The 72,089-nt window shown below is 35.8% G+C and overlaps 1 protein-coding gene and 1 non-coding gene across 2 annotated transcripts; both read left to right on the forward strand.

Moving 5' to 3' along the window:
* The first annotated feature begins 37,692 nt into the window (after positions 1 to 37,692).
* Positions 37,693 to 37,796, forward strand: LOC128040810 (small nucleolar RNA R71). The gene has a single exon (XR_008195616.1). It is a non-coding gene; the product is annotated as a small nucleolar RNA R71 (small nucleolar RNA).
* Positions 37,797 to 42,707: 4,911 nt separating this feature from the next.
* Positions 42,708 to 58,617, forward strand: LOC105797579 (uncharacterized). Its single transcript, XM_052629217.1, is given in 13 exon segments — positions 42,708 to 44,165; positions 44,550 to 44,796; positions 45,243 to 45,876; positions 46,009 to 46,776; positions 46,930 to 47,060; positions 47,118 to 47,257; positions 49,442 to 49,520; positions 49,647 to 49,764; positions 56,020 to 56,259; positions 56,316 to 56,455; positions 56,623 to 56,850; positions 56,892 to 57,220; positions 57,457 to 58,617. Coding segments are annotated over 13 exon segments (5,673 nt in total).
* The last annotated feature ends 13,472 nt before the right edge of the window (positions 58,618 to 72,089 follow it).

A 72,089-nucleotide genomic window follows, 5' to 3' on the forward strand; every position in this document is an offset into this window, starting at 1 on the left:
AATTCCTTGGACACATTGTCTCAGGTGATGGTATTAAAGTTGATCCAAGTAAAATTTCAGCAAATGTTGAGTGGAAACCGCCCAAAAATGTGTCAGAGGTTAGAAGTTTTCTTGGATTAGCTGGTTATTATAGACGATTTGTAAAGGGATTTTCTATGATAGCTACCCCCTTGACAAGGTTGTTGTAGAAAGATGTCAAGTTTGAATGGACTGAGAAGTGACAGCAGAGTTTTGACAAGTTAAAGGCATTGTTGATCAAGCTCTGCTTTAGTACGACGAACTGTGTAAAAAATTGTGATTTACAATGATGCATCCTTGAATGGATTGAGTTTTGTACTTATGTAGGAAGGTAAAGTAATAGCATATGCTTCCAGATAGTTAAAGCCACATGAGAAAAACTACCCGATGCACGATTTAGAGCTAGTTGCCATTGTATTTGCGTTGAAGATCTGGAGACATCACTTGTACAGTGAGAAGTGTCGAATATTCACTGACCATAAAAGTTTGAAATACTTGATGACTCAGAAAGATTTGAACTTGAGGCAAAGAAGATGGTTAGATTTGATTAAAGATTATGAGCTAGTGATCGACTATCACCCGGGTAAGGCAAACGTTGTTGCTGATGCCTTTAGTAGAAAGTTTTTATTTACATTGAGAGCTTTGAATACAAGTTTGTCTTTATCAGATAACGGTTCTATTTTAGCTAAGTTGAGAGCTAAACCGATGTTTCTTGAAGAAATCAGTAAAGCTCAGAAAGATGATAGTGAGTTGCAAGCTTAAAGAGCTCAGTGCGAGTCAGATGTTGAGTCAAATTTTTAGATCAGTTCTGATGGTTGTTTACTGTTCAAAAATTGGATATGTGTACCGAAGAATGATGAGCTTATTCAAAAGATCTTATAAGAAGCACATAACAGTTATTTGTCTATTCACCCAGGTAGTACAAAGATGTATAATGATTTGAAGAAAACGTACTAGTGGGCAAGAATGAAAAGAGATATTTCAGAATTTGTTTCTAGATGCTTGATCTGATCGCAGGTAAAGGCCGAACATCAGGTACCTTCAGGTTTATTGCAGCCTGTGTTAGCTCTTAAGTGGAAATGGGACCGAGTTACCATGGATTTTATGATAGGGTTGTCGTTGACATCGAGAAAGAAAGATGCAGTATGGGTTGTGATTGATAAGCTAACGAAGTCGGCTCATTTTATCCCAGTTCGTATGTATTATTCACTTGACAAGTTGGTCGAGTTGTATATTTCAGAGATAGTCAGACTACATGGAGTACCATTATCGATTATCTCAGATAGAGATCTGAGATTTACTTCGTAGTTTTGGAAGAAACTACAGGAAGCTTTGGGCACAAAGTTGAGTTTTAGTACAGTTTTTCATCCTCAGACCGATGGTCAATCAGAGAAAGTTATTCAGATACTTGACGATATGCTCAGATGTTGTGTTTTAGAATTTCAAGGTAGTTGGGAGAAATATTTGTCGTTGGTAGAGTTTGCCTATAATAATAGTTATCAGTCGAGTTTGAAGATGGCACTCATGAAGCTTTGTATGGACGTAAGTGTCGTACAAGTTTGTATTGGACAGAGCTTAAGGAAAATTAAATTTATGGGGTTGATCTAGTCAAAGAAACAGAAGAGAAAGTAAAAGTCATTAGAGATTGCTTAAAAGCTTAAAAATGGGGCTTGGATGCACTTACTATGAGCTTGAGAAAGTGAAGAAACCCTAGCTATGTAGACCTTGAAATTTTCGGCCCTTATGGAGAAGATGAGCACATTTTGCCATACTTTTCCCTTTTAATTCTTTTTATTACCAAAGGACTAAAATGCCCTTTATTAAAACCTTAGTTATTTTTATCTATGCATGCCCATTTTTGTCCATGAAAATGTAATGGTCTAATTACCATTTAAGGACCTCTACTTCAATTATGCACTTCAATTAAATCCTTTTTCATCTAAAACTCATATTTACCCACTTTTGTAATTAAACCCTATTATGCAATTCAGACATGCAATCGCTGAAATTTCTTATCTGCATTCTAACACATGCATCCAATCAATCGGTAAATCATAAAAATTAATCACAATAAAATTTTCTATCTCGGATTCGTTGTTTCACAATCACTATTCCATTCAGACCATATTTTGGGATGTTACATTTCTCACCCCTTTAGGGATTTTCATCCCCGAAAATCTTACATGTGAAGAGATTTGGGTACTATTTTCGCATAGCCTCTTTGGGCTCCCATGTAGCCTCGTCTACCCTATGCCTATTCCATAACACTTTCACAAGTGTAATACTTTTGTTCCTTGATTGCTTGACCTCTTGAGCTAGAATCTTTACCGGTTCTTCACCGTAAGTCATATATGGCTAAATCTCAACCTCTGCCTGAGAAATCACATGTGATGGATCTAAACGATAACGGCGTAACATAGACACATGGAATACATCAGGAATCTTCTCTCACTCAGTTAGCAAAGCTAACCGATATGTTAAGGGCCCAACTCTTTCAGTCACCTCAAACGGTCCAATAAAACGTGGACTTAGTTTGCCTTTCTTGCCAAATCTGAGAACTTTCTTCCACGGGGATACTTTCAAAAATACCCTGTCACCAACCAAAAACTCAATGTCTTTTCTTTTCAAATCAACATAGGATTTCTATCTATCTGAAGCTACTTTCAAGCAATCTCTAATGACTTTTACTTTCTCTTCTGTTTCTTTAACTAGATCAACCCTATAAATTTGATTCTACTTAAGCTTTATCTAATACAAAGGCATACGACACTTACGTCCATGCAAAGCTTCAAAAGGTGCCATCTTCAAACTCGACTAATAACTATTATTATAGGAAAACTCTTGTGAAAGTATTATGGAATAGGCATGGGGTAGACGAGGCTACATGGGATCCTGAAAAGGCTATGCAAAAATAGTACCCAAATCTCTTCACAGGTAAGATTTTCATGGATGAAAATCCCTAAAGGGGGAGAAATGTAACATCCCAAAATAGGGCCTAAACAAAACAGTGGTTGTGAAACCACGAATTTGAGATAGAAAAGTTTATTGTGATTAATTTTTATGATTTACTGATTGATTGTATGCATGTGTTCGAATACCGATAAGAAATTTCAGCAATTGCATGTCTGAATTGCATAATAGGGTTTAATTGCAAAAGTGGGTAAATATGAGTTTTAGATGATAAAGGATTTAATTGAAGTGCATAAGTGAAGTAGAGGTCCTTAAATGGTAATTAGACCATTAGATTTTCATTGACAAAAATGGGCATGCATAAATAAAAAATAACTAAAATTTTAATGGAGGGCATTTTAGTCATTTGGTAATAAAAAGAATTAAAAGGGAAAAAGATGGCAAAATGTGCTCATCTTCTCCATAAGGGCTGAAAGTTACAAGATCTCCATAGCTAGGGTTTCTTCACTTTCTCAAGCTCATAGTACGTGCATCCAAGCCCCGTTTTTAATTTTTTTTACATTTTTGGAGTCACTATAGCTCGATTTAGCTTATTCTACCATTAATTCATGTTAGGGTTCATATTTGGAAAAATACCCATAGGTGAAATGTGTTTATTTTGATGTTTTATGGTAGAATATGAAGCTTTAAATAATGTTAAACAACTTTTTCTAGGCGATTTTAAGTGAAAACGAGTAAAACGACATAATGAGTAAAAATTCCTAATGTTCATAAGTAAATGTTAGAGTGGGAATTTGATATTGCCATAGAAGGGAAAGATGTTCAGCATGTCATAAAACATAAGAATAAGGGATTAAGTTTAATTTTTGAGCTTTGGGTCAAAAGTTTAAATATGCAAAAGTTTAGGGGCAAAATTGTAATTTTTCCAAAGTTTGAGTCAAGGACTATTTTGATGAATGTGAGTATTAAATAAGCTAAATTTGCTATTATAGATCAAGGGGAATGAAATCTGGATGTAGACCGGGGAAAGAAAAAGGTTGATGACTAAGTTACTAGATTTGATCGTATTTTGTACCGAGGTAAGTTTACAGTAAATAAATGCAATATTTCAATAATTATTATTAATTTTGTTATTTTCCAGAAATTATGTACTTATTTTATGAAATTATTTAATGTTGACTCAAGTATGAGATGAGAGAGAATCAGTGATAAAAAGTCCCGTTGAAACATTAGGAATGTATCGGATACAAATGTCATGACATTAAGGGGATGAGATCCCATGTAAGACTATGTCTGAGATATGGCATTGGCATTATTGACGTTTTGAGAGGTCCCACGTAAGATCATGTCTGGGACATGGCATTGGCACCGAGATGAGAGGTCCCCCATAAGATTATGTATGAGACATGGCATGGGCACCGATATGAGAACTCCCATGTAAGACCATATCTGGGATATGGCATTGGTAGTACAAGAAACATCCCATGGAAGACCATGTCTGGGACATGGCTTTGGCATGTAAATGGACTATGTTACATGAAAGTTGAGGTAAAAGCATAATAAATATATTCAGGTGAGTTATAAGGGTTAAAAATATCTCAGTTATCAGTTGAGAAAGAAATTTCAGCAAGGGAGGCGTAAGATATAATCATGAGTTATTTTAGTAAGCAAGTAAATAAACAAATAAGGGAGTAAGTAAAGAAGAAAGTAAAGATCATGATACTTGATGATAATTTATGAGTATAATTATTTATGTTAAATATTGTTATTTATTTGCTTGTAAACTTACTAAGCTTTACGCTTACTCCCTTTTTTTCTTTCTTTTTTTATAGTATCGCCAAGAAAATTTTAGGGATCGTAAGGACGTCGGAGATCGTTTCACACTATCAACAGATCAACTCGGTATTTTGTGGTTTGAAACATTTTAAGTTATGGCATGTATAGGGACTTAGTCATTTTCTGTGTGTATCCTTATGATATGGCTAATGAATAGCATGTAAATATTCGATAATGATTAGATATTGAAATGGCTATTTAAGAACATGTTTTGATGTTATATATGCCTAAATGATAGTTAATACAAAGAAATTATAAAAGAGTAAAAATTTGTAATGGAACAATTTTTGGACAGCAGCATTGACGTGATTTTGAAAAATCACCAACGATAGTAGAAATGGAATTAGAGAGTGAATGAGATATATAATTAAAGCTTATTGAGTCCATTTTCACATGAAAGAAACGATGTGGACAAAGGAATTATATATTATGAGATATTTGAATTTTAGTGAGACAAGGTTAGAATGGTTTTTTGAAGTCCCCTATTTTGAATTTAGAAAATCATTAAAAATTGTACATAAAGAATTATGAGCCATAATTTATACGTTTAGAGTCCTCAGTGAGTCTATTTTCAATAAAAATAAACAAGAACATTATCCAAATTCTGTACAATAAGATAATTTATTTTTAATGAAGAGGGGTCAGAACTATCGAGCAATGAAATAGGGGAGACTTTAACGAATAAACTGTACTATTTGGCTGAACCAAAAATTCATGAAATTTTATGGTAAGAAGATATTTGAGTCTAGTTTCAGGGAAAACTTACAGATCTAAATTTTGAGTTTTGTAACTCAAGTTATAATTAAATTAGTGACTATTATGCAGGTGGACAGTTTTATTGTGAATAGTGAAATAAATTATTTTGATTTGTTTAAATATTCGAAAAAATTTTAATGTTTCTGGTTTGGACCCAAACCATTTCTGTTGCATGTTTTAGGGTCTCGAGGGTTCTTTTGAGGAACATGTTGATTGAACGTGAGCGAATTAATTTTAAAACAAATTTTTTATGCTCTGATCTAGTAAGTTAAGTCAGATAACGCCTCGTGCTCGACTCCGGCAACAGTCTCGGGTAAGGGGTGTTACATATATTGCGCTCATTCATTGGTAGATTTTGCATTGTCTATCTTGATGATATTCTTGATTATAGTAAAACCTTAGATGAGCATGTGAAGCATTTAAAGGCTATTTTGGAATTTTTAAGAAAAGAAACCTTATATGGTAATCTTAAGAAGTGTGCGTTAGTACTTTTGTACTAACAAAATGGTTTTCTTAGGTTTCGTGATCCAATAATGGCCCCGATTGACGAACATCTCCCAAGTCTGGAGTTTCCATGGATTAGCTAGCTTTTATAAATGACTCATGCCAAACTTTAGCATATTGGCTGCACCTTTAACCGGGGTAATCCATAAAAACTCTAGTTTTATTTGGGGAGAAGAACAAGAACAAGCATTTCTGCAAATTAAAGATTGTTTAACTCATGCACCTCTATTGTCTTTGCCAAATTTTGATAAAACCTTCGAGTTAGAATGTGATGCTTCAGGTCTAGGGATTGGAGCTATACTAATGCAAGATGGATGCCCCGTCGCATACTTTAGTGAAAAGCTCAACGATGCTATTTTTAAACCGCTGCTTAAACATTTATCTTGTTTTAATTTAGCCAATTTGTTAAATGAAGCCAACTACTTAATTTAACGATCGAGCAAATTTACGACTCATTTTCAATATCAATACGAGTTCGTATCAGAATTTTAATGAATTTTTCAACTAAGGTTTAAATTGAAAAATAGAAAAAATATTCATGGTGAATTTGTGAAAAAATTTTAATGTAGGGATTGCTAAGGACCTAAGTAAATTTCGACTATAGTGGGTTGGCACCAAATTACATGAAATTTCATTTTATAAGCTTAGGGATTAATTTGTAATGAACTCAAAATTATAAGAGCAAAAGCGTAAGTTCTCCAAAATATAATTTTTGGGTTGAATTGAATAGAATGAAGTTTGAATGAGTTAAATTTGTTTATTTAGATAAAGAAAAGCAACGTACGTATTTAGATCGGGGAAAGGAAAAATTTTTAGATTAGTTGATTGTATTTCTTCGTTTGTAATCAAGGTAAGTTCGTATATTTATTTAGCATTTTAATATGCTCAATTTAAGTATTATTATGTTTTATTACGATATTATGACTCTATGGACATATCCAACGAAGTTTCGACGACTTTCGGATCCCATTTGAACCTTAGGAATATATAGGATAGAAAGGACATGTCATTAGGGGTTACCGTGTTTTGGGTGCTGGTCCTAAATGTCCTACAAGTGGCTGAGTTTTCGACATGTGTTGCGGTTACTTGATAACTTGTGTGAGCAGCACCATGTAGCTACGTTTCGACTGACAGCCTGTGTGAACAGACCCACTTATTGCTAGAGAAATGCATTCATTGAGAAAAGAGAAAGAAATGGTTTTGACCATATGTTAGCACACAGTGTGTAAGATTCCTGCGTATCTGATATTATTCTAGTGGTTTAACAAAGGGAAGGAATGACATATTTCGACAAGTAATGCTATGAAAGCATGAGAAAGGTATGAGTTGCTGATGATTAAAATATGCCTAGCCATGTTCATGAAAACATGAATTCCTATATATTATGTTCAAAAAAGCTATGTTATGCAATGAATTTGCTAAGTTATGTGGTTATCACTAACATGAATGGTTGTTGTTGCTTACACTTGTGCCAAGCTATGTTGGATTAACTCAAACTTACTTTTAAGCGTATATATTGAAATGGTAAGCATTGTTTATGATTTACGAACTTACTAAGCATTGAATGCTTACTTTGTGTTGTTTCCTTCATGTCTTTAGATAATCAGAAACTCATTCGGGTTGGAAACTTGTCAGAGATCCATTACACTAACCCTCAGCTATTTCGGTAGATTTTGGTGTTTCTAAGTTTTGGTTATAATGGCATGTATAGGTGTTTTGTTTGATATTTTAGCCATTTGTTTTTGGCTTGTGTTTAGGGCATTTTGGATGGTGAAATGATGCTAATTTTGGTATGTATATATTTGGCCTTAAAATGGTTCATATCATGGTGTATGATGCTTGAATGATTGAAGATGTTATGGTAGTTATATATGTATGTGATAAATGGTCTTTTGATATGTTTGAATATGGTGAATTGGCATAATTGCTATAGATGACATGTATGGCTATTGGTGCTAGATGTTAAATGGCATTATTGGCACCTTTTGGTGTGAATTTGATAGGTAAAAAAAAATTATATGATTTGGAATAAGCTTAGTTATAAACTAGTTCAACCTTTGGCCAAATTGTGCATATGATTTTACATGTTTAATGGTTGTGATTGAGGTGCCTTTTGGGCATATTTGTTGTATGTATTTGTACCTTATTTGAATAGCTTATTATGGCATGATTTGGTGCACTTTGGAATGTTTGATCGTATGTGGAAAATTTGTTATAAGTGAATACATGTTTGGGTGAGAAAAATGGCTTGGAAATGACCTTTTTTTTTCCACAAGGCCAGAGACATGGGCGTGTGTCTCAATCATGTGTGACACACGGCCAGGCAACATGGTCATGTGTCCCCTATAGCTTTCTAAGGGTTCCAAGTCAAGCTATTACATGGCCTAGCACATGGCTTAGCACACGGGCATGTGAGGTCATTTCGAAGGGTACACGGTCTGGTACACGGGTGTGTGGTTTGGCCGTGTGACCCAAGTCAGTAAGTTACACGAGCATTGACACGGGCTAGGATATAGTCATGTGTCCCTACTGCGATTGTCCACATGGCATGGGACACGGGCGTGTCTCTCGGCCGTGTGACCCCTGTAGTTTGAAATTTTGCATCTTTTTTTTTAAAAACCCTATATGTTTCTGATTTAGTCTCACCTCATTTCTATTGTGTTTTTAGGGCCTCGAGGGCTCATATAAGGAACAATGTTCTTAAGTCTGAATACTTTTGTGATGTTTTACGTTATGTTTCGTATATGTTGAATAAATGTTCATTGAATGATGTTAACTTTCAATAATACTCCGTAGCCCAAATCCGGCGACAGATATGGGCTAGGGGTGTTACAAAGTGTCCCACCATAAGTACGCTTCATCTTTTAACAACGATACAACACATTTCAAACAATCTTCAGGAGTGCACATCAATTCTGTGAAGACTCCCTTCATATTTATTAACAAGTACTCGACTTTTGTAGGATCATCATCAACCTTGCCTCTAAATTCTTCCGCTCCACATTTTTGGATTTTACCTATGGATACTGGAGTAACCATCACACGTACAAGATTTTGAGAAATAGTTGGGGGTAAAGGTGGCGGGGTTGCAAGATTTGCTTGCTTGAATTCATTTAACCACTAGTTCATCATTCTGAGAAACACATTTTCATTTCATCCCCAGAAGACTGTGGAATCGACGCACTATTACTTCAGGATTCGAAGCATGAACATTACTTTTAGATTCGTTAACTACAGCTCGGTTCAACTCAGCTAACATCTTGAATCAATAAGAATTTACAATATTAGAGTGGATTGAAAGTATCACACCATCGCAGGGTATATGTGGCATGTATATACTAAACTCTACTCCGCTACGCTAGTCCTAGAATGGACTTAACTGTGGCTTTGATACCATTAAATGTAACACTCCTAACTCGTATCTGTAGCTGAATTATGGTTACGGAGCATTACCGTACAATCATAAACATTTAACACCATAATATTTAAATAACTTAATTATATCATAATCAATTCAATCACATGCATTATGCCCCTAAATCGAGCCCTCGAGACCCTAAAATAGCTTAAAACAATATGGAACTAGTTTGAAACAAAACAGTAAGTTTAGGAAAAAGATACACAAATTGGAAATAAGGGTCACACGACCGTGTGGCCAGGCCATGTGAAATCACCCCAAGCCGTGTAACATTCGAACAAGGGACACATGGCTGTGTCCCAGCCCGTGTAACTCATTAAGATGCCCACATGCTTGTGTGAAAGGCTGTGTAACTCTCTGAGTTGCCACACACACCTGTGTGCTGGGCCGTGTGCTTGGCCATGTATCTCACTGACTTAAACACTAAGAAATTCAAAAATGCCACACGGCCGTGTGACAACCTATGTCTCAGGCCCTGTGAACCCAATATTTACCTAAAATTAAGCCATTTCACAACCAATTCACACCCAACCACATAAGCATGCCATTTTAGACACCCTAATTCAACTAACCAATATGACATTCAATGGCACCACAATTATAGCAAAACATGCCAATGTTGCCTCATTTCATACATGATAATCTAGTTCAAATGTGTACCAAAACACACCACAAATAACCATTTTCAAGCCATTCTAATCATACTGAGAAGAACCTTATTTACAAGCATGTTAAAATAAGTAAAATGACATAACTTGGTAAGGTATCCAAGTGTACCAAACCAACATATGTATCTATATATACATGTCACTACCCTAGAAGATAGAAAAACTACGAACTTAGATGGGTAGTATGAGTCGGTTGAATGATCCTTCCAAAATATCAATGACGATTATCTATAAAACAATCCACCAGAACCGATAAGCTTACATAACTTAGTAAGGACATAGTATAACATTTAATCTAAATACAATTAGACAGATTTCACATACTATTTGGTTCAAGATTACCAAAGTCCAAATAGGGTCACATATGTGCATTCAGGGGTACTAAAGTACAAATAGGGGCACTTATGTGGATTTAGGGGTACGAAAGTACAAACAGGAGCACAAATGTGCATTCAGCAATAATTATCTATAAACATATTAACTAAAGAACAGTAATATAAGATTACAAGTAAAACTTTATTTACATTCTTATTTGAGAACAACCCTCAAGTTACGGAACAAATTAAGGAAGTTAAAGCCATTCAACTTCCCCTTTTTAAGGGACAATCACAATGATAAAGAACTTGTCTTGTTCGCCATAATTAATCTACAATAATAAAATATGCTCATGAGTACATTTACCAATTTTATTATAATCATTAAAAAGACTTTATTAAATGATGCTCTCACTCTGTTATTCAAAACTAATAACCCTCATATTTTAAATTTGAAAAGACTTTCTCTAAAAGGGTCTAGTGGATAAGGATCCATATTTCACCTCTTCTTAATTTACCTTTGGCTTTATTCTCAAGATTATGGTTACTTAGTTAAGCAACACTTGCTAATTACATCACATGTAACTCGTCTATTTTGTTCCAATCATCTCATGATTTATCCAAATCTCTTGCCTCTAGGTATCTAATCTTAATAGATTAACCTAGTTAAGTTATTAACCAATATCATAACCGACGAATATCACTTGCTAATCCTTCACGTTTGACCAAGATAGATACATGTACTTCGCTTTAGCAGAACCCACATTGTATCAACCGAGGCTTTAACAAGGGTAAATATTGAAAGGCAATCTTAACTTAATATTTTATTGATGGGTTTTTAAATTGAATTAATCTTACCATTAATGGTCAACATTTGCCCATTTAATCCTTTAATTGATCTTATCAATAGCCTATATCATCTATGCTAACATATAATCAATTATATCATATACAAGAAAAATATAAAGCAGTAAATAAATGCAATCGTTATAGCCTATAAAACTAAGGTGGTTCCTCCCAAGCCAATGGGAAAATCGTAGGGAATCCTAAGGGTTTATGCTGCTTCTCAAGCTTCTTTTCCACTTTAGGTAGCCAGCCTTCTTTTCCTCTAGTTCGTATCTGTGACACTCTTAACTCTTCTTTGTCATCATATTAGAGTTACAGAACACTATCGTATAATTGTAAACATTTAACATCATAATTTTTAAATAACTTAATAATATCATAATCCATTCAATCACATGCATTTTGTCCCTAAATCAAGCCCTCGAGACCCTAGCTAAAACTTAGGCACAATTCAAAACTAATTTGAAACAAAATAGTAAGTTTAATAAAAAGATACAAAAATTGAAAACAATGGTCTCATGGCCGTGTGAAATCAACCCAGGCCGTGTCGCATCTCATGTCCTCACCCATGTAACTTATTCAAATGCCCCACACGCATGTGTGCCAGGTCATGTCCTAGGTCGTGTAACTCACTGAGTTGCCACACACACACGTGAGCCAGGCCATGTGCTTGGTTGTGTATCTCACTGACTTGAGCAGTAAAAAATTCACAAATGACACATGGTCATGTCGCCAAGCCGTTTGTGTCAAACGGCCATTTGACAGCCTATGTCTCAGGCCATGTGAACCCAATATTGACCTAAAATTAAGCCATTTCACAACCAATTCACACCTAACCAATCTAACCATTTGAGCAACATCCAAGGGACATAAACATCATTCCCAACCACATAAACATGCCATTTTAGACACCTTAATTCAACTAACCAATATGACATTCAATGGCACAACAATTACATCAAAACATTCCAATGTTGCCTCATTTCATACATGATAATCTAGTTCAATTGTGTACCAAAACATCCCACAAATAACCATTTTCAAGCCATTCTAATCATACCAAGAAGAACCTTATTTACAAGCATGTTAAAATAACCAAAATGACATAACTTGGTAAGGTATCCAAGTGTACCAAACCAACATATGTATCCATATATACATGCCACTACCCTAGGAGATAGAAAAACTACGAACTTAGATGGATAGTGTGAACCGGTTGAATGATCCTTCCAAAATATCAATGACGATTATCTATAAAACAATCCACCAAAACCGATACATTTACATAACTCAGTAAGGACATAGTATAACATTTAATCTAAATACAATTAGACACAGTTCACATTATATTTGATTCAAGATTACCAAAGTACAAATAGGGGCATGTATGTGCATTCAGGGGTACCGAAGTGCAAATAGTGGCACGCATGTGCATTCAAGGGTACTGAAGTACAAATCGGGGTACGTATGTGCATTTAGGGGTACTGAAGTACAAACAGGGGCACGTATGTGCAATCAGGGGCATCGAAGAACAAACAAGGGTGTAACACCCCAAACTCGACCTAGACGTTATGGTCGAATCTGGTGTGTCACATTGAAGTGCCTTTCAAAAATTTAACTTGTTGGAAGAACATTCATTTTTAAGTTTTAAAAACCTCTTAGTTATTATTTAACAATCATCTAGCTAAAACGTTTGCCTTGTTGTCTTCTTTTGTTATAATAAGATGATCTAAAATCGTGGAAGCTTTTAAAATCCTTTTTGTTAAAAACTCGTGTCTTTGAAAACAATAATTATTTTAAAAGTTTCGTTTTCTCCTAAACTAGCAGTTTAAAGAGGGTAAGCAAAAGCCTAATTAAAAATTTAAACAACTTAAAGGCCTTATTACATAAACAAAACCCAACATATAAAATAAATTTAAATGAAAGCAAGTGTAGTACAGCCGCAGTCGTGTGGCCACCTCTGAGTCCCTCGCAGCACGAAACCGCCTAAGGCTGAGTATTACCTATACAGTTAAAAGGAAAATGTGATTTTACAAAAACTCAGGGTGTAATCCCCTATCAATCAAACAGTAGAGAACATGCAGTAACAGTGTGGGCCTGAGCCCTATTCAATATCAGTACAGTGTGGGCCTTAGCCCAATACAATAACATTGTAATAATGCATACCATCCCAATCCAGCCAACAGACCACTCCGTACCACCAACACACCATATGGGGATAAAATTGACCCACCTAGCCAACACACCAATATAGCAGCAAAGCTGCCAGTACTAGCATCGCAGCAGAGCTGCCAGTAGTAGAATAGCAGCAAAGCTGCCAGAAACAATATACTTCCTCCATAGTAATACCTCAACTCCATGCAATATGTCTTGTCATAAATCATACGTGTATGCAAAATGTCATATTTGATCATAGTCATACATATCATAGAGCAAATTGGTCATACATACATAAGGTCGTAACAGTCATTTCAGATTCTAGGGGTATATCAGTCATTTTACCCTACGAGGGTATTTCAATCATTTTACCCTACAGGGGTATTTCGGTCATTTTACCCTTCGGGGGTATTTCGGTCATTTTACCTTTTAGGGGTATTTCGGTCATTTTACCCTTCGGGGGTATTTCGGTTATTTTACCCTTTTGGGGGTATTTTGATCATTTTCCATTTGGGGGTATTTCAGTCATTTTACCCTTTTAGGGGTATTTCGATCATTTTACCCTTAGGGGGTATTTTGGTCATTTTACCCTTTTGGGGGTATTTTGGTCATTTTACCCTTCAGGGGTATTTCAGTCATTTTAACCTTCAAGGGTATTTCGATCATTTTACCCTACGAGGGTATTTCAGTTATTTTACCCTTCGGGGGTATTTCAGTCATTTTACCCTTCGGGGGTATTTCGGTCATTTTACCCTTCGAGGGTATTTCAATCAGTTTACCCTTTTGGGGGTATTTTGATCATTTTACCATTCAGGGGTATTTCGATCATTTTACCCTTCCGAGGTATTTCGGTCATTTTACCCTTTTGAGGGTATTTCATTTATTTTACCCTTCAGGGGTATTTCGGTCATTTTTCCCTTTTAGGGGTATTTCGGTCATTTTACCCTTCGAGGGTATTTCGATCATTTTACCCTTCGGGGGTATTTCGGTCATCTGCCCAAGCTCCTCAAACACTCCCACACACACCCAAATCACTTAGCCAATAAAACAAACAAGCAATTTGTGTCACATCCTTGCACAACTAAATATTTGTGTGCAGTATCCTAACTGTTCCCTTGTTCAAAACCAATTTCTTCTAGCCCCAAAATTCGAGGTATTACAAGGGGCATGTGTGTGCATTTAGGGGTATCGAATGACAAATAGGGGCACGTATCTGTATTCAAAAATAATTATCTATAAACATATTAACTATAGAACAATAATATAAGGTTACAAGTAAAACTTTATTTACATATTAAAATACTATAGACTTACCTACAATTTAATTTCGGCCAATACACAGGGACTATTCTACTATTTTCCCTTTTCCTCAATTATTGTCTCTCTAATTAAAATCTTGATCTAAATAATAATTAAACACAATATATTAATCTCATACACATTTCACATTCCATTCAATGCATATGACCCTTAACTTTTCATTAAATACACATTTTCCTTAAACTTTTATAGTTGTTGCAATCTAGTCCATTAACCCAAAAATCATCAAATTGACCATTTTCTAAGAATCAAATTACAACTGTAACGCTTCTAACCCGTATCCGTCACTAAAATAGGGTTTCAGAGCATTACCACATAAACATTACCTCAATCCTTTGTTTCAAAACATTTCAATAATCACAACATAATCCATCATTAAGCATGCATATCGTCCCTTATTCCAGCCCTCGAGGCCTTAGTGTCACTTTAAAAACGATTTGGGACTAAATTGGGAACATTTGAAAATTTGAGGAAAAGGTTAGAAAAATTCAATTTCAGGGGTCACACGACACTGTGGCTAGGCCGTGTGACTCACATGACTGAGACACACGCCCGTGTCTTAGGTTGTGTAACTCTCGAAATAGGGACACATGGTCGTGCCCCAGCCCGTATCCGTGCCCGTGTAACATTTCTGACTTGGGTCACACAGCCTGTGTGTCAGGCTGTGTGCTAGCTAACCTGTTCCCTAAGCACTCAACAGACAGCAAACGAAGGTGTCGCCCAGCAATGTGTCTCACACGACCAAGTCATACACCCATGTGTTTGGCCATGTGGACCTAAAATGTACCTTAAACAACAAATTTACCATTTCCTACTTGCTTAGGCATTAAGCAACTCAAAAACCATTCGTTTAACCTATTTAAAACACGATCAAACATAATCAAAACATGCTAAAACAATCATCCTAGGTGTCTAACTAGTGTACCTTCATTGGTACCACAAGTTATATCATCAAAACTGATATGATCTCGGTTTAGTAGATGAATCCGAGTCTTTTAGTTACCCGATCAATAAAAGAAGAAGTATGCTTTGTTTTAAAATTTAAATAAAGATAGGCTAAGTTCGAGTTTATGGAAAGAAGGTTGATTCGTAAAAGAGAAAAGATAATATGTGTGGTTAGGTTAGATGGGATGTGGTTTAGATTTGATCGAATATGGTTTAGGTTTTAGAAAGAAATGATTTTTTGGTGTTTGTACGAAATGGTATGTTTGAATACGAAATAGACCAAATTTGGCTCAAAAGGTCAAGGATGAACCAACACTAAAGAGGAGTGTTGACCTGAAACTTATAAGACCTAAAAAAGTCAGAAATGGCAATTTAGAAACCTTGACCCGATACTTAGGAAAGTATGAACCAAAGGTATTAAGGGTGAACGCCACACTCGGGTTTAGGGAGTGATAAGTTTAGAAAAGACTCGGGAAGACGCCACTAGGAGCTAGATAAGTCTCACGGGTCTCGAACAAAATTTGAGAGAAAAATGCCTCACAAATTCGGCAGGAATTCATTAACAATATTCCAAAAGTTCCTTACAAAAATGAAGAAAACAACTATTTATAGACAGCACCTAAGCTAGCCGAATAGTCACGTACAATCCTTAAAAATTAAGCAAATGAATTCAATTAATTTAGCTAGCAAGATTTGGTTGAATGGGAGCTCCAATGGTCAGCTTCTAAAATGAGCAATGGACTTGGAAGCTTGGAAAGATGCATGGCAGCAGCTAGGTTCAGTTAATAGGCTTAAATAAGCTCAATTAATTGGCACCTTTTGCTAAAAAGTGACCAGCAATTAAAGGAGGTAATGAGCAACCATTCAAGGTGTGAAATCTCAGCTTTGAATAGTCATTAAGTGTGAACACTATGAACCGAACAGCCAAGATGAATCCAGCAATGTGAAAGAAATAAATAGCAGCTTTGGAGTAGGAAACATTAGCTCCCTTAGTCGAATTGTCACATAGGAATGTTAAAAATCCAGCTCACCAATTTGATGACATTCCATGCATGTATCGCCAGGTACATTGAACCCAACATGCATGCACCTGAAAACAACAATTTAGTTCCGATCTTTCCCCACAACGGCCTCCAGAAATGACTCAAAAACTTCGCGTCCCGACCAGAAATGATCGTTCTTGGGATGCCATGCAAACGAACAATTTCCCTAAAGAAAAGGTTAGCAATATGAACGGCATCATTAGTTTTTGCACAAGAAATAAAATGTGACATTTTTGAAAAATGATCGACTACAATGAAAATTGAGTCCTTCCCCGTTTTAGTTCTAGGCAATCCAAGCACAAAATCCATGGAAATGTCTTCCCAAGGTGCGTCGGGTATAGGAAGGGGCGTATATAGCCCATGCGGCTTAACCTTGGATTTGGCCTTCTTGCACGTCACATAACGCGCACAAATCCGTTCAACGTCTCGTTTCATTTTTGGCCAATAGAAATGCTCTTGGAGAGTTGCTAAAACTAAACACACTTAATTGAAATAAGATAAGACGAATTAAAAGCATGCAATAACACAAACTTATTTATGAGCTGTAGTAATTAAGACGACTTAATAATATTCAATAAACACAAATTTAATAAGGTTTGTCCAGATTTGAACCAATTAAATACCAAATATAAATTGAGCTAAATAAATTAACATATTAATTTATTTCAGCATTTATGTAATCGCATAAATGAAATTGAGCTGGTTCGACCTCATTGAGCTGAAATGGAGCTTAATTCAGCTCGCAACAAATTGCATGGAGAGCTCATAGAATTTTCCCAAGCTTCTTCGATGTGTCCAACTAAAGTCTCACCCCAAACTTTATTCACTAGGGTCGAAACAGCCTCCTTAAAATGCTTGGCTCGCGATCGGGTGATAGGGCCTTGGGGCAACTCCAAAGGTTCCTTGCTCGAGCTAGTTATGACTTGGGGCGTGGCTGTATCATCCTCCCCCTCTTCAAAGCGATTTTCCCTCAAATCAGAATCTACATCAAAAAGGGATAAGTCAAACAAGTTAAAACTCGCGCTTATGTTATACTCACCTGGCATGTCAAGTCTATAGGATTGTTGTTGATTCGTTCTAGAACTTGAAAGAGTCTATCACCACGCGTTAATAGCTTTGATTTACGTTGGGCTGGGAATCGTTCCTAGGAGCGTTGGTTAAGCCGAATGGCATGACCAACCATTCATACAAACCATGTTTTGTTTTAAAAGCGGTCTTCCATTCATCACCTTCTCGCATTCGAATCTGATGGTATTCGCTTTTGAGATCAATTTTCGAGAGCAACTTTGCACCAGTTAACTCGTTGAGCATGTCATCTAGGCGCGGTATGGGATGTCTATACTTAATGGTTATTTACAGCACGACAATCAACACGCATGCGCCAAGTTCCGTCCTTCTTTGGTACCAACAAAACTGGAACAGTACAAGGGCTAAGGCTCTCTCAGATATAGCCCTTTTCCATGAGTTCATTGACTTGTCTTTGAAGCTCTTTGGTTTCTTCGGGATTGGTTCGGTATGCTGGTCAGTTAGGAATAACGGCTCCAGGCACAAAATTGATTTGGTGCTCAATCCCATGAAGGGGTGGCAAACCACTAGGCACATCATCCGGAAAGACGTCTTGGAAATCCTGCAAAAGAGAAACAACAGAAGAAGGGGGATTTTCGGTTAAGTCATTAGCATTAAACAAATTTTCCTTATACATGAGTACAAGGATTGGTTGTTTCACCAGAAACGCCTTTCGAACATCGCTTTCTTTTGCAAATACATTCAGTTTTTCACTTACTTTTTCTTTTCATCTCTCTCTTTTATCGCTTCCTTTTCACTCTTTTTTTTCACATTTTCTTTCTTTTTCTCATTTTTCTTTTCTTTTTTGTTTTCACTCTTTTGCTTTTCTTTCATTTGTTCTACAGAATTTTTCAGCTTGATTTGGTCCTCGTAAACTTGCTTTGGTGTCAACGGAGCTAATGTCACATTCCTTCCCATATACTTGAAGGAATAACGGTTTGAGTATCCGTCATGCATAACTCGACGATCAAATTACCACGGGCGGCCAAGTAGCAAATGACCCGCATGCATAGGGACGACATCACATAGCACTAAAATGAAACACGTACTTGCTTCGTCACTTTTAGCTCTCCTCCATCATTGAGCCATTGGAGTTTGTACAGATTTGGATGCTTGGTGGTCGGTAGATTTAGTTTTTCCACCATGAGAGTGCTCGCCACGTTCGTACAACTTCCTCCATCGATAATGACGCTACAAATTTTTCCTTGAACCTGACAACGAGTATGGAAGATGTTCTCTCGTTGTTGTTCATCTTCGACACTTTCAATACTTAGGCTCCTTTTAACTACAAGGAGTTCTCCATCAAGAGCATGTTCAACTTCTTCATCATTGTTAGAAACAGTTTCGGGCTAATCTTCAAGTTCTTCCTCCTCCGATTATATTTCTCCATTCGCACGAACCACCATATTACTACGGTTGGACATTGGCTGGTGATATGCCCTTTTCCGAGGCACTTAAAGCACTTGATATCCCTTGTTCGATTGGCAAATGAATCAGTCGCCTTACCTTTGCTCGTGTCGCCCATAGGTTTACTTGTCTTAGCAGGCAACATTGGCTCTTTGGAATGACTTGGTGGATTGTTTTTACTCGTGCTTTGGCCCTATTTCGTTGTGCTCGTGGTGGAATAACTTCGAACGGTGCCCTTTCGCTTGAGTTGCTTCTCCACCTTAATGGCCATATGCACCATGTCCACGATTTCAATGTAATGTTGTAGATCCACAACATTGGCGATGTCTCAGTTAAAACCAGTAATGAAACGCACCATCGTTGCTTCATGATCTTCTTGGACATCGGCACGAATCATTGCAATCTCCATCTCTTTATAGTAATATTCAACACTTCTTGAACCTTGAGTGAGATTTTGAAGTTTTTGATAGAGTTCTCGGTGATAGTAGGATGGAATGAAATGTCGTCGCATCAAAGCCTTCATTTCGGCCCAAGTGGATATTGGCCGTTCCCCATTCCTTCTCTGGCTCGTGGTGAGTTGATCCCACCAAATCATGGCGTAATCGGAGAACTCTATGGCTGCCAACTTCACCTTCCTGAACTAGGAATAATTGTGACAATCAAAAGCCAATTCAATCTTTTTTTGCCACTCCAAGTAGGCTTCCGGATAAGATTTTCCTTGGAAAGATAGGATAGAAAGTTTAATGTTCTTTAAGTCGTCATCCACTCGTCCTTGATCCCGATTGCCTCGGTTCCTTGGACCTCTTTGCCTTTCGCTTTGGTTTGACCCTTGATCACTTTCGACTCCACTCGGATCATAGAGGTCTTCTTAATTGATTTCCGGTTGGCCTCGTTCTCTTTGTGGCCCTTGGGGGTACGTTCTCATTGAGTCCTCTCTTCGACTCGTTCCAAACGCTCGTTGAATGATTCCATCTCATTCCGGAGCATGCGTTGGAATTCTTGCAGCATGGCTTGTTGAGCCAAATCCTGCACTCCACCTCCTCCAGGCACAACGTTTCAGATTGGTTGCCTTCCACCTCCTTCTGCCATGTTTTGTTCAGGATTTTGAGACATTAAAATAAAGACCTCACAACAAAAACCTCACAAATCTCTCGAAAAGAAAAGTTGGTGTCACTCACACTCGTGTTTTCGCTCCTTTTCGGCTTTTACCTCCACTCTAATGCACTCACACACTCGTGCCTTTTTCCACTCAATTTTCTCTCGTGATTTCGTAAGCGACTCGTTGTGACGTATCTTAGTCCAGAGGGTCAGTTTCAAAGTGGTTTACAAGGGATTGATGTTAGGTTTATAGGTAGGCTAAAGAAATAAGAAAGGCTTTAAACTAAGTGTGGCGTGAATAGGAAAGAGGATGAGTAACGAAATGACCAGGCTTACAAAATCGAAACACTTTCTCAATTCACAGCACTTGAATCACAATTTTTTTTTAAATTCACGATTTTTTAATTCACTTTTTTTTTATTTTGTATGTATATTTTTTTAATTTCGAATTTTTTTCGAACTTTTTTTTATGTACCTATTTCAAAATGTTTTCGAGTGCTCGTACTTCTCGTTTTAACCAGCTCTGATACCAAATGATACGATCTCAGTTTAGTAGATGAATCCGAGTCGTTTAGTTACCCGATCGATAAATGAAGAAGTATGCTTTGTTTTAGAATTTAAATAAAGATAGGCTAAGTTCGAGTTTATGGAAAGAAGGTTGATTCGTAAAAGAGAAAAGATAATTTGTGTGGTTAGGTTAGATGGGATGTGGTTTAGATTTGGTTGAATATGGTTTAGGTTTTAGAAAGAAATGATTTTTTGGTGTTTGTACGAAATGGCATGTTTGAATACGAAATAGGCCAAATTTGGCTCAAAAGGTCAAGGATGAACCAACACAAAAGAGGAGTGTTGACCCGAAACTTATAAGACCTAAAAGAGTCAGAAATGGCAATTTAGAAACCTTGACCCGATACTTAGGAAAGTATGAACCAAAGGTATTAAGGGTCAACGCCACACTCGGGTTTAGGGAGTGATAAGTTCAGAAAAGACTCAGGAAGATGCCACTAGGAGCTAGATAAGTCTCACGGGTCTCGAACAAAATTTGAGAGAAAAATGCCTCACAAATTCGGCAACAATTCATTAACAATAAGCCAAAAGTTCCTTACAAAAATGATGAAAACAACTATTTATATACAGCACCTAAGCTAGTCGAATAGTCACGTACAATCCTTAAAAATTAAGCAAATGGATTCAATTAATTTAGCTAGCAAGATTTGGCTGAATGGGAGCTCCAATGGTCAGCTTCTAGAATGAGCAATGGATTTGGAAGCTTGGAAATATGCATGGCAGCAGCTAGGTTCGGTTAATAGGCTTAAATAAGCTCAATTAATTGGCAACTTTTACTGAAAAGTGACCAGCAATTAAAGGAGGTAATGAGCAGCCATTCAAGGTGTGAAAACTCAGCTTTGAATAGTCATTGAGTGTGAACACTATGAACCGAATAGCCAAGATGAATCCAACAATGTGAAAGAAATAAATGGCAGCGTTGGAGTAGGAAACATTAGCTCCCTTAGTTGAATAGTCACATAGGAATGTTCAAAATTCAGCTCACCAATTTGATGACATTCCATGCATGTATCACCAGGTACATTGAACCCAACATGCATGCACCTTGCTTAATGTATTCCCAGATTCGGCCAACCTACACAAAGATGAATGAACTTAAATTAATGCAAAATTTAGCTGAACATAATTAAGAATTTAACCTGAACAAATTAAAGACACATGATAAAAACTAAAACACATTTAATTGAAATAAGATAAGACGAATTAAAAGCATGCAATAACATAAACTTATTTATGAGCTGTAGTAATTAAGACGACTTAATAATATGCAATAAACACAAATTTAATAAGGTTTGTCCAGATTTGAACCAATTAAATACCGAATATAAATTGAGCTAAATAAATTAACATATTAATTCATTTCAGCATTTATGTAATCGCATAAATGAAATTGAGCTGAAACAAAAGTTATTGAGCTGAAATTGAGCTGGTTCGAGCTCATTGAGCTTAAATGAAGCTTAATTCAGCTCGCAACAAATTGCACGGAGAGCTCATAGAATTGGCCCAAGCTTCTTCGATATGTCCAACCAAATTCTCGCCCCAAACTTTATTCACTAGGGCCAAAACAGCCTCCTTAAAATGCTTGGCTCGCGATCGGGTGATAGGGCCTTAGGGCAACGCCAAAGGTTCCTTGCTCGAGCTAGTTGTGACTTGGGGCGTGGCCGTATCAAAAACCTATCATCCATGCATCATTCAAATAAAAGTTTTAAACATGCCAAAATCAATCAATTTGGCCTTGCTTATATCTGCCTAATATCAAGCTTAAATTCGCATATACCTAACAAGCCTTGGTTCAAAACAACATGCTTAATTATGGCTTCAAGCACAAACATATGCTTATATATACCAAACTAACATTATACTTAACTCAATTACATCACATATACCAAATTCATTAAAACCAAACACATACTAGGTACATGCCATTACAAAAGGTAAACATCACCACATTTGAGGTCAGGATCGTTGTTGGATGTTGAGTCAGGATCATTTTGGCACGAGAGGTTAAAGAGTTAAGAAACAAAATCATAGCTTTTGTAAAGGTTCTTTGCCAATATCAAGAGATAAAAGAGGCCACCTGGGAACCTGAGGAAGTTATGATAAAATAATATTTGAATCTATTTTCTAGTAAGATTTTTGAGGACACAAATTTCTTAGGGTGGAAGTTGTAACAAATTATTTTCAGTAAAATTGGAACAGTGGTTTTGGGACCACAAATCCGACATTGAAAATTTTATATTATCATTTTAATGCCTATAGCATGATAGTAGCATCGTATAAAAATTTCATTACAAAATTTTACCATTTGCATGTTTAATTTGGTAAAAAGGATTAAAATGCGTAGAGTGCAAAAGTTGAGTTCTAATAGCTAAAGGTATTTAATAGTTATATAACATTAAAGTATGAGTCCTTATGTTGAATATAGATAATTAAAATTATTAGTGGACAAGTTTGGACATCATTAATGGGATTAAGTAAGGTGATATAAGTAATTTAATAATTAAATAAACAAAATAAGTAAAATAAAACCAAATTACCTTGTCCGTCTTCCCTTAGCCGAATTTCTAAGGAATAAAATCACCATTCTTGCACATCCAAGCATTCGACCAGCACTTCCTAGTGCATGTAAGTGATTTTTGGTCCCATTTTTAATGATTTCTAAGTTTTTGGAGTCGTAGCTTAATCTAGCTAGCTCGGGGACTAATTTGCAAAACTATTAAAAATCTAGGGTTTTACCATGAAAGTATGTTAGTTTTTTTTTGTTCTTTGATGGATGAAAAAGAATGTTTGATGATAGTTGAACAACTTTTATAAAGGAAATTTTGATGAATTTGTCAATTAGGGATTAAATTGAAAAATAGAAAAATGTCCATGGTGAAAATGTGAAATAATTGAAATGTAGGGCTTGTTAAGAGCTTAGGTGATATTTGGCTATAGTGGGCTAGTACTAAATTGCATGAATTTCTATTTTTATGAGCTAGTGACTAAATTGAAATGAATTCAAAATTATAGTGGTAATGTGTAATTTTGCCAAAACATGATTTTTGGATTAAATTGAATATAATGAAGTCTGAATTCGTTAAATTTGATAATATAGATCAAGAAAAATAACGCATGGATTTAGATCGGGGAAAAGAAAAAGTATTAGATTAATCGATCGTATTTTTTCGTTCGTGTTTGAGGTAAGTTTGTATATTTAATTAGCATTGAATTATGTTCGATTTAAATGATTTTATGTTATATTTTTTGGTATTACGACTCTGCGGAAATGTCTAACGAAGTTTCGGTGACTTTCGAATCCCATTTAAACCTTAGGAATATATAGGATACAAATGACATGTCATTAGGGGTTACCGTGTTTCGGGTGTTGGTCTTGTACGTCCTACCGGTGGCTGAGTTTTTGGCATGTGTTGTGGTTACTTGACAGCTTGTGTGAGCAAGCCCACTTATGGCTCGAGAGAGAGCAATTATTTGAGATATGAGATAGTAGTGGTTTTAACTATGTGTTAGCACATAGTGTGCGAGATTCCCGAGTATCCAATATTATTCTAGTGGTTCAACGGGTATATAAAGAGGGAAGAATTGGTATATGCTTTGATTTATAATGTCATGAAAGCATGAGAAAGGTATGAGATGATAGTGATTAAATATTTCTAGTATGTTTATAATAGTATGAATGTTTATATGGAAAGTATAAGGAAGATCTTTGTTGTGTAATGAATTTGACTAAGTTATGTGCTAATCACTAATGTGAATTGTTGTTGGTGCTTAGGCTTGTGCCAAGCAATGTTGGATATGTTCATCAATTGCCTTTAAGTTCTTATAATGAAATGGTAAGTATTGTTTATGGTTTACAAACTTACTAAGAATTATATGCTTACTTGTGTGATTTCTCCTATGTTTCTAGATAATCGAAGGCTCGTTCGGGTTGGAAGCTTGTCAGAGATCCATCATACTATCCCTCAGCTAAATTGGTAGATTTTGATAATTTAGAGTCATGGTTATTATGGCGTGTATAGGTATCTTGTTTGATGAATTTAGTCGTTATGCGTGGCTTGTGTATATGTCATTTTGGGTGATGAACTAGTTGGTATGATATTATGAATATATATATGGTTTTATGTGTGGTTGTTATTTTGATGTAGTGGTGGTTAAAATGATGGAAAAGAAATGATGTTTATAATGGTCTATTATGATATGTTGTTTGGCATGGATTGAGGTAGTACATTATGTGGTTAATGGTTAGATTTGGTAGCTTGAATGTAGTTGGTTTTAGGCCAATATGGTAAGGTGCATGATAGATGTGAAAATGGCCCAAAATGGAGTTTGTTGTGCTTATCTTTGGGATATGAATATCATGGAAAATGTGATATTGAAATTGTTCAATTGGTAGTTTAAATGATGAATGAATTCAATAGGTGTTTAGGCAAGACCAATTGTTGAAATTGAGGTGCCATTTTGGCATATTGGTTGAATAGTTATTCCTATAATATTTAAGCTTGAATTTGCTTATGTTAGATGTGTTTTGAATGTTTGATTATAGATGCATATGGCTTATGCAAGTTGTAAGAATTTGGGTGAGAAAAATGGCTTGAAAATTACCCATTTTTCATCCACACAGACAGAGACACGGGCGTGTGTCTCAGTCGTGTGTGACACACAGCATGGTGACACAGCCATGTCGTGTGTTCCCTGTATCTTCCATAAGGTTGCAAGTCAGGCTATTACACGACCTAGCACACGACCTCACACACGAGCGTGTGAGGTTATTTTGAAGGTACATGGCTTATCACACGGGCGTGTGACTTGGCCATGTGACCCAAGTCAGTGAGTTACACGGGCACAGACACGGGCTGGGACACAACTGTGTGTCCCTATTTTGAATGCCCACATGGCCTAAGACATGCCCATGTCTCTTGGCCATGTGAGTCACACGGCCGTGTGACCCTTGTAGTTTGAAAAATTTTAACTTTTTCTGAAAAATTTCATATGTTTCCAATTTAGTCCCGATTCATTTCTAATGACTTTTTAGGGCCTCGAGGGCTCGTGAAAGGGACTGTATGTATCATTTTTGTTGGTATTACTATGATTTATATTGTGGTTTGTTTGTAATAATAAAATGTTCGTTATATGATGTTAAACTTCGGTAATACTCTATAGCCCTAATCCAACGACGGATACGGGATAGGGGTGTTATAGTTTTGGTATGTTTTGGTGCCTTGATCATATGTGTAAGTTGCTTATAGGTACATGTTTGAAATGGGTGATGGAAATGGCTTGGTTTTAGCCAATTTCATGTCGACACAGCCTAAGCAACCATGTGTCCCATGTAGGTTTTGAAGGTTACAAGTCAGGCAGTTACACGCCCCAGCACACGGGAATGTGGGGCCATTTCGAGTGTTACACGACCTAGTATACTGGCATGTGGTTTGGCCGTATGACCCAACTCAGAGAGTTACACGGGCATAGACTTGGGCTAGGACTCGGTTATATGTTCCTATTTCAATTATTACACGGCTTGAGACATGGACGTGTGTTTCAGTCATGTGAGTCACACGGACGTATGACCCTTACATCTCAATTTTTCTATTTTTTTCTTAAATGTTCCAAATGTTTCTAATTTAGTCTCGAATCATTTATAAAGTGTTTCTAAGGCCTCGAGGGCTCAATTAAGGGACGATATGCATGTATATGAATGGATTATGGTATGTTTATATTAAAGTTTGCAAATGTATGTTTTAATGTTACGTTTTTACAGTAATGCTTCGTAACCCTATTCTGACGACGGATACGGGTTAGGGGTGTTACATTTAGTGGTATCAGAGTTACGATTTAGTCGGTTCATGGACTGAACGTAGCATATACAAGTCTAGAAATACATGCCATTATATAACCTATGATAGTGTGATAACTCCTGACTCAATTTGAACTATGGTTTCTTATAGATAATGTCATCCAACTGAGCCGATTTCGATGAGGCTGAAAGTAACACGTAAGCCTCCATTCACGATGTAGCATTGAGTGGTAGTAGTCCCATATCTGAGGGTCGGGGAAGAGAGGCTAAGGAAGCCCTCTTCTAGACGATGAATGAGTGGTTTATCGAGTTCGTACAAACAAACCCTATGGCTCAACGACCTCCACCCCCACATGTTCCCCAACTAGTGCCCGTAGTTCCTCAAGGTTTTCAACCAATAAGAGTTAGCAAGGCTTCAGTTGATAAGATTCGTAAATATGGGGCTGAAGAGTTTAGAGGTACGTCTGATGATGATACGAAAAGAGGTGAATTTTAGTTAGAAAAAACAATCAAAGTTTTCGATGAATTTTTATGTACACCTACAGAATGTGTAAAATGTGATGTATCATTATTGAAATATTCAACTTATCAGGAGTGGAATACCTTAATTTCAGTTGTTCTGAGCGATCGGGTAGATTAGGAGTTCCTCCAAACAGAATTTCAAAAGAAGTATGTCAGCCTGAGATTTCTTGACAAGAAATGTAATGAGTTTCTTGAGCTGAAATAGGGTCAGATGACAATATCAGAGTATGAGAGGGAATTTGTTTGATTGAGCAAGTATGCCCGAGAATGTATACCGATAGATGTCGCTATGTGTAAACGATTTGAAGATGGGTTGAATGAAGATATCAAGCTATTAGTCGGGATCCTCGAACTAAAAGAATTTATTGTTCTAGTTGACAGAGCACACAAAGTTAAAGACTGAGTAAAGCAAAGAGAAAAGTCAATTATGAAGCTCGAGATTCAGGAAAGAGATCAGCGGAAAGGTCATATCAATCGCCATCGAAGAAGTCGAAAGAATATCACGGTCGTTTGTCAACTTCAGTTGGTTATTCGAGCAAAGATAGGGGAAAACAACATGTAAGTTCAAAACCTCACGCTATGTCTTTAGCGAGCATAGGCACTGTTAAGAGTAGCAAGCCTGAATATCAACAATGTGGATGTTGACACTTCAGTGATTGCAAAATGATAGATGGGCATGTTTTAAATGTGGTTCGTATGAACATTTTACCAGAGATTTCCTGGAAAGGTCTGACAAAGAACAGGCTCAGACTGTTCGATCGAGCAACACTACTGCGAGAAGTAGACCACCACGGAACACTGGAAATGCGAGAAATATTCGTAGTGGGACAAAGGACTCTGCTGTGAGATTCGAGGCACGAATGCCGGCTAGAACTTATGTGATCCGTGCTCGAGAAGAAGCTTTAGCGCCAGATGTTATCACTAGTACATTTTCTATCTTTAATACTGATGTTATTGCTTTGATTAACTCGAGGTCAGCACATTCATATGTATACACGACTTTAGTGTCAGATAAGAAATTGCCTTTTGAGTGTACTGAATTTGTTGTTAAAGTAACAAACCCCCTAAATTAGTATGTGTTAGTTGATAAAGTTTGTAAAAATTGTCCTTTGATTATTCGGTGTTGCAACTTTCTAGTTGATTTGATGTTATTACCCTTTGATTAGTTTGACGTGATTCTAGGTATGAACTAGTTAACTCTGCATGATGCTGTTGTGAATTGTAGACATAAGCATATTGTGTTAAAATGTTAAAATGGTGAAAAGCTTTGAATTGAATTGGATAGGATGGATAGTGAATCTAATCTTATATCAGCTATGTCAACACATAAGTATGTTAGAAAAGCGTGTGAAGCGTATCTTGCTTACATATTTGATTCTAGAGTTTCTGAGTTGAAGCTAGAATCTGTTCCAGTGGTATGTAAGTATTCATATGTGTTTCTAGAGGAGTTACCAGGTTTACTGCCAATCAGCGAGGTTGAGTTTGCTATTGAGTTAGTGCCAGGAACATCTCTAATATCGATAGCTCCTAACAGAATGACACTTACTGAATTGAAAGAGTTGAAAGCGCAGTTGCAAGAGTTGACAGATAGGGTTTTAATCGACCTAGTTTTTCTCCTTGGGATGCTCCAGTGTTATTTGTTAACAAAAAGGACGGGTTTATACGATTATGTATTGATTATCGACAGCTCAACAAAGTCATGATCACCCCTAACCCGTAGCTGTCGTTGGAATAGGGTTACAAAGCATTACCGTAAAAACATAACTCAAATCATTCATTTCTAACATTTCATAATCAATTCAAAATCCAATCAAACACATACATAACGTCCCTTTTTCGAGCCCTCAAGGCCTTAAAAACTCTTTAGAAACGATCCGGGACTAAATCAGAAACATTTAAAACTTCTTGGAAAAAAATGGAAAAATTCACACTGTAGGGGTCACACAGAGACACACGTCCATGTCTTAGGCCGTGTGGATATTCAAAGTAGGTACACACAGCTGTGTCCCAGCCCATGTAACTCTCTGACTTTGGTCACACAGCCAAGCCGCACAGCCGTGTCCTAGGCCATGTAACTCTCGAAATGCAACCTTTAAAAACCTACAGGGGACACACAACCGTGTCACATGTTCGTGTGTCACACACGGTTGAGACACACACCTGTTTCAAGCTCACACCTACAAGACATTTGCACATATAATCAAGCTTTCAAACATACCAAAGCATGCATATTAAGACCAATTCATTAGGTCATTTATCCTTACAACCAATATGCCTTATAGGCACCTCAAATGTAAACATACAACTTATCTAAACATATATATGTACTTAACATATTTCATTCATTAACACTTAATTTCTTTGCCATTTCAAAACTCATCATTGATTGACCACATTTATACTATTACAATTAGTTCATATTTACCGAAAGCATAACTCCACTTAGACTTATATAAACATACCAAACATGGTCATTCCAAACATCCTAAACATGTGAATGTTTAAGCATACCATACTTGGTTTATACCATGTCAATATAACTTATCATTTGAATCAATATTTACATGCATCCCAAATACACATATACCTAACTTAAATATATATATATATGACCATAACTCATCCATATATATATAGCTTAATTTCATATCAAGTTATACCATAATTCACCATAAGCCAAATTCACATTCAAACATTCCAAATGGGTCATAATTCAATAAATTATACTTGACTAAATTCCATATCAAATCATGCCCTAAATTATCATTTTGCAAACATTATAACACCCCAAACCCGGCCCAAACGTTATGGTCGAATATGGCATGTCACATCAAAGCGTCGATCAAAAATTGAGTTTGTCGTTAATAGTTCATTTTACGTTTAAATTCTTTTGCTCAAGTTTAGCAAATCATCTCGTCAAAAACGTTTACTTAATGTCTGGCATTGATACTTTAGGTTATCCCAATCGCGGAAGCTACTAAAGTTTGAAATGTATAAACATCTATATGAAGTATATCTAATACCTCCATTCTTAGCAATCTTCTAAAATAAATTGGTTCGAGTTTTATAGGCTTGCTTAGCAAATGAAGTGCAGAAAAAGTTTCCTAAAAATAAAAGTTCCTTAGTGATTATGCAATTCTTGCTATAGCAGACCTCTACTAATGTATTTAGGATATCTTTCCTCTAAACTCAGTTTCTCTATTCTCACTTATTCAATCATTTCAAAATTTTAATTACATATATTATTTTCTTTTTAGGGAATTCATCTTGTCACATGGTTTCTTTACTTGACAATCTTAATGGAGCATACACTAGATTACCAAGTAGTATATCATGCCACAATTTGAATGTATTTCACTCATAAAGCTGAGGCAAAGAGATGGATGGAGCGAACAACTACTTCCTTAGCTAATCAGCCTATTACTATAGTGGAGTGTCCCTAAATTATTATTAATAAATATTTTTTTCTCACTCTTATTTGAACTCTTTTCTCTGATCAATAACACATGGAGCAAACAAAGCATTACTAACCTACTCAACAGTTTCAAACATTGCAGTGTAAAATTATTGCTAGGGTAATCCTTATTATTCATAACCAAATTATTGAATTTAGGTTCAAGAAATTCTAAATGCATGAAAAGAACCCTACTATAGATTAAATTGCATTGATACTTAAGTTATTCTACTTTTATGAATCAATTTACAAACAACTATCCTAAGCTAAACATGCTTAATCAACTATCAAAATTTTCTAAATTAATCGAAGGGTTATTATCTTCATTGAACATCACCGATAACAATATACTCAGCATAGTCTAGCAGTTATTTGGCATTTGTATATAATGGCAAAATGAATGAAAAAATGCATGAATATTAAAACATCTATCTACAATGTACTATATTTACAACACAACACACCCCAAAACCTAAGGGATGCATTGTCCTCAATGCATGAATAATGAAAAATGTCAAAATGCAAAAACAACAGCTGGCAATTATAAAAATGTAATAACAACTAAATATGAATGCATGAAACATATATTATAAAATGAAAGAATAAAACAAAAGCTTGGAATGAATTTGGGTTACTCTACTTCGGTTGGGTTGATTTTTTGGCAGTACGTTTGTAGCGTTGCTTCCTTTCTACATCGCCATCATCATCTTGAATGGATTTTCCAGCATCTCACTTGTAGGGCTTCCGTTTTAGCTGGATAATAGGCACATCTTCATCATCATCAGTATCTGACATCGTAAGATCATCAATCAGTTGATGAACCGCATGATCTTGTTTGTTCATAGGTGTAATGGATTTCGGTGTAGTGGTGGTGTCAGTAAGTGTAGTAGCTTGATTCACATCAGCTTCATCCTTATCAGGTTCAACATGTACAGATTCAATTTTCTCTACTTCTCTTTCTTATTTTGTGGTCTTCTTTTTTGTAATGGCTTCTTCGCCATCTTCATCATCATCATTTGGCTCCAATAATAATTATGTAGGAGAAACAGGGAATGTAGGCATAGGTCGGATAAAGTTCTTCTGAAGAGATTTCATCATGGCCTCATCTCTTCGTCAGACATACCCCCAAAATAGAGCCATTTCCTCTTGAGCTCAGCCAAAATCAGTGGCTAGATTTAGTTGGTGTTTCTCCATCATTTATAATTTTTGTTGCAACATCTCAAGCACATCAATCACAACTTGCTCAAAGTTACTATGAGATGTTAATGAAATAGCATCAGTATTCATAGGTGGCGATGATGTAGATGTAGAACCCAAATTCCTTGGCATACCTCCCCAAAAAATCTTAGGGCAAGTTGCTTTGTTTTGCTTTTTTTGGGGGGGGGATTGTCTCTTCATTCACTTAAATAGGAACCTTCATATTTGACAACGTGCTGTAATGAGTGACAAAAAATTTAAAGTACCGGCATTGTTTTGAGAGCAACGATGGACTTCTCTAAAGATAATGCTTCCAACATTGATCTTTCTGCCCGTCATAATCAAATGTAATAATAACAGGTGTTCTTTTGAAATAGTTGAGTTATGAGTAGAAAGGATGAGACGAGTTTTAAAGAAATGATACCAGACTCTGCAATGAGGCTTCGACGATACATGATAAATGGTATAGCAATCATTTCGAGAAACTATCCACTTCATCCCCGCGACATATAAATCTATCAAAACTTGGTGGAGTTCTTTAGTTGTAATAGTCTTGACAAATTGGGCGTGTTCATCAGGGCCGTCAGATAACCCATATTGCGTATTAATGGAGTCTTCAGCGAACATCACCAAGACACCGCTCACATATATAAAAGCATTAGTAGGAGAGGTGAGATGAGCATAAAATTCTTTTAGTACCTTGGTGAGAACATCATTAGGGTAGAGACAGAAGATTTGCCATCCATGTTTCTCCTTTACAAAAGAGATCGCGTCAGAGTAGCGCATAAAAGGTGCATCTTCAAAAAGGAAACCTTTTTCTAGACAAAATGGCCTCTTTGATATGTTATGGGTATACTTTTCTTCTTTAATTTTGCTAAAGAATGTTCGTGGAGGCACAGAGGTGGAAGAAGATGGTGCTTGGTGAGCCATTGGAGAGACAATAGTGACTAGAAAAAAAGGTGATACCTTTACAGTTTTATGGAGTAAAAGTGAAGAAAGTAGAAGAGGATGAAATGAAAAAGAAGTTATAAAAGAAGTGAACTAATTAGGGTAAAATGTGAGAGAAAATATAGCGATGACGTGGGGACTAAGATTAACCTGAGATTATGCCCTGACATTGAAAAAAGAAAAATTGAGCAGAAAAAGAAAAATAATAGAAAATTTAGTAAATTAAAATTAACTAATATATTAAATGGGTTGAATTCTACAAACCTAGGACATAATGTGTCTATAAAAAAAAGAAAATAATAGTTAAGTAAACTTATTGAAGAAACTAAACAAAGAAATTAAAAGCAAAGTAAATGAATAAATCAGACCAGAAAGAAATATTAAGCATTTCGAGAAGTGATGGAATTTTTATCACGAATTATAGGGGCTCCAAAGTAGTGCTTTAAATGTTTGCCAATGACTTTGAAAACAGAATTAGTCTTGCTGTCTTTAACTTCTACTGCTCCATGAGGATGGACATGCACTATCTCGAACGGGATAAACCAACGAGATTTCAATTTTCTAGGAAACAATTTAAGCCTGGAATTGAATACCAAGACCTATTGTCCAAGTGAAAATTGCCATGGAAAAATTTTGTTTTCATGCTATTGTTTAGTCTTTTCTTTGTACAGCTTGGCATTCTCATAGGTTTGTGCTTGGAATTCTTCCATCTCATTCAACTCTAATAGGTGGTTGGTACAAGCGGCACTCCAATCCATATTTAATTTCTTAATTGCCCAATATGTCTTATGTTCAAGTTCAACGGGCAAATGACAGGGTTTCCCATAAACAAGCTTGAAGGGAAACATCCCCAATGGTAACTTGAATGCAGTGCGATATGCCCATAAAGGTTCATCCAATCTAGATGACCAATCTTTACGGTCTGGATTGACTACCTTCTCTAAAATTTGTTTAACCTTTCTATTAGAGACTTCAGCCTGTCCATTTGTTTGGATATGGTAGTCGTGGCAATTTTATGTTTAACACCATACTTGTTCAAAGCATTAGCAACTAATTAGCAATCAAAGTGTGAACTTTCATCACTTATTAGAGCATGAGGGGTACCAAACTATATAAAAATATTCTTATGTAGAAATTTCAGTACCGCTTTGGCATCATTTATTGGTAAAGCAACAACCTTAACCCACTTGGAGACATAATCAACAGCTAAAAGTATGTGTACATTGGCCCAAGAAGGTGGTAATAGACCCATAAAATCAATTCCCCAAACGTCAAATAGTTTCACTTCTAAAATAGTTTGCAAGGGCATTTCATACCTCATCAATAGATTTCCAGTTCTTTGACAACGATGGTGAGCTTCGCAAATTTCATGAGAATCTTTAAACATGGTTGGCCAATAAAAACTTGATTGGAGAACTTTTACGGTAGTTCTTATGCCCCCAAAGTGCCCTACAATGCTGAATGACAATGACATAAAATACTTTAAATCTCATCATCTATAACACACCTCTAAATTATCCCGTTTGCATAATGTTTGAATAAAAATGACTCATCCCAATAATACTGCTTGGCATCATAGAGAAATTTTCTTCGTCTTTGATTGGTGAGGTCAGGTGGCAGCAATCCACTGGCCAAAAAATTTACAATATCAACATACCACGATAATGCCATGGCTACTAATAGTTACTCATCTAGGAAATCATCTTGAATGCGCTAAATATTATCGTCTTCATTTCCTGCTTCAATTCGAGACAAGTGATCAACCACTTCATTTTCTATGCCTTTCTTATCTCTAATTTCCAGATCAAATTCCTACAATAGTAGTATCCATCGAATTAACCTGGGCTTGGCATCTTTCTTGGTCACCAAATATTTAGTAGCAGAGTGGTCCGTATAAACCGTAACTTTGGTACCTAATAAGCTCTAAATTTGTCGAACATAAATACCACGGCTAACAGCTCCTCCTCAATAGTGGTATAATTTGTCATGAACTAGTCAACATACGGCTTGCATAGTAGATAGCATGAAATACCTTGTCCTTTCTTTATCCAAGTACTACCCCTATGGCAAAATCACTAGCATCACACATAAGTTTGAAAGGTAAAGTCCAATCTGGTGTTATGACTTTTGGTGTTGTGACAAGCGGTTTTTTCAACTCCTCAAATGCTTATAAGCACGGCTCATCAAAATTGAAAGATCTGTTGTGTTCTAACAATGTACACAGGGGTTTTGATATTTTCAAAAAATCTTTCATGAATCGTCGATAGAATCCTGTATGGTAAAGAAAATTGCACATACTTTTAACTATGGAGGGTGGTGATAATTTCTCAATAACTTCGATTTTTGCTTTGTCGACGGCAATCCCTTGCTGTGAAATTTTATGTCCTAGAACAATGCCTTCACAGACCATGAAGTGGCACTTCTCCCAATTGAAGAAAAGGTATCCACAAAAACTTCTAAAAATTTCTCCACCATGTCCAAAAATATTTCCATTATGCAACATTGAAATGTTTAAATGGCATTGCATAATACAAACGCCATTCGTCAGAACACAGAAGTTCCATAAGGACATGTGAATGTGGTCTTCTCTTGATCAGTAGGAGTTATGGCAATCTAGGTATACCCCGAATACCCATCTAGAAAATAATAGAAGCCTTTCCTCGCTAATCTATCTAAGATCTAGTCGATAAATGGAAGAGGAAAATGGTCATTCCTTGTTGCTTTGTTGAGTTTTCGATAGTCCATACAAACCCTCCATCTCGTGACAGTACGAGTAAAAATGATTTCGTTATTATCATTTATTACCACGGTGACACCCCATTTTTGAAGTACACATTGAATAGGGCTCACCCAATAACTATTTGAAATTGGGTATATGATTCCAACATCCAGCCATTTCATAATCTCCTTTTTAACAACTTCCTTCATAATGGAATTCAGTCTTCTCTACTGCTCAATAGATTTACTATGGCAATCCTCTAATAATATCTTGTGCATGTAGATTACTGGACTGATTCCTTTGATATCCGCAATCGTCCATCCCAATGCTTTCTTAGATTTCTTTAAAATTTTCAATAATTGAGCCTCTTGATCTAATGCCAATGCCACAGAAATAATTACTGGCAATGTGTTATTATTTCCCGAGTAAGCATACTTTAGATATGCTGGCAAAGGCTTCAATTCCAACATAGGAAGATCTTCTATGGATGGCCAAAGAAGTTTAAAAGAATTGTCCGATAAATTTAATGGTTCAAAACTTTTCCTTGGTCCATTCTCAATTTGCTTAACTTCCATCAGTCCATCAAGCTCTTCAATCCTTTCTACTTCAATTAACTCAAATGAGTCTGCATCATCATTACAATTATTGTGATAGAATTCTACAAATTCTTCCTGAACTATTGTGTCAAAAATCTCAACAGCGTAACATTCTTCATCTGTATCTGCACACTTCATAGCATTGAAAACATTAAAAGTTATATATTGATCATTAACTTTCATAGTTAATTCACCTTTTTATACATCAATTAATGTTCTACTGGGTGCTAGAAAAGATTTCCCAAGTATGATTGGTACCACTTTATCGGCCTCACATTCTAGAATAATAAAATCTGCTAGAAAACTATATTTGTCAACTCTTACCAACACGTCTTCTATTTTACCTTCTCGATGTACATATGAGCGATCAACTAATTGCAAAGTGCTAGTTGTAGGTCTCGCCTTCCCTATTCCCAACTTCTTGAAAATAGACATAGGCATTATATTTATACTTGCACCTAGGTCGCATAATATTTTTCCTACATAATGGTTTCCAATAGAGCAAGGTATAGTAAAACTCCTTGGATCCTTCAATTTTGGTGGCTATTTGCTTCTCAGCATTGCTGTGCATCCTTCAGTGAGAGAAACAGTTTCGAACTCCCCTAACCTTCTCTTCTTTGATAAGATATCTTTCATGAATTTCACATAGTTGGGCATTTGCTCCAATGCTTCCACCAACAATATCTTGATATGTAATTATTTAAGAACTTTCGATAATTTCTTAAATTGAAAGTTTTGCTCAGATTTTTGGAAATGCTGAGGGAAAGGTAGCGGTGGCCTTCCTTCCATTTGTTGAGGTTGTTGCACCATGGCCTTTTTATTGGCATTACAAAATGAATCTACTTCGACATTTACTTTGGTTAATCTTTTCCTTTGTAGCCTAGTCCGCTACTGGTTCAAAATTCTTCTTATTTGTGAAATTTGAACTATGTTCTGCAATAATGGTGTTATTAACAACTCCTGATAACTACGTACCACTTCTGAGTGTAATGGCTTGCCACTGTTCCTTTCTTTGAGATAGTGCTCCTTGTGATCTTGACCTTAATTCTTTGGCATTTTTCCCCACTTGATTCTCTAAAGCTTTTAAAAGATGTAGCTTGACTTTGAATGATAGCATCATTCTTGGCCATGTATTCCTTCAATAGATCTTCCATTGATAAAGAACTCGAAGCTAAATTTTTTGAACATTTTGTCTTGGCATGAGTTAATTGTATGCAGTGGTGCACCCGTAACATTCTATCAAATAGAATTGTTGGAATTTCCCACCCTTGGATTACTCCAACTAAAGTTGGGATGTTACTTCCACCTCGGATTAAATGTGCTAGAATACAGGTTGTTATTGTTGCGATTAAAAATTCCTATATAATGAACTGAGGCTGGATTCGATGGGCATTCATCAAAAACTGATATTCTCTGCAATAAACACATGCTAACTCACTTGCTTTTATTTCCTACACTACAGCTGGTCTTTTTAGTGTTTTAATAATATTCGTTAAAGATGATACCCATTGGCAGATGCATCAACCACTGTCCTTGTATGCACATTTAATCCATTGTAAAACATTTCCATTTGCGTTCAATGTTGAAAACCAGACATCATGCATTTTCTAATTAACTCCTTGAATCCCTCCCATGCTTCATATAATGTTTCATTCCCCGACTATTGAAAGGACATAATATCATTCCTTGATTTGGCATTCATGTTTGGAGGATTATATCTCAGTAAAAACCTCTGACAAAGTTCATTCCAAGATGCCACCGTACCTAACGGCAATGCATTTAACCATGCTCTGGCATGATCTCACAATGAATAAGGGAATAACTACAATTTTAGGGCATCTTCACGAACACTCTGCTACCTGAATGAATCGCAGACTTCCAAAAAGAGTCGTGTAACTGTGGATCCTCAGTAGGCAATCCACTAAACTTCCCTATAGTTTGTAACATTTGAAACATCACCGGCTTTAACTCGAAATGTTGAGCCTGAATATGTGGCCTAACAATTCCTAGATTCAGATCATCTAAGATCGGCACTACATGTTCTTTGATGGGTCTGTCTCTGTTATATATTGTAATAGCCCGTTTTTAGTGAAATTGGAATAGTGGTTTTGGGATCACAAATCTGACATGAAAATATTTATTTTATTATTATTTTAAGGTCTATGGTATGTTAGTAGTGTCGTATAAAAATTTTGTTAAGAAATTTTTCCGTTTGCATGCTTTATTTCATGAAAAGGACTAAAACGTAAAAGGTGCAAAAGTGTAGTTCTAGTAGCTAAAGGTGTTAAATGGCTATAGAAATTTAATGTAAGAGGACTTATATGGTAATTAGATCATTTATGTGGTAATGGAAATTTGTGGATTTGGATTTATTGAAATTAAGGATATTTTTAAAGGATAAAATAGTAAAAGAATTAATAAGGTTAAATTAATTAAAACCAAATTTCATTCATCTTCTCCAAATTAGCTACCACCAAGAATTGAAGAAATAATTTGCCAAAAATAGGGTTCTTCATTCGGCCATATTGATTTACTTGCATGTAAGTGATTTTGATCCCATTCTTAATGATTTCTATGTTTTTGAAGTCGTTGTAGCTTAATCTAACTAGCCCAGGGACTAATTTGCAAAAATGTTACAGGATTAGGGTTTCTTCATGAACATGTTTGTATGATTTATAAAGTTTGATGAAATATTATGAGTCCTTATTGATAAATAAACAAGTTTTGTAAAGTGATTTTTGATGAAAATGTCAATTAGGGACTTATTTGTAAAAGTAGAAAAAGTACATGGTTAAATTGTGAAATGATGATTTGTATGAATTTATATGTGTTCATAATAAATTCGGCTAGCATGGGTTAAGTATGAAATTGCGTAAATTTCCATTTATGAGCTTAAGGACTAAATTGTAAAGAAGTTAAAATATTATGGGCAAAAATGTAAATTTGTAAAAGGATGAATTTTGGATTAAATTAAATATTATGTGTATTAAATAGATTGAATTTACCTATTTAGATTAAGATAGGCCTTGTAAGGATTTAGATCGGGGTAAAGCTAAAGCTTCGAATTAGTTGACTCCGTTTCTACGCCTTAATCGTCGAGGTAAGTTCGTATGATTAAATATCGCTTTAATGCTATTATAAATGATATGTTAATATGTTAAATTTTATGTCAATTGAATGATAAAAATCCAACAATGCCATGCTATGTCAATTGAATGTCCTACCAATGGCTGAGGTCTTGCATTTGTTGTGGATACTCCACAGCTTGTGTGATTAGCATCGTGTAGCTTACATTGAAACCCACAGCTTATTTGAACAAGCCCATTTCATAGCTTGTGTGAGCAATGATGTAAAGGAAAGGTTACCGTTATATGTTTAGCACACTTCGTGTGAGCTATCTCGAGTATCCGATGATATTCTAAACAGTTCAACGAGCATGAAAAGGAAAGGAAATGGTAAGTGTTCAATATGAAACATGATATGTATTTATGAAAAGAATTGAAATGGTGAGTTGTATTGAAAGTATGTTATGTTAAAGAAGATGATGAATTCAAATGAATTATGTTCATGTGTAATGGCTTATCTATGTTAAACTCATGTAGATTATGTTTGAGTATGCTAACATGTGTTGTTGTTGGTGCTTAGGCTTGTGCCAAGCTTACGGTTGGATTGTATTATGTATAAATTTAAGGTTATGTAATGAAATGATAAGTTATGTTTTATGTTTTATGAACTTACTAAGCATTACATGCTTACGTAGTTTTCTTTCTTATGTTTTATAGATAATCAGAAGCTCGTACGGTTGGGAACCTTGTTGGAGACCTTTCACACTATCTAGAGATTATATCGGTAGATTTTGAAGTTTTGGTCAAGATTATAATGACATGTGTAGGTTGACTTAAGTTTAATGTTTAGTTGATGTTTATGGCATAGAAGCTTCGAATTTGTGGTACTTATGGTATTTTGATGCCTTGATGGTTGATGTTAATATAGTTAGGTTAATGCATGTTTTTGAATGACCATATTAGTATGTGTTGGTGTAGTTTCAATGTGGTCAGTTGTGGTAAGTTTGGTATTGAAATAGGTTAGATGTGAATGGTTGATGAATGACTGAATATACACATGTTTAGGTATGTTTGATTGTTGTGATTGAGGTGCCTTATTGACATATGGGTTGTTTGGGTAATTGGTGTAATGAATTGGTCATTTTTATGCATGTTTTGGATTGGTTATGATGTCTTGGTCATATGAGAAATAGTGTTTAGGTTCATGCTTTGAATGGGTGAAAGAAATGGTGATACGGCCACGCCTCAAGTCCAATCTAGCTCGAGCAAGGGGCCTTTGGAGCTGCCTCAAGGTCCCATCACCCGATCACGAGCCAAACAATTCAAGGAGGTCATTTGACTTTAGTTAACAAAGTTTGGGGCGAGACTTTGGTTGGGCACATCGAAGAAGCTTGGACCAACTCGAAGAACACTCCATGCATTTTACTACGAAATGAATTAACTTCCAATTTAGCTCAATGAGCTCAAATCACTCAATTTAGCTCAAAACTTGCAAATTCAAACTCAAATAATTTTTGCTATTTACTTTGTCTCAAATCTGTCGATTTAATTATGCATGATTAATTGTGTTTTTCCTACATGTTATTAAGTCAAATTAATTTCCTCTGACTTATATATAAGTCTTAATACATGTTTTTAATGTGTCTTGTCCAAACCGAATTAATTAGACTTAGTTTAATTAATTGAGTTTTGTTTTAATTATTTGGATTAATGTTGTCTAAATTTCGTTTTTAATATGATTCAATTGAATAATGATCAACTAAATTCATTTGTTCATGTTGTGTAGGTTGGTAGAATGTGGATGGAAGCATTTAAGCTAGGTGCATGCATCATAGGTTCAATGAATGTGGCGTTACATGCATGAGGAATGTTCAATGATTTTAAATGATTCAAGAACCAGATATTGCCGTTCACACATGAAGTTCACACTCTTGTCTTTTAGGTTTGGAATGTTCACACACAAGGACTCTTTGAAACCGAGTGTTCACACATCATTTGGCCATTCAAATCCCTCTTAATGGCTGGTCACTTTTCAGCAAAAGATACAACTTAAATAAGCTCATTTATGTGCATTGGCCGAATCTAACTCCTTCATGCACCATTCAAAGTGACCAAGGTTCAATGGGAGTTCTAGAAGCTTGTCAAGTTCAAATAGAATCTAGCTAGCACATTCAAGTGGTTCATTTGCTTACTCCTTAAGGATTGAAAGAGACCATTCGGCTAGCTTAGGAGATTATTATAAATAGCTGAATTTTTACTTTGTAAAGGACTTTTGACATTTTAAGTAATGAATTGCTGCCAAATTTGTGAGGCATTTTCTCTCAAATTTCGTTCGAGACCCGTAAGACTTATCTAGCTTCTAGTGGCGTCTTTTTGAGTCTTTCTTTCGAACTTATCACTCCCTAAACCCGAGTGTGGCGTTCACCTTTGATACCTTTGGTTCATACTTTACTAAGTATTGGGTCAAGGTCCTTATCCACCATTTCCAACTCAATTTGGTCCTATAAGTTTCGGGTCGACACTCTTTTTAGTGTTGGTTCTTTCTTGACCTTTTTGAACCATTACCATTTCGTACCAAATCCCATACCATTTCGTACCATTTTCCGAATACCAAATCGCACCAAAACTAAAGACCATTCTTGAATTATTCCTAAACCAAATTCCACAACCTACTTTGAACGAACCTACCTTACCTCTTTGAACTTAATTACATTTTCTCTTCTTCTTTTCTAATACACTTCTACGTTTACGATCGGGAATAAACGACTCGGGTTCAACTACTAAACCGAGATCGTATCATTTGGTATCAGAGCTGGTTAAAACGAGAAGTACGAGCACTCGAAGACATTTTGAAATAGGTACGTAAAAAAAAGTTCGAAAAAAAATTTTGAAAAAAAATTCAAAAGAAAAAAAAATTAAAAGAAAAAAATTGTATACGGTTTAGGTGCGGATGAAAAGAACGTGAAAGATCCGTAAAAAAAAAAGTCTGGAGACACTTCAATAGAAATTTTTCCAAAATCACATTCTACACTCTTTTATATCCCTCTTAGTGAAATTTCGCGCTATTGAAAAAAAAATTCGATATATAAAAAAAAAGTGTTTCGAGTTTGTAAGTTTGGCATTCTCTTGTATTCATCTTCTAAGCCACACTTAGCCTAAAGCCTTTCTTATTTCTTTTAGCCTACCCGTAACCTAACATCAAACCCTTGTAAAGCCATTTGAAGCCGACCCATTGAACTACGATAAGGTCACGACGAGTCGCTTACGAAATCACGAGAGGAAATTGAGTGGAAAAAGGCGTGAGAGTTACATCAAAAGAAAAAGCCAAAAAATTGAGTGAAACACGAGTGGAGTGTTATTCTTTCTTTTTGAGAGATTCGTGAGGTTTTGTTGTGAGGTTTTTTTTTTATTTTCATGTCTCAAAGTCCTGAACGAAATATGGCGGAAGGAGGTGGAAGGCAACCAATTCGAAACATTGCGCCTGGAGGAGGTGGAGTGCCGGATTTGGCTCAACAAGCCTTGTTACGAGAAATCTAACGTATGATCCGAGGTGAGTTAGAATCTGTTAACGAACGATTGGATCGAGTTGAATTGGGGTATCAACGAGAGCATACACCCCAAGCGCTGCAAAGAAGGCGAGACCAATTGGAAATCAATCAAGACGACCTATATGATCCGAATGAAGCCGAAAGTGATCAAGGATCAAACATAAGTGAAGGACGAAGAGGTCAAAGGAACCGAGGTAATCGGAATCAAAGACGCATGGATGACGACTTAAGAAACATTAAACTATCCATTCCATCCTTTCAAGGAAAATCTGATCCGGAAGCCTACTTGGAATGGGAGAAGAAGATCGAATTGGTTTTTGATTGTCATAATTATTCCGAGATCAAAAAGGTGAAGTTGGCGGCCATAGAATTCTCCGATTACGCTATGATATGGTGGGATCAACTCACTACGAGCCGAAGAAGGAATGGGGAACGGCCAATATCCACTTGGGTCGAGATGAAGGCCGTGATGCGACGTCGTTTCATTCCCTCCTACTACCATCGGGAACTCTATCAAAAGCTTCAAAATCTCACTCAAGGTTCAAGGAGTGTCGAGGATTATTTCAAAGAGATGGAGATCGCGATGATCCGAGCCGATGTCCAAGAAGATCGTGAAGCAACAATGGCACGATTCCTTGCTGGTCTCAACTGAGATATTGCTAACATTGTGGAACTCCAACATTATGTTGAGATAGTGGACATGGTACACATGGCCATTAAGGTGGAGAAGCAACTCAAGCGAAAGAGTACCACTCGAAGTTTTCCTACCCCAAGCACAACTAGATGGGGGCAAAGTTCGAGTAAAACTAATCCACCAAGCCGTGCCAAAGAGCCAATGGTGCCTACCAAAGCAAACAAACCTATGGGAGATACGAGCAAAGGTAAGGCAACCGATTCATTTACTAATCGTTCACGGGATATTAAGTGTTTTAAGTGCCTTGGAAGGGGCCACATTGCGAGTCAATGTCCCAACCGCAACGTCATGGTGGTTCGAGCAAATGGAGAAATAGAATCGGAGGAAGAAGAGCTTGAAGATGAGCCTGAAACCGTCTCTGACAATGAAGAAGAAGTGGAGCACGCTCTTGATGGAGAACTCCTAGTAGTCAAAAGGAGCCTAAGTATCCAAAGCATCGACGATGAGCAACAACGAGAAAACATCTTCCATACTCGTTGTCAAGTACAAGGAAAGCTATGTAGCGTCATCATCGATGGAGGAAGTTGTACGAACGTGGCGAGCACTCTCATGGTGGAAAAATTAAATCTACCGACCACCAAGCATCCAACTCCGTACAAACTTCAATGGCTCAACGATGGAGGAGAGTTAAAAGTGACAAAGCAAGTTCTAGTCTCCTTTTCCATTGGGAAATATTCCGATGAAGTGCTATGCGATGTTGTTCCAATGCACGCGGGTCACTTGTTATTGGGCCGTCCATGGCAATTCGATCATCGAGTCATGCACGATGGTTACTCAAATCGATATTCTTTCAAACATATGGGAAGAAATGTAACCTTAGCCCCATTGACGCCAAAGCAAGTTTATGAGGATCAACTTAAGCTGAAAATTTCCGTAGATCAAATGAGAGAAAAAGAAAAGAGCGAAAATACAAAAGAAAAGAAAAATGAAAAAAAGAAAGAAAATTCAAAAAAAGAAAATGAAAAGAAAGCGAGAAAAGAAAAAGTGAGTGAAAAATTGAATGTCTTTGCAAAAGCAAGTGAAGTTCAAAAAGCGTTTTTGGCAAGACAACCGATCCTTGTACTTATGTATAAGGAAAATTTGTTTAATACTAACGACTTATCCGGAGATCCCCCTTCTTCTGTTTTGTCTCTCTTGCAGGATTTCAAAGACGTTTTTCCGGATGAAGTGCCAAGTGGCTTGCCACCACTTCGTGGGATCGAGCACCAAATTGATTTTGTGCCTGGAGCCGTTATTCCAAACCGACCAGCATACCGAACCAATCCTGAAGAGACCAAAGAGCTTCAACGTCAAGTTAACAAACTCATGGAAAAGGGCTACATTCAAGAAAGTCTTAGTCCATGTGCCGTACCGGTTTTGTTGGTGCCTAAGAAGGACGGAACGTGGCGCATGTGTGTCGATTGTCGCGCCGTAAATAAAATAACTATTAAGTATAGGCATCCCATACCGCGCTTGGATGACATGCTCGATGAGTTAAGTGGTGCAAAGTTGTTCTCGAAAATTGATCTCAAAAGCGGATACCACCGTTAAGTATGCGAGAAGGTGACGAGTGGAAAACCGCTTTTAAAACGAAACATGGTTTGTATGAATGGTTGGTAATGCCATTCGGCTTAACCAACGCCCCTAGTACTTTTATGAGACTTATGAACTATGTTTTACGAAATTTCATTGGTAAGTTTTGCGTTGTGTATTTCGATGATATCTTTATATATAGTAAATCGTTAGATGAGCATGTAATTCATTTGCGAACTGTTTTAGAAGTACTTAGAAAAGAGACTTTGTATGCTAATCTTAAAAAGTGTACATTTTGTTCTGACAAAGTTATCTTTTTAGGTTTCGTGGTTAGCTCAGAGGGCCTCGAAGTAGATAGCGAAAAGATTAAGGCGATTCAAGAATGGCCGAGACCGACGAGCATAAGCCAAGTGCGAAGCTTCCATGGCCTAGCAAGTTTCTATAGGCGATTTGTACCTAACTTTAGCACGTTGGCCGCACCGTTGACAAGCACTATCAAGAAGAATTCGACTTTTCATTGGGGCGAAGAGAAAGAAAATTCTTTTAATATTATTAAAGATTGTCTTACTAAAGCTCCTTTGTTAGCATTGCCTGATTTTTCTAAGATATTTGAAATTGAGTGTGACGCCTCAGGTATAGGAATAGGTGCCGTGCTAACTCAAGATGGAAGACCGATCGCTTACTTTAGTGAGAAGTTGAATGGAGCCGTGTTGAACTACCCCGTTTATGACAAGGAGATGTATGCACTTATTCGCGCTCTCGAGACTTGGCAACACTATTTGTGGCCGAAGGAGTTTGTGATCCATTCGGATCATGAAGCGTTAAAGCACATTAAAGGACAACACAAATTAAACAAATGCCATGCTAAGTGGGTAGAGTATTTGGAGTCATTTCCCTATGTCATTAAATATAAAAAGGGTAAGGAAAATATCGTAGCTGACGCTCTTTCAAGAAGGTATACCCTTTTGTCGCATTTAGATTCCAAATTACTTGGTTTTGTGTTTCTGAAAGATTTATATGCTACTGATAATGATTTAGGTGAAATTTATACTGCTTGTGAGACTATGGCCGTTGACAAGTTTTATAGGTGCGATGGCTTTCTTTTTAAAGAAGGAAAATTATGTGTGCCGCAAGGTTCGATACGGGAGTTGTTAGTAAATGAGGCGCATAGCGGAGGTCTTATGGGCCATTTTGGCATTGGAAAAACCTTAGCAACCCTCCAAGAGCATTTTTATTGGCCGAAAATGAAAAGGGACGTTGAACGAGTGTGTGCACGATGTGTGACGTGCAAGAAGGCCAAATCCAAGATTAAGCCGCACGGGTTGTATACGCCGCTCCCTATACCCGACGCACCTTGGGAGGACATTTCCATGGATTTTTTCCTTGGATTACCTAGGACTAAAACGGGGAAGGACTCTATTTTTGTTGTTGTTGATCATTTTTCCAAAATGTCTCATTTTATTTCTTGTTCAAAAACTGATGATGCCGTTCACATTGCTAATCTTTTCTTTAAGGAAATTATACGTTTGCATGGCATTCCGAGAACGATTGTTTCAGATCGAGACGCGAAGTTTTTGAGCCACTTTTGGAGGTCATTGTGGGGAAAGCTCAGGACTAAACTGCTGTTTTCAACCACTTGCCACCCCCAAACGGATGGCCAAACGGAAGTGGTCAACCGAGTGCTATCAACTTTGTTAAGAGCCATCATACGGAAAAATCTCAAGTCATGGGAGGAGTGTTTACCGCATATAGAATTTGCGTACAATCGATCCGTTCATTCGGCAACCAAACACTCTCCTTTTGAAATCGTTTATGGATTCAACCCGTTAACTCCTTTAGATTTAGCGTCTTTACCTAACGATCAACTTATTCATGCAGATGCTAAAAAGAAGGCCGAGTATATAAAGGAGTTACATCGAAAAGTTCGAGCCAACATTGAAGCAAGAACCGAGAGTTATGCTAGGAAAGCGAATAAGGGTCGTAAAAGAATTATCTTTGAACCTGGTGATTGGGTCTGGGTTCACATGAGAAAGGAACGCTTTCCCGCCCAACATAGATCAAAGCTATTACCGCGTGGTGACGGACTTTTCCAAGTTTTGGAACGAATTAACAAAAATTCTTATCGACTTGATCTACCAGGTGAGTATAACATAAGTGCAAGTTTTAATGTCTCTGACTTATCCCCTTTTGATGCAGATTTCAATTTGAGGGCAAATCGCTTTGAAGAGGGGGAGGATGATACGGCCACACCTCAAGTCCAATCTAGCTCGAGCAAGGGGCCTTTGGAGCTGCCTCAAGGTCCCATCACCCGATCACGAGCCAAACAATTCAAGGAGGTCATTTTGCTTTAGTTAACAAAGTTTGGGGCGAGACTTTGGTTGGGCACATCGAAGAAGCTTGGACCAACTCGAAGACACTCCATGCATTTTACTACGAGCTGAATTAACTTCCAATTTAGCTCAATGAGCTCAAATCAGCTCAATTTAGCTCAAAACTTGCAAATTCAGCTCAAATAATTTTTGCTATTTACTTTGTCTCAAATCTGTCGATTTAATTATGCATGATTAATTGTGTTTTCCTACATGTTATTAAGTCAAATTAATTTCCTCTGACTTATATATAAGTCTTAATACATGTTTTTAATGTGTCTTGTCCAAACCGAATTAATTAGACTTAGTTTAATTAATTGAGTTTTGTTTTAATTATTTGGATTAATGTTGTCTAAATTTCGTTTTAATATGATTCAATTGAATAATGATCAACTAAATTCATTTGTTCATGTTGTGTAGGTTGGTAGAATGTGGATGGAAGCATTTAAGCTAGGTGCATGCATCATAGGTTCAATGAATGTGGCGTTACATGCATGAGGAATGTTCATTGATTTTAAATGATTCAAGAACCAGATATTGCCGTTCACACATGAAGTTCACACTCTTGGCTTTTCGGTTTGGAATGTTCACACACAAGGACTCTTTGAAACCGAGTGTTCACACTTCATTTGGCCATTCAAATCCTCTTAATGGCTGGTCACTTTTCAAAAAAAGATACAACTTAAATAAGCTCATTTATGTACATTGGCGAAGCTAACTCCTTCATGCACCATTCAAAGTGACCAAGGTTCAATGGGAGTTCTAGAAGCTTGTCAAGTTCAAATTAATCTAGCTAGCACATTCAAGTGGTTCATTTGCTTACTCCTTAAGGATTGAAAGAGACCATTCGGCTAGCTTAGGAGATTATTATAAATAGCTGAATTTTTACTTTGTAAAGGACTTTTGACATTTTAAGTAACAATTGCGCCAAATTTGTGAGGCATTTTCTCTCAAATTTCGTTCGAGACCCGTAAGACTTATCTAGCTTCTAGTGGCGTCTTTCTGAGTCTTTCTTTCGAACTTATCACTCCCTAAACCCGAGTGTGGCGTTCACCTTTGATACCTTTGGTTCATACTTTACTAAGTATTGGGTCAAGGTCTTTATCCACCATTTCCAACTCAATTTGGTCCTATAAGTTTCGGGTCGACACTCTTTTTAGTGTTGGTTCTTTCTTGACCTTTTTTGAACCATTACCATTTCGTACCAAATCCCATACCATTTCGTACCATTTTCCGAATACCAAATTGCACCAAAACTAAAGACCATTCTTGAATTATTCCTAAACTAAATTCCACAACCTACTTTGAACGAACCTACCTTACCTCTTTGAACTTAATTACATTTTCTCTTCTTCTTTTCTAATACACTTCTACGTTTACGATCGGGAACTAAACGACTCGGGTTCAACTACTAAACCGAGATCGTATCAAATGGCTTGATTTTGTTGAATTTCTTGTCCACGAGGCCAAAGACACGTGCATGTGTCTCAGCCGTGTGTGACACACAGTCATGCATCATGGCCATGTTTCCCCTGTAGGTTTTAAAGGTTGGAAGTCAGGCAGTTACATGGCTTGGCACACAGGCATGTGAGGCCATTTCGAAAGTTACACGGCCTGGCACACGGGCATGTGGCTTGGCCGAGTGACCCAAGTCAGAGTGTTACATGGGCACGGACACGGCTTGGGACACGATCGTGTGTCCCTACTTCAATTGTTACACGGGCATGAGTCTCAGCCATGTGAGTCACACGGCCTGGCCATATAGCCGTGTGACCCTTGCAGTATGAATTTTTCTAACTTTTTCCTTAATGTTTTAAATGTTTTTTATTTAATCCCAAATCATTTCTAAAGTGTTTTTAAGGCCCCGATGGCTCGAATAAGGGGCAATATGCATGTGTATGAATGGATTATGCTATGATTATGGTAATGTTTAGAAATGAATATTTTACGTTATTTTTTTACAGTAATGTTTCGTAACCCTATTTCAGCGACGAATACGGGTTAAGGGTGTTAAATTTAGTGGTATCAAAGCTACGATTTAGTCGATTCTCGACCTGAGCATAGCATGTACGAGTCTAAAAATACATGTCATTATATAACCTGTGATAATGTAATAACTCCTGACCCGTTTTGAACTATGCTTTCATATAGATAATGTCATCCAATCGAGCCGATTCCGATGAGGTTGAAAGTAACATGCAAGCCTCCGTTCACGGAGCAGCGTTGAGTGGTAGTAGGCCCGTATCTGAGGGCTAGAAAGGAAAGGCTGAAGAAGCCTCCTTCTAGATGATGAACGAGTGATTTACCAAGTTCGTACGACCTCTACCCCTACCTGTTCCCCAACTGGTCCCCGTAGTTCCTAAGGGTTTGGAACCAACACAAGTGAGTAAGCCTTCAGTTGATAAAATCCATAAGTGCCGGGTGGAAGAGTTCAGAAGTACCGCTGAAGATGATCCAGAGAAAGCCAAGTTCTGGTTAGAAAACACGATCAGAGTAGTTGATGAATTGTCATGTACACTGACGGAATGCTTGAAATGCGCTATTTCTTTATTGAAAGATTCAGCCTATCAGTGGTGGAACACTTTAGTTTCGGTTGTGCTGAGAGATTAGATTGATTGGGAGTTTTTCTAGGCAGAATTTCGAAAGAAATACATGAGTCAGAGGTTTCTTGATAAGAAACATAAAGAATTTCTTGAGATGAAACAAGGTCGGATGTCTATATCTATGTATGAGAGGAAATTTGTACAACTTAGCAAATATGCCTGAGAATGTGAACAAAAGTCGTAATGTGTACTCGATTTGAAGACGAGCTAAATGAAGATATAAAGCTGCTTGTCGGGATTCTTGAGCTAAAAGAATTCGTGATTCTTCATATGTGATTACGACGATCTCTTTTGGGTATTCTATATGTTCTTTTATCTTCAGAAATATATGCAATTGTTCATCTTCAAATGTGATTCTTATCATATGAGAATGCTAGCTAACCATAATGTTAGACGAAAGTATTGTTAGTCTGGTTGATTTATGATCGGCATTGCTCTATCTTTCTTTGGCATTATATTCTATTATGGTTGGTAGAAGATTCAATGATAAGACTCATACGATGTTATTTTACTTCTTCTACTAGTTGATACTTTGAATTATATATATACAATTTATGTTGTCTTTGTCATAATTGATTCCAGTGCATATGAGCGATATTCTTCTTCTGGATTGTCTCCGAGGTATCATCGATCTCTTTATCTTTTAATATGGCTTGTGTTCTCAGAAATTCGGTAGATCTTTATACCTTGGATTTTATTATCTCGGTTTTCTTCTCATTCTTATTGTTTAATCTATTAATCATGTTTATTTTAAGGGAAATTCATTGGTCGGAGGTAATTACATTTATTACAGTTATAATTCCTGGTTCTATCATAGGAGCACGGTGATATAGATCTCAGATTATAGGGGTTGTTTTACTATACTGGTTGTTATTGGGACCATATTCAGTTTTTCCCTTTTGTCTCGGATTGCACTATTAAATTTGAGGTATTGTTCTATTTATACGGTTGAAATGTCAGTCTTATTATAGCACTATGGTTTTAATTCATCTGATGGTTATGGCTCTGGTATGATTCAAAGCTTTGATGTTAATAATTGAAATAACTTCATTATATATCTCATTTCTAGCTTTCATGAAAGGGATAGGCAATGGAAAAAGTGTAGACGGTGAAAGATCGAGCTTAAACTTGTATATCGATTCTCATTCCTCAGGTAATCTCAATTTATGTCAATGAGTTAAAACGGGATGTTATGTTCCATTTGAATTAATGCAGTTTGTAGAGATCTTTGATTGGTATTCTGAGGGAATTATGGTAGATTATAAGTCTATGTTGTCTTGAAAACAAGAAGAAGGGATTATTCTGAAATGTTATTATCCGATAGATAAAATCAACTCAGTTGTTTTAATCAGAACAGGTTATTCATTGAAAAGTTATATATGCATTTGAGTTTATCTTCAGGTCTGGGAATAAAGTTTACGGATTCATGGGTAAATAGACAGATAGTCTGAATGAAGAATTCATATTCTAAAAGATATGATACAGAAATATATCTATCAGATCAGTTATAATAGGGAAATGTCATTATGGGTTAAAGTCGTCTCAATAGTTGAAGTCGTCGCGCTTGTGTTAAACGATATTGCTTGACGCTTTCCATGTAAAGGGAACAAATATCAGTTGAAAGTTACAGATGCAATCATGTCAACAACATCAGTTAGACTTTGATAATTCGAGTTTCAACAGACGATCACTACAGAATTTCTTGGTAGTTATACTTTTAATGATAAAGTTATGACAAGAGAACCTCATAGCTGTTCAGTTAAGTTTAGACATAATATCAAGTTCTGATGTGACTTATGATATGAGTTCTGAGTTGAAATGAGTTATGATTGACTTATCTATGAACTACCATTAAGAAGATGATAGAAAGACTCGACTTGATGGCTTGTATCAGGTCAGAAATTTCGAGGATGAAATTTTAGTAAGGGGGAGAGTTGTAGCAGCCCGTTTTTCAGCAGTGTCAGAAATAGTAGTTTTGGGGCCACCAAATCTGACGAGGAAGTTAGTAAATATTATTATTTAATATTTACGAGTCAAATATGGTTTTAAAAAGGTTTTTGATTTGATAAATTATGTTATATAAGCGATTTATTAAGTTCAAGTGGTAAGAAGGTCAAGTGGTTCTAGAAAATGAGGTATCGAGACCTTGTTTCTATAAAATTAGCCTTAAATATTTTTATAAACATTTATGGAGTGTCATTAAGGTGGTATTAAAGTTTAGTTGAAAAATTTTAACGTTTCGATAGTTAATTAATTAAAAGGACTAGATTGTAAAAGATGTAAAATTAGATCGCTATTTGATTTGAGTGATTAAATGACTTAATGAATGAAAGTATATGGAATAATATGGTAAATATACCATATTATATATGAGTGGGGCAGTTGGATGCTTAATTTCTTTTAATTATAATGTTTTATATGTTATTTATTTAATACAATAAAATAAAAGGTTAATAAAATAAAGAAAACAAAATGTTTTCTTCCCCATTTGTTTTTCACCATCGAAGGTTGCCATGGAAAAAGAATGAGAGAAAATTCAAGCTTCAGCTTTCATTTCAAAGATGCATGTAAGTCTGTTTTAGCCCCATTTCTAATAATTTTTATATTTTTGAGATCGTTACAACTAGATCCAGTTAGCCCGTACCTTCGATTTTGAAACTGTTAAAGATTTTGAATGTTGCCATTGATCAACCTTGTGATTTTAGATGTTAACTGATGAATTTGAAATATTAGTTGTTATTTAAAAGTAATTTATTAAGTGATTTTTTGATGAATTTATCGATTAGGGACTATATTGTTAAAATAATAAAAGTACAAGGATTTGCTGTGAAATTATTACAAATATGGGCTGATATGGGTTCCACGAATATTTGACTATTATAATTTGGCGTTAAAAATGGTTAATTTGCATGTTTTGGGTTGAGGGACTAAATTGAATAAAAGTAAAGCTTTAGGGGTAATTTTGTAAAAATGTCAAAAATGAATAAATTGCATAAAATACATTATTTTACTGTCTAAATTAATAGATTAAATGATATTATTAATTTAGATCAAGATCGGGTGGAAAATCGAAGAGAATCAAAAATTACCAAAATTCCCCTGTACTTTGACATTTTTGCAATTTAGCCAAGTAAGTTGGTATGAACTGTATTTTATATAATTTTGATTAAATTGAATGTTAATATGTGATTATATTGTGAGTAAATCAATATATATTGTTAGTATGCAATTTATCTTGTAATGAAATGATGGAAAGCCAATGATGTTTCGACAACTACCAAGCCATGTTTGAACCTTAGGAATTCGTAGGATACAAATGACATGTCATTAGGGTTTACATGATATGGGTGCTAGTCTTGAATGTCCTACCGGTGGTTGAGTCCTGGCATGTGTTGTGGATACTCCACAGCTCGTGTGAGTAGCATCGTGTAGCTATGTTCCGACCCACAGCTCGTGTGAGCATATATGTACAGAAATTGATAGATTACAATTATATGAGTTAGCACACTTCATGTGAGCTATCTCGGGTATCCAACGGAATTCTAAATGGTTCAACGGGCATGAATTTGAAAGGAAATGATAAACGTTCAATACGAACAAATACATGTACATATGAAATACATTGAAATGATGAGATATATGGTAAGCATGTTATGTTATGAAGGATGTTATATCCAATTTAATCATATGCAAGTATAATGGTTATCATTATTGAATTTATATGAAATATGTTGAAGTATGCTAACATGTGTTGCTGTTTGATGCTTAGGCATGCGCCAAGCTATTAGTTGAATTGTACTATGTTTACTTATAAAGTTATGCATTGAAATGGTAAGTTCCCAAATGAAAATATGCTTATATTCATGAAAGAGTGGTAAGGTTTAAATTATGTAATTTCTTATGAAATGGTTTATCATGTGGTTAATTCCAAAAGAGCTATGTTTAAATGCACTAGCTTATGGCTATGGTTGATGATATGCTTATGTCTTGTGTGTTACGCATATGAAACTAGTGTGGAAAGTTAATGAAATAGTACGCATATGAAACTGGTGTGGAAAGTTAATGAAATAGTAAGTTCATACTTAAAATGTAAAATGATGAAAAAGGGAATGATGAGTTAAATTAATATTGTTATTTAAGCTAAAGAAAGTAAATGCAATGGAAAGTAATGAAATGCAAATGAAAGTAAGAAAATTTGGAAAAGGTTTAATTTTTATAAAATCCTATGATGCTAGGGACAATATATATATCGTGATGTTGTGAATTTATTCACTTTGTAAGTTGTTGAATATGGTTTCATGAATCTTGCGGTATTAGTATAAGATTATTCTTAATATGTATAAATTTCAAATTTGAAATAGATTGATATGTGTTAAGTTCAATTTCGAGCTTAACTTGTTCACTTAAATTATTTAATTTATTGATTAATTTGTGGTTAATTAAGTTATAATTCAGCTTGAATTGATTAGAGACACTCTATGCCGTAATAATTTAATTGCACTCCAATTCAACAATTTAATTTTATTTTTATTTCATGTGCGAGTTGATGCCGTACAAGCTCAAATTGGGAGGATAATTACATAAATAAGGCTCTTTGGAAGAGGGTGGTCGATGTTGATTTAAAGAAATTGAATTGACAATAAAACAAAGAAGGAAATTCGGTCCAAAGTGGATGTACAATGAGTCGAATGAATTAAACAAATAAAGGAGGAGCAATCGGTCCAATTGGAAGCCAAACATGCGACAAACTTAAAAAGGAATTATTATTTCCTTCTTACCAAGCGGTGGTCGATTTTAGTTCAATCAATTGGAAGCCAAATCACTTTGAAGAGTTAAATTAAAACTCTTCTAAGTGAAGCTATTTTCATGACGGTGAGGCTAAGAAAAAGGGATAAGATCGAATTAATTTTGAATTGTGGGAGGTTATTATCCCATAAATAGAGATGACAAGACTAAAAAGCGAGAGGAGAAACAGAGGAAAATATTCAAACATAGGAAAGGCGTGGTTCAAGTGAGCGAATTTCCTAAAATTGGCCCAACAAATCCGACCAAGGAGCTAGAGTAGCGACTAGTAAATTGACTAGTTGGGAGAAGGAAATCGGACGACTCGAAGAACTTTGCCTTCCAAGAATCAACTTGTAATTCATGTTCTTTTCAATAGATTCATGTTCTACTTTGCTAGCTATGAGAGGCTAGTTTAGTTAAGCTTAGTTCGACACTTCGAAACCGAGCACAAGTACTTTGAAAATTTTATTTTGTTATCAAATCAAATTCGGCACTCTTGAGTTGTTTGATTTTATTTTCAAAGGAATTTTTCTAACTCAATTGGAGTGATCACCTAATTAATTTGGGAATTTTTCCTATAATCATTTAAGTGTAAGTTAAGAAATCGAATTTCTCAATTGAACTTAGAATCAGTGATAAATAATTGGCCGCAGCTAATTAGGACAACTTCGGATTTAATCTTAGAAGCCGCTGGTGGATTTTCTTTGGTTAAGGCAAGGCGAAGTCTCTAAATCTCTTAAATTCCTTCAACAAAGTCGACACAAAGGTAATTAAAGGAGGGTTTCAATCATGAACGTTCTCTAATTGAATGATTTACTAGGGATAAAAAATGCTTAAAGGCGATTTTTTCACCTTCTTTGCTAATTTGATTTCTTAGCTTAATTTCAGGTTGCAAAGGACTTGTGCTTGGTGGATGAAGACGTCGCCAACTAAGCATTTTTTTTTCCTTTTGAAATTTCCTCTTCAGACGTTTTAATTCGAGCCAAAGTTTATTTATTACTTGAGACTATTTTTTTTAGCAATCATAAAACATAAACCCCCCATTTTTTTTCCCTTTGTTTTCTTTTCTTTCGCATGCCTTTTATATTACTTTAATTTTAAATCACTTCAAATAGATTTGTTGCAAGCTTCCTCGTGGGACGATTCCCTATTTACCCTATGTTACTAGTGAATGTTGGTTGAGTAAGTGAATTTAATTTGGCAGACGTAAACAATGACTACCAAATTTTGGCGCCGTTCTTTGAGGGCGCGTAGTCAAATCTATTTGATTTTCAGAACTTACTTTATTTTCTCGTTTTTGTTTATGCAGGTAGACTAGTTCTTCTGGTATATGTTATTAAGGAGTGGACGACGAACATCAGAGTTTCCTGCTAACATCACCAGCCAGCAAGCCGAACATTTCAATCCTCACGTTGAGCCTAACGTTGCAGAGGAATCCAACATGGCTAACCAGACCTTGAAGCAATTGGCCGCTCCTAACCTGGCTGCGCAACCACCATCTATCACGTATCCTGCCCTTGATAGGCCATTAAAGCTTAATTCGGATTCACAGAATCATTCTTTGAAATTCAATGGACTACGGTGAGGACCCTTACCGTCATATTAATGAATTTCTAATTACTTGTTCAACTATGCAGCCAGATGGCATTGAAGAGGAACAAATCAAGCTCTGAGCCTTTCCTTTCTCGTTACAAGGATTGGCGAAGGACTGGTTATATTACATGTCGCCAGGATCATTCACAACTTGGACAGGGTTACATAAGGCTTTCCTTGAGAAGTATTTTCCGGCATCAAGAATAGGGTCAATCAGGAAGGAAATTTGTAGAATTAAGCAGTTGGTGGGTGAGTCATTATATGAGTACTGGGAAAGGTTTAAACGACTATGTGCGAGTTGTCCACAACATCAGATTAGTGAGTAGCTCTTAGTGCAATATTTTTATGAAGGGTTGACACCACAAGATCGAGGAATGATTGATGCAGCGAGTGGAGGTGCATTGGTTGATAAAACTCCGGAGCAAGCTCGAAATTTGATTGCTAATATGGCGCAGAATACACAGCAATTCAGTCTCAGGAGGTCCGATTTGGGTAAACGAATGGATGAGGGCCAGTCAAGTATGATGGAGGCTCAGTTAGCTAACTTAACGGCTATGGTAGGTAAATTGATGACCGGAGGTATCTGAAAGCTTCACTATGTGGCATTTGTTGTTTGGAAGGACATACCACAGATATGTGTCCGACATTACAGAAAGGGGAAGCTAATGCCGTCTTTCCAAATCAGAGGAGGTATGATCCATATTCAGCTACCTATAATGAGGGATGGAGAGACCACCCCAATCTCAGATTCCAAAACCGAGCCGCACCTCCGGGATTTGAGCAGCAAAATTCCCGACCATATAATTTGTCACAGCAACAATCCAACCATCAAAACCTTAGTGCTGAAACTAAGACTCATACCATGCTTGAACAAATGATGAAGATGATGGTTGACCGAAAAAGGAAACCGATGGAAGATTCCGTCTTTGGAATCAGCAGTGAAGCGATTGCAAACGAGCCTCGTCGACCGACGTTAATCTAGGAACTTGCAAGCACGTGTAAATAATCGGTTACCATCACAACTGTTGCAAATCCAAGGGATAATGTCGATGCTATAACTGCGAAGTGGGAAGGAGTTGAGATCGTCACTAAAGAAGGCCCAAAACAAGGATGAGGTAGACGAAACGAGGCAGCTCAAAGGAAGCGAAATCACGTTCTAACAGTCCACTACTTTGCGCGATACAGACAAATTTTGAGCAAGAAACAAGTGTTCCCGAACCTCGAGCTCAAGCAAGTCAAGATGCTAATAACCAGTCTCAGTCTTCTGTGCCAAAGGCGTCGTTTCCACAACGTTTGAGGAAGGAAAAGTCAGACGACGTCAATGCTGAAATTTTAGAGACTTTCCGTAAGGTACAAGTTAATATCCCATTGATTGATGCAATTAAACAAGTACCTAGATATGCTAAGTTTTTAAAAGAATTGTGCACATCTAAAAGGAAATTAGTTGGAAATGAGAAGATTAGCTTAGGCGAAAATGTCTCTGCGGTATTTCAAAAGAAGCTTCCTATTAAATGTAAAGACCCTGGCATGTTTTCGATACCTTGTAAGATAGGAGACCTTAAACTAGATAGAGCTATGCTTGACTTGGGTGCTTCTATAAATGTCATGCCTAGGAGTATCTACGATAGAGTTCAATTAGGTGCATTAAAAGACACAGGACTGATAATTCAACTTGCAGATAGAAGTAATGCCTACCCTGATGGCGTTTTAGAAGATGTTCTAGTGCAAGTAAATGAGTTAGTTTTTCCAGCTGATTTTTATGTTTTAGACATGGGAGCTAGTGATAACTCCGTTGATGTACCCTTACTCTTAGGTAGACCCTTCTTTAAGACAGCTAGAATGAAAATTGATGTGCATAAAGGGAATTTAACAATGGAATTTGATGGTGAGATAATTAAATTTAATATATTTGATGCTATGAGGTATCCCACTGATATTAATTCTGTATTTACTCTTGATGTAATTGACAATTTTGTTCAAGATGTCTATGAATTAGGAGAAGAAGACGAGTTGAAAAGCGTTCTCGCTAATAGTATTTTTGATATCGACAAGCAGGAATTTATCGTTTCTGATTTTTTAATTGACTCAGATTGTGCTTTAGACTCGCCCAAATTGACACGATTCAAGCCGATTCTCCCTAATCTTATGGTGACTGGTAAGCAAGTTCCTTCATTGATTTCGCCACCTAAATTAAAGTTAAAAGAGCTGCCCGAAAATTTGAAGTACATTTATTTGGGGGAAAATCAAACTCTACCATTGATAGGGTCGAATGCTTTAACTGAGATGCAAGAATCTAAGCTGCTTAGGGTTCTTAGGGAGCATAAAGAAGCCTTGGTTGGACACTAGCCGATATTCGGGGCTTAAACGACTTTATGTACTCACAAGATAGCCTTGGAACGATTCGAGTTCCCAAAAGAGACCCTCAACGACGATTGAACCCACCAATGATGGAGGTAGTCAAGACTGAAATTTTAAAGTGGTTGGAAGCCGATGTCATTTATCCTATGGCCGATTCAAAGTGGGTAAGTCCAATTAATGTTGTACCTAAGAAGGGAGGAACTACAATAGTTACCAACGAGGAAGGGTTAGAGATTCCTACAAGGGTGCAGAATGGTTGGCGGGTTTGTATAGACTATCGAATCCTGAACGAGCCACTAAAAAGACCACTACCCCTTCCATTCATGGATCAAATGTTAGAAAGGTTAGCTGGTCGCTCACATTTTTGTTTTTTAGATGGCTATTCAGGTTATTTGCAGGTACCTATTGCACCTGAGGATCAAGAGAAGACCACCTTCACTTGCCCATTTGGAACTTACGCCTTCAAGAGAATGCCTTTCGGATTATGCAACGCACCAACTACTTTTCAAAGAGGTATAACGAGCATATTTTCAGATTTTATCTCACATTTAATGGAGGTGTTCATGGATGATTTTACTATTTATGGTGATTCATTTGATCAATGTTTGCATCATCTTGTGTTAGTTCTTAGGCGTTGTATTGAGACTAACCTGATATTGAATTTTGAGAAATGTCATCTCATGGTTGAAAAGGGCGTAGTATTGGGGAATGTCGTCTCAGCTAAAGGCTTAGAAGTCGACCAAGCCAAAGTTGAGGTAATTAAAAATCTACCTTATCCAGGTATTGTGAAGGAAATTCGATCCTTCTTGGGTCATGTAGGTTTTTACCGTCGATTCATCAAGAATTTTTCACAGATATCGTCACCGTTATGTGCACTGCTTGGTAAGGATGTCGCATTTGAATTTAGTGAGAATTACAGGAAATCTTTTGATGAATTGAGATTGAAATTGATCACAGCCCCTATCCTACAAGGGCCGAATTACGCATTACCTTTTGAAATTTTATGTGATGCCAGTGATAAGGCTGTTGGTGCGGCACTTGGGCAAAGAAATGGTAAGGAGTCTTATATTATCAGGTATTCTAGCGAGCTATTGAACCCAACTCAATGCAATTACACCATGACCGAGAAAGAGCTCTATGCCATAGTTTTTGCCTTAGAAAAATTTAGAGCACACTTGTTAGGAGTCAAAGTTGTTGTATTTTCTGACCATGGTGCTCTTAAATATTTGTTGCATAAAAAAGAAGCTAAACCTCGATTAATAAGATGGATTTTGCTTTTGCAGGAATTTGACTTGGAAATTAAAGATAAGAAAGGTAAGGAAAATCTTGTGGCCGATCATTTGAGTAGGATAGAGACTGGAATTTTGAGGGATGAGCCGAGTGATTTATTTCCCGATGAGCGACTTTATAGTGTGTCTAGTGTTTTGCCATGGTATGCCGACATAGTGAACTACTTAGTGACTAAAGAGTTCCCTACGAATGCACCTAGACATTTAAGAGAAAAAATTAGAAGTCAAGCCCGATTTTACTTATGGGAAGAGCCATACCTTTGGAGATTTTGTAGTGATCAAATAATTAGGCGTTGTGTCGATGACAGTGAGATAGATTCGGTGCTTAATTTTTGTCACTCTCGAGAAGGTGGAGGACATTTTGGGCCTAAGCAAACAGCTCATAAAATACTTGAGTGTGGGTTATTTTGGCCGACTATTCATAAAGATTCATATGCATTTTGTAAAACATGTACATCATGTCAAAAAACCGGTAATTTAAGTAGTTGAAATCAAATGCCATTACATAATTTTTATGTTTGTGATACCTTTGATGTATGGGGTATTGATTTTATGGGGCCTTTTCCTTCTTCTTTTGGTTATCTATACATTCTTGTTTGTGTTGATTACTTGTTGAAATGGGTAGAAGCATTCCCAACTAGAGCTGATGATGCTAGAACTGTGGTGAAACTTCTTAAGACCAACATTTTAAATAGATATGGGGTACCAAGGGCTATAATTAGTGACAATGGAACACATTTCTGTAATAGAACCTTGAAAGCTTTATTTGCACAATTTGGTGTCATCCACAAAGTGTCGACAGCTTATCACCCTCAAACCAATGGGCAAGCCGAGAGTAGTAACAAAGAGATTGAGGGAATTTTAGAGAAAATTGTTAATCCCAATAGGAAAGATTGGAGTCAAAGGTTAGATGAAGCATTGTGGGCGGTTCGAACAGCTTACAAAACGCCAATTGGGATGTCACCTTACAGGGTTGTTTTTGGGAAGGCATGTCATCTTCCCGTTGAGCTTGAGCATAAATCATTCTGGGCTGTTAAGTAATGCAATTTGGATTATAGTTTGGCAGGTAAAGAATGCAAATTGAAGCTGCAAGAATTGGAGGAGTTGCGCCTAGAGGCATATGACAATTCGGTCATCTACAAAGGTAAGTCGAAGGCATTTCGTGACTCCAAGCTGATTCGCAAAGAATTTAAGGTGGGGGAAAAGGTACTACTCTTTAATTCTAAGCTTAAATTGTTTCCCGGTAAGTTAAAATCAAGGTGGCTTGGTCCATTTATAATAACCGAAGTGAATCATCATGGGGCAATCAAAATTAGGAGCCTCGAGACTAATAAAATTTTCAAAGTGAATGGTCACAGGTTGAAACATTTTCATGAAGGAGAGCATGTAGCTTGGTTGGAGGAGATCAATCTTGAGGATCCATGAGAAATTGTGATGTCGAGCCAACGACTTAAAACGAAGGCGCTTGTGGGAGGCAACCCACGTATTCAGGGAAGTTTTCTTTTATATTTTCTATTATTATTGTTTCTTTCCATTCAATAAATTTTTAATTTTTAATTTTTCTTTTGCATTAGGGACAATGCAGACATTAAGTATGGGGGAGAATCAATTCATTGATTTTCTAACATATTTGATGTTTGCAACTTTCATGAATAAGTCTTGTCGAATTTCCTTTAGGAGACTATTTAAATAAAAGTATGAAGATGTATTTCATGAATTCAAGTTGAGTAGGGTGGTTGCATGTCGATTGGTTGGGCTAAATTTTTGTTTTCAATTAATTGATTTTGGTGCGTATTTTTTTTTAAATTTTTAATTAATTAATCTGGTTAATTGATCAACTATGCGGTCCTTGTGAGGAATTTGAAGCCTAGAGCGTAAGTTGGGACATCCATGCCAACTTGAGAGGTTATTATTCATTCATGTGTGATTATTGTTATCGGCTATCAATTACTCTAGAACTTGCTTTAGATCTTATTAAGGATAATAATACATTTGATTTTCATTAATATGATTTAAGAGGCTATAGGAATTAAGCCACGATTACTCATTAGAAACCGACCTTGACATTTTTTCCATTTAGCTAGCCAATTTGAAGCCTTAATTTCCTTATTTTTTTTCTACACCTCCAGAAATTAAACCAAAGCCGAGCCAACTCACCCTTTTAGGCTAGTTAATTTAGTCTGGAAGTTCATCCTGATTTTGACATATGCTGGTCAATATGGGGTGACGTTTAGCTGGAAATTAAAAGATGATTTTCGTGGAAAAGGAGCAGCAAGTTGCGGCCTTCCTAGAAGATTAAATGAATAAAGCATTATGTGTTCACAATGAAGAAAATCGGCTAAATCAAGGGATATGGAAACAATGAAAGGCCGATTGAATTAATCATCTTCCTGTTAAAGTCGGAAAAAAAAAAGAACTAAGAGAATTGATGACTTCCGGATGATTTTAACTAGCCTAAGAAAAATTAGCTCCACCATCCAAATTAATTCCTCCTGTCCGCTGCACATTACCTCGGCCTCATTACAACCTTTATTTTTGCCTCGATTATATTTATGGAATTTGATGTGTTATGTTATAGGTAAGATGGACAAGCAAGCCTATGGTGGTTAATTATGGTCGATTTCAATTTGAGAGCATTATACTAGCCTAAACACAATGAGTGAAGAGTGTTAATAATTTTATTCTTCCCGGTGAGAATTGATCAAAGAAGCATGATTAATTTCTTTTCTTTACTCTCTAGAATAAACCAAAATCTAGACTGATTGACTTCAAAAATGTATCCTAAGCATGAGCGATGCAACAATTTTTGACTAATCTTGACATTCTGAAATTCTTCTTGATTCTTTTTGACTTGATTGCTCAGGGACGATCAATAATTTAAGTATGGGGGAGTTTGTTAAGTTCAATTTCAAGCTTAACTTGTTCACTTAAATTATTTAATTTATTGATTAATTTGTGGTTAATTAAGTTATAATTCAGCTTGAATTGATTAGAGACACTCTATGCCGTAATAATTTAATTGCACTCCAATTCAACAATTTAATTTTAATTTTATTTCATGTGCAGGTTGATGCCCGTACAAGCTCAAATTGGGAGGATAATTCGCATAAATAAGGCTGCTGGAAGAGGGTGGTCAGATGTTGATTTAAAGAAATTGAATTGACAATAAAACAAAGAAGGAAATTCGGTCCAAAGTGGATGTACAGTAGGCCGAATGAATTAAACAAATAAAGGAGGAGCAGTCGGTCCAATTGGAAGCCAAACATGCGACAAACTTAAAAAGGGAATTATTATTTCCTTCTTACCAAGCGGTGGCCGATTTTAGTTCAATCAATTGGAAGCCAAATCAGCTTTGAAGAGTTAAATTAAAACTCTTCTAAGCTGAAGCTATTTTCATGCGACGGGTGAGGCTAAGAAAAAGGGGATAAGATCAGAATTAATTTTGAATTGTGGGAGGTTATTATCCCATAAATAGAGATGACAGCAGCTGAAAAATGAGAGGAGAAACAGAGGAAAATATTCAGCAGCATAGGAAAGGCATGGTTCAAGTGAGCAGAATTTCCTAAAATTGGCCCAGCAAATCCGACCAAGGAGCTAGAGTAGCAGCTAGTAAATTCGGCTAGTTGGGAGAAGGGAAATCGGACGACTCGAAGAACTTTGCCTTCCAAGAATCAGCTTGTAATTCATGTTCTTTTCAATGGATTCATGTTCTACTTTGCTAGCTATGAGAGGCTAGTTTAGTTAAGCTTAGTTCGACACTTCTGAAACCAGGCACAAGTACTTTGAAAATTTTATTTTGTTATCAAATCAAATTCGGCACTCTTGAGTTGTTTGATTTTATTTTCAAAGGAATTTTTCTAACTCAATTGGAGTGATCACCTAATTAATTTGGGAATTTTTCCTATAATCATTTAAGTGTAAGTTGGGAAATCGAATTTCTCAATTGAACTTAGAATCAGTGTTAAATAATTGGCCGCAGCTAATTAGGACAACTTCGGATTTAATCTTAGAAGCCGCTGGTGGATTTTCTTTGGTTAAGGCAAGGCGAAGTCTCTAAATCTCTTAAATTCCTTCAACAAAGTTGACACAAAGGTAATTAAAGGAGGGTTTCAATCATGAACGTTCTCTAATTGAATGATTTACTAGGGATAAAAAAATGCTTCGTAAGCGATTTTTTTCAGCCTTGCTGCTAATTTGATTTCTTAGCTTAATTTCAGGTTGCAAAGGACTTGTGCTTGGTGGATGAAGACGTCGCCAACTAAGCATTTTTTTTTCCTTTTGAAATTTCCTCTTCAGCCGTTTTAATTCGAGCCAAAGTTTATTTATTACTTGAGACTATTTTTTTTAGCAATCATAAAACATAAACCCCCCCATTTTTTTTCCCTTTGTTTTCTTTTCTTTCGCATGCCTTTTATATTACTTTAATTTTAAATCACTTCAAATAGATTTGTTGCAAGCTTCCTCGTGGGACGATTCCCTATTTACCCTATGTTACTAGTGAATGTTGGTTGAGTAAGTGAATTTAATTTGGCAGACGTAAACGACAGCTACCAATATGACTAAATTTTATATGAGCTTACTAAACATTCATTGCTTATGTGATTTTTTTTCCTTTACTTTTCAGATTATCAGAAGCTCAGTCGGGTTGGAAGCTAGTCGGAGATCCATCACCCTATCCATCAATTTTATCAGTAGATTTTAATGCTTTGGTCATGGTTATAATGGCATGTATAGGTGGACTATGTCTAATGTTTAATTAATGAGTTTGGTATATATATGTCATATTGGTTGATGATTATGGCATGTAATGTTGCTTTGGATTTGAGGTACTTAAGGTATTATTGATATCTTGTTGGTTGTGGTTAATATGGTCAAATTGGTGTATGTTTTGAAATGACCAAAATTGGTATGTGTTAATGTATCTTTAAATGGCTAAAATGGTATGGTTGTTATGTATCAATTATGTTATGTTTTGGCATGAAAACAAGTTAGGTGATAATTGTTTAAATATGCACATGTATAGGTGTTTTGGTAGATATTATAGCCATTATATTTTGGCTTGTAATTATGGTATTTTGAGTGATTGAAATGGTTGTTAGGTTGATATATGTATGTGGCCTTATGATGGTTGATTTTGTAGTTTTTATAATGCTTAAATGATGGAAGTTGAAATGGTATTTAAAATGTATGTAATGGTATGTTCTTTGACATGGTTAAATGTGGTCACTTTTGGTATATGGAATATAGTTGACATTTATGGCTAATGGAGCTAAATGTTAAATGGTCAATTTGGTAGTATGAGTGTGGATTTGATATGTGAACAAAATTGTAAGTTTTGGCTAAACTATGTATATGGTTATACATGTTTAATTGTTGTGATTGGGGTGCCTTTTGGGCATATTGGTTGTATGAACATATACTTTATTTGGATAGCTTGTTGTTGCATGGTTTGGTGCACTTTGGGATGCTTAATTATATGTGGAAAATTGGTTGTAGGTGTATGCATGATTGGGTGAGAAAATTGGCTTCGAAATGGCCTATTTTTCATCCACACGGCCAGAGACACGGGCGTGTGTCTCGGCCATGTGTGACACACGTCCATGTCACATGGCCGTGTGTCCCCTGTATTTTTTTTAAAGGTTGCATTTCGAGAGTTACACAGCCTGACACATGGGCGTGTGGCTCGGTCGTGTGACCCAAGTCAAAGAGTTACACGGGCACGACCCTGTGTCCCTATTTCGAATACCCATACGGCCTGAGACACGGGCGTGTGTCTCAGCCGTGTGACCCTTGTAGTTTGAAAATTTTCTTCTTTTTCTAAAAAATTCTATATGTTTTCAATTTAGTCCCGACTTATTTCTAATGTATTTTTACGGCCTCGAAGGCTCGTACAAGGGACAATATGTATGATATTGATTAACTTTTCTATGATTGATGTTAAGTTATTAAATGATTAAAATAGTTGATTGTTTTGAGATGTAAACTTTCAGTAATGCTCCGTAATCCTATTCCGGCGACGGATATGAGTTAGGGGTGTTACACCTGCAATATTTATAGATTTGATGGACAAAATTTTCAGACTATATTTAGACAGATTCGTCGTGGTATTCATTGATGATATTCTGATTTATTAATGGGATGAGACAGAGCATGCCGAGCATTTAAGAATTCTTTTGCAAACTTTACGTGAAAAACAATTATTCATTAAGTTTAGCAAATATGAATTCTAGCTTTAAGAAGTCAGCTTTCTAGGACATGTTGTATCGACAGATGGCATCAAAGTTTATCCGAGTAAAATTTTAACTATTGTTAATTGGAAGCCTTCGAGAAATGTATCTGAGGTTAGAAGTTTTCTAGATTTAGCCAGATATTGCAGAAGATTCGTCCCTACTTTGATTGTTACACGGCCTGAGACACGGGCTTGTGTCTCAATCGTGTGAGTCACACAGCCTGGCCACACGGCTGTGTGTGTAATAGCCCGAATTTGGGCCTAGTCGAAATAGTAGTTTCGGGACCACAAATGTAATATTTTGAAAATTTCTACAGTAAGATATTATCCTTGGTATAGTAAAATAAGGAAATAAAGTAACAAAAAGGGAAATTTTGAGTTATGCCAACATTGAGAAGTATATTATGACATATTAATGCAAAGAATGATTAAATCGCAAAAGTGAGAAAATTATTGTTGCCCAAGAGTAAATACTCAAAATTTGAGGGGTTAAAGTGTAAATATGAAAAAGTTGAAGGACCAAAGGTGTAAATATTTTAAGGGTGGAATGATCTAGAAACTAAGGAAAATGGATGAATTAGGACCAAATTGAATAAGATAAGAATTATGATGGACTAAATCATAATTTTACCAAATGAAGTGTGACTCAATGATGGAATTTTAAAAGATTATGAAGGGCAAAATGGTCAATTAGAAGAGAGAGAAATCTAGAAGGCAATGATGATGTTGGTGATATTTTAGATTAATTAATTAAATAAATATTAGTTTATTAATATTTTAATATGATTTTAAATGATATTTTATTAATTTATTATTATTCTATTTAGTATATATATGAAAGGAAAGATGAGGAATTATCATCTTCTTCCCCATGCAACCAACGTATGAAGAGGAAAGAAACAAAGAAACTTTCTTTTCTTTACAATTTGGTCCTTTTATCAAAAATTCACCATTTTCACTTGGAAATCAAAAGAATTTCCATATCCATCAAGAGAGAAAGATAACAAGGAGACTATGGGGAGCTAGAACATCAAGTTAGATTCAAGAAATAGAAGTGGAGGGAGAGAAAATCAAGTTAAAGATTGAAATCAATTGAGCAAGGTAAGAACATCAAGATATCAATATATTTTTGAGTTTGATATTATTGAAAAGGTATGAACTTGATGTTAATGTAGAGTTTTATTATATAAGGTTTTATGTTATTGGTATGTTAGTGAAGAGAAAGTGATGAGAAATAGTGTAGAGAAAGAAAATAAGAGTGTTATAAACTTAGTAATCAATATTTTGCACTAAAAGCAGTTTGGACAAAGACGATGAGGTTAACTTTGAAAAATCACCAAAAATTGTGGGAATTGAATTAGAAGATGAATAAAATATGAAATTAAATATTATTGAGTCTAGCTTCTCATAGAAGAAACGGTGTAAGCAATAGAATTGTAAATCATCAGATATAATAAATTTTGTGAGACAATGTCAAAATAATTTCGGGTTCCCCTGTTCTGACTTTGGAAAATCATCAAAAATTTAAGAAAAATAATTATGAGTTATAATTTATATGATTAGAATCCTTAATGAATCTAATTTCAAATGAAATAAACGGAAACATCCAAATTACGTACAATTAGATAATTCATTTTAGTAAAGAGTGGTGGAATCGTAGAACAACAAAATAGGGAAACTTTAAAGAATAAACTATACTATTTGGCTGAACCAAAAATTCTGAAATTTTATGGCAAGAAGATATTAAGTCTAGTTTCAGGGAAAATTAACAGATCTTAATTTGGATTTCTGTAGCTCAAGATATAAATGATTTAGTGACTATGACTCAAATAGACAGCTTTGAATAAATTTACAAGAAAATAGTGAAATTATAGACAATGTTACTTATAAGCAAGTTATGTAAATTAAGGATGTGGAATGGAGAGGAGGAGGAGGAAAATAAATTTATGAATATTATGCTAGCATGGATTTGCATTTCAAATGGTTAATTTGCATGATTTGGGCTCGATGACTAAATTGAATAAAAGTACAACTTTAAGGGCAATTTTGGAAAAATGTCAAAAATGACCAAATTGCATGAAATGAATTGTTTTATTATTTGAATTACTAAATTGAATGAAATATTAATTTAGATCAAGATTGGGTGGAAATTCGAGAAAAAAAATGAAAATTTTCAAAATGTCCCTAAATTTTAGTATTTCTACAATTTAGCTTTAGTAAGTTCGTATGAACTATATTTTGTATAATTTTAATTAAATTGAATGCTATTTGGTAATGAATATTATATATATGTGTGTTTGGAATTGAATTATTATTGGATGTTTTGAAATGATTATCGGAAGCTTGATTGGGTTGGAAGCTTGTTGGAGATATATCACATTATCCATTGGTTCTATCAGAAATTTTAGATGATTTGATTCTGGTTATTGTATAAGTTAAATTGGTTAATGATTAGCTCATAAATTTTTTGATTTTGATTGGTTATAAATATAAATGTTTGATGAAATGAAATGTCTGAAAATTAATTTGTAAACTCCGGTAATGCTCTATAACCCTATTCTGGGGAAGGATACGGGTTAGGGGTGTTACATTTAGTGGTATCAGAGCTACGGTTTAGTCGATTCTCGGACCGAACGTAGCAAATGTGAAGCTTGGAAATACATGTCATCATATAACCTGTGATAGTGTGATATCTCTTGACCATGATGAGATTTGTTTTACTTAAAGATAGAGAAGACATAAATGCACAAATTATTGGAAAGGTTTGTATGTGAATAATGCATTGTTTTAATTTTATTTAATAGACTATTGAGATATGATTGAATATGGAATAAATATTTGGCAAGATCCTAAAAATATGGTTAAGTTGGGAAATGTGGTAAAATGTTGAAAATATGGGTTCCGGTTGAACACTCGGAATAAGCCGGAATACATTGAATATAAAGGGGGTTGCTAAGTGCTGATTCCCCGATTCATTGGTGGTTGTGCTGATTCCACCATATTTTAAATGTGAAGGGGGTTGCTAAGTGCTGATTCCCCCAAGGGGTTGCTAAGTGCTGATTCCCCGATTCATTGGTGGTTGCTAAGTGCTGATTCCACCGTATTTTAAATGTGAAGGGGGTTGCTCAGTGCTGATTCCCCCGAGGGGTTGCTAAGTGCTGATTCCCTGAATCATTGGTGGTTGCTGAGTGCTAATTCCACCATATCTTTGAATGTGAAAGGGGTTGCTAAGTGTTGATTCCCCGAATCACTGGTGGTTGCTAAGTGCTGAATCCACCGATAACGGATAACATTCCGAGTGTTCAACGAGGAAATTGAAAAGGAGAATATATATATATGGTGGACAAGATTATGTGAGAAATATTTGAGTTTGACACTTTGTCAACCCATGTGTAAGATGGGAGGAAATATCACAACTACAAAAGAGCAAATTTAAATACAAAACTGTTTTGAACAACAACAGTGAGACAACTTTGAAAATTCACCATAAATGGTGGAAAATGAGTTAAATGATGAATAATATATGAAATTAAATCTGAATGAGTCTATTTTCATATGAAAGAAATAGATCAAGCAAAAGAGTTGTATATTTTGGGATATTTAAATTTTATTGAGATAGGGTTGGATTGATTTTGAAATCCCCTGTTCCAACTTTGGAAAATCATCAAAAATTGTACAAAAATAATTATGGCTGGAGGCTTACATTCTTGAATTCCTTAATGAGTCTATTTTTAATAGGAATAATTGAGAACTTTTTTTGAATTTTTTTACAGAGAGTTAAGTAAATTTTAGTAAGGAGAGGTCAGAACTATAGGGCAGTGAAACAGGGGAATCTTTAGAGAATAAACTATACAAATTGGCTCAACTAAAAAATTCTGAAAATTTTAGGGTAGAGAGGTATATGAGTCTAGTTTTGATTAAAATTTACGTAATTCAATTTGGAGCCCTACAACTCCAGATAAAAATAAATTAGTGACCGTGACGCAGAAAATCAGATTGCTGGAAATTGAATTGGAAGATTAAATTGTGTAGAACGCAAGAATGAGTACTTTCGTTCAGTGATATGTGATGAATTGACGGAAAAGACCATGGTTTGACCATGGCAACATGTGAACATGCGATTATGTGATTCCGTGTAAGACCATAGCTGGGTTATGGCATCGATATGTGATTTGTGATTACGTGTAAGACCATAGCTGGGCTATGGCATCGGTATCTGATTTGTGATTACTTGTAAGACCATAGTTGGACTATGGCATCGAGAAAATGAAGTACTCAATTCCGTAAGACATTCTCTAATTTGACAAATGTCGATAAGTAAAATAGAAGCCAAGTATTGGAATTTAATTAGATATTAATATTGAGCTCGAGTAAGTAAATCTGTTGTGTGAAATTGTGAGTGACATAAAACATTTGTAATAAATAGATGTGTTAATTTGCTTGGAATGAACTATGTGGTTATGATGGTGTTATATTGATGATGAAAGCTAAGTCATATATATATGTATTTATGAGAGTAAGTTAGAGGTTTTACGACCTCACCATCACCCCCTTATCAGTATTGCTTTATGACGAAATTTTTACGAGAATCATGTTGAATAAGCTCATAAATGTGAACTAAAGAAGAAGTTAAATTTGATGAGACAAAATATTAAGGTATGATACCTAAAGAATGTATGTACTAACTGGAAGTTCTTTTGAATTTATTTTTGTTAGTGAATGGAATAATGTGAGGTTCGTGATAACAAAATTTGTTAGAGAAATGATAATTAAGTGGTAAAGATGCCTGTGTGTGACGGTTACACTTAAAATGAACACGATAATCTTTTCTGGATATTTTATATATTTTTTTATCCTCAAAGATATGTGTATAATTTTTCAGTTTCTAATGGAGTTCTTATGTTATGAGAATGTTAACTAATTATGATGTCAGACGAAAGCCCTATTGGATTGGCCGGTTTGTGATCGGTTATTTTTCTATTTTGTATGCATATTTAAAAAGTGTATTGTTTTGCTACGATGAAATTCCAGAGCTAAAATGTGGTGATTCTGGTGATTTGCATGCTAAAAGAATTTTGAAAGATTGTGTGTGTGAGCTGTATTTTCAGCATGAAGAAAACATAGTACTTTGATATGTTAATATTTGATAGTTAAAATCAACTCAATTGTTTTCTTGGAGTGAACTGATTTATCGAGATATGATTTGAGTTGTATGTATTTAAGCATGCGTATTCACGAGTATGAAGACGAATAGTCGAAATGAAAAATCTATAATTCAGAAAGTATGATATAGTATTGGAAAGAGATATACGAGATTAAATTGATTAGTGATTCTGAAATGTTAGTGAAAGTGTTTCATGAGAGTTGGAAGTAACTACTCTTGGAAAGATTTTCGGGGACGAAAATCCCTAAAGGGGGGGAGAGTTGTAATAGCCCGAATTTGGGCCTAGTCGAAATAGTGGCGTTGGGACCACAAATGTAATATTTTGAAAATTTCTACAGTAAGATATTATCCTTGGTATAGTAAAATAAGGAAATAAAGTAACAAAAAGGGAAATTTTGAGTTATGCCAACATTGAGAAGCATATTATGACATATTAATGCAAGGAATGATTAAATCGCAAAAGTGAGAAAATTATTGTTGCCCAAGAGTAAATACTTAAAATTTGAGGGGTTAAAGTGTAAATATGAAAAAGTTGAAGGACCAAAGGTGTAAATATTTTAAGGGTGGAATGATCTAGAAACTAAAGGAAATGGATGAATTAGGACCAAATTGAATAAGATAAGAATTATGATGGAATTAAATATTATGACATATTTTATTTGAGGAATTGAATTAGAAGATGAATAAAATATGTCAATAAAATATGAATAAAATATGAAATTAAATATGTCAATAAAATATGAATAAAATATGAAATTAAATATTATTGAATAAAATT

The sequence above is a fragment of the Gossypium raimondii genome, chromosome 4 (assembly GCF_025698545.1).
Source record: "Gossypium raimondii isolate GPD5lz chromosome 4, ASM2569854v1, whole genome shotgun sequence".
NCBI classification, from domain to species: domain Eukaryota; kingdom Viridiplantae; phylum Streptophyta; class Magnoliopsida; order Malvales; family Malvaceae; genus Gossypium; species Gossypium raimondii.